General features: G+C 35.5%; 3 protein-coding genes across 4 annotated transcripts; 2 read left to right on the top strand and 1 right to left on the bottom strand.

The window, feature by feature from the left end:
• Nucleotides 1-31,103: 31,103 nt before the first annotated feature.
• LOC114320131 (2-methyl-6-phytyl-1,4-hydroquinone methyltransferase, chloroplastic-like) lies at nucleotides 31,104-33,978 on the top strand. Its single transcript, XM_082906231.1, has 3 exons — nucleotides 31,104-31,828; nucleotides 32,394-32,700; nucleotides 33,421-33,978. Exons 1-3 carry the CDS (start codon nucleotides 31,269-31,271, stop codon nucleotides 33,574-33,576), a joined length of 1,023 nt encoding a protein of 340 aa, XP_082762357.1. The 5' UTR covers nucleotides 31,104-31,268; the 3' UTR covers nucleotides 33,577-33,978.
• Nucleotides 33,979-37,226: 3,248 nt separating this feature from the next.
• On the bottom strand, nucleotides 37,227-45,764 carry LOC114320132 (Cyclophilin-like peptidyl-prolyl cis-trans isomerase family protein). 2 transcript variants are annotated; one of them, XM_028267245.2, is made up of 16 exons: nucleotides 44,974-45,144; nucleotides 44,831-44,871; nucleotides 43,761-43,887; nucleotides 42,540-42,625; nucleotides 42,356-42,410; nucleotides 41,813-41,901; nucleotides 40,825-40,849; nucleotides 40,678-40,716; nucleotides 40,478-40,595; nucleotides 40,191-40,351; nucleotides 39,735-40,086; nucleotides 39,491-39,633; nucleotides 39,110-39,311; nucleotides 38,634-38,975; nucleotides 38,473-38,553; nucleotides 37,227-37,831 (listed from the first exon to the last, which is right to left on the bottom strand). In XM_028267245.2, the coding sequence occupies exons 3-16, from the start codon at nucleotides 43,783-43,785 to the stop codon at nucleotides 37,480-37,482; spliced, it is 2,070 nt and encodes a 689-aa protein (XP_028123046.2). In that variant the 5' UTR covers nucleotides 43,786-43,887; nucleotides 44,831-44,871; nucleotides 44,974-45,144; the 3' UTR covers nucleotides 37,227-37,479. The 2 variants fall into 2 exon arrangements, with proteins under 2 accessions (XP_028123046.2, XP_028123047.2); XM_028267246.2 differs by lacking the exons at nucleotides 43,761-43,887; nucleotides 44,831-44,871; nucleotides 44,974-45,144 and adding an exon at nucleotides 45,510-45,764.
• Nucleotides 45,765-51,770: 6,006 nt separating this feature from the next.
• On the top strand, nucleotides 51,771-55,973 carry LOC145806908 (uncharacterized). The gene is made up of 5 exons (XM_082904758.1): nucleotides 51,771-52,289; nucleotides 52,470-52,974; nucleotides 53,439-53,734; nucleotides 54,692-55,400; nucleotides 55,867-55,973. Exons 1-5 carry the CDS (start codon nucleotides 51,771-51,773, stop codon nucleotides 55,971-55,973), a joined length of 2,136 nt encoding a protein of 711 aa, XP_082760884.1.
• Nucleotides 55,974-72,089: the final 16,116 nt, after the last annotated feature.

Here is a 72,089-nt window from a genome sequence, read left to right as displayed (position 1 = left end):
TTTTTTTATAGTTGAATGTGATATTTGTGATAGAAAAAATGAAATGATTATGAAAAATTGCCTATTTTAGTATGTTAATTTAGTTTTTGACTATTTTAATAAGTTAAAATTTTTATGTTTAAAAAGAAGGTTGGATTTTTTTATAATTTGATGCAATATTTATTAGAGAAAAAGTAAAATGATTACAGGTTTGATGTAACATTTTGTCTTATTAACTATTTTAACTTATTTTATTTTTTTGTAAATTTTAATAAATAAAAAAAAAAAAGGTAAAAACTCACTTGCCAAACATGGCCTAAATTAACCATTGTTTTCCGGTTCGTCCATGTGGCTAGGTGAGTAGATGATTCTTCTAAGTTTCGCTATACCTGTATTTCATACATATTTGTATATATATATTTTTTGCCAGCATATTTCAGTGTATTACTCATCTTATAATCTTACAAAGAATATCTCTTTCATATGTCTTGTCTCTGGTAATAGTTTGTGACTCAGAAAGAAGAAAAAAAAGAAGCATTTTTTTCTACCTTTCTTCAGTTTTCTCTCCCTTCCCTTTTCAATTAACCCACATGCAGTTCAGTTGTGCAGGCCTCTCCGTCTCCCGTATTTAATTAATTCATTTTTTGGTTTTATTTTTCTTTCTAGTAAAAATTTACATATAAATTATGTCAATACTTTTTTAAAATCATTCTCATCTAAAAATTTTTGAATTTTTAAAAAATTTACTAAAGGCAAAAATAAAACTAAAAAAATTAATGTGCTTTTGGTTTTAATGGAATTTTTAATTTTTAAAATTGTTTTGCCAAGATGGAGTTAAAAAAAGAATATTGACATAATTTTGACAAATGTGAACTAAAAACAAAAATAAGTTTAAAAAAAAATAGTTTCAAAAGAAAAGGGTTGGACTTTGAGGGGTGAGTTGTAAAACTGAACATTTTGGTGAAAGTATTTTATATGATTGGTATTTAATGTGGTCGAGTTAACATGATATATTCTTTCATTTATTATTTACCTTGTTATAAAAAATAAGATCAAAATTTTAATGTAATTGAATACTTACATGTAAAATGACTTTTAACTCAATTACGTGACATATTATTTACATAAAATACTTTCTCGATCCAAATTCTCCTACCTTTAGAAGATTCCACTCATAAATAAAATAATAAATAAAAATAAACAAATAACTAAAACTTAAAGAATAATATTATAGGTACTAATTAATATATTAATTAATAATGTGGTATAATTTAAGATATTTTTAATATTTATAATTTGTATAATAAGTGAGATAAATAATAATATTATAATTAATATTAATACACTAATTCATACTAATTAATGTATATAGCTCACCGAAACCTAAATGAATTGAAAGTGGGGCTACTTCTGACTTAGCTCCTCCAAGTCCCCATGTCCTGGTTATTTGAATGAATGAGGTTAAAGATAGCACAATTTCCAACCTGAAACTCCCATGTTCTCTCACCCCGCAGATGGTCAGTAGGTATTTCCATCCATTCAAAGTGATTGAATCGAATCGATATGCACATATTGAATTGATACGTGATGATGAGCAGAGAATTACAGATTAAATTTTTTTAATCTGTTTAGTTTTGAACGGATGATATATTTGAAATTTTTTTAACCGCAATTAAATGGTCAAATTGTGAGCATCCTTAATAATTTGTTAAAATATTATATTTGTATTTTCAATTAATAAAAGTTTAGATATTCGGTTGTATTTTCAATTTGAAAATTCTTTTATCAAATGGCAAGTGTTGATACTTGATATTTTTATATAAAAAATATATAACTTAATTTTGTCATTGTTTTTAAAAATCAAATTAAATAGTTTTTGAATAAAAAAAAGTAATGAAATAATTTTGATAATGCATGATTTTCTTATATATATTTATTATTAGTATTTGACAATTTACTTGATAATTGTTTAATTAGGTTGAGCTGGATTGTTATCTAAAAAAAATGACGACAAATTGTTATATTATGTTCAAAATTTGTTAAAATCTAAACCGTCAAACTGATTCGCATTCATTTACTAATCTATTCGATCTACTTCCACCAATCTATACGAATTGATTTTTTTCTAATCTATCAATCTAACACACAAATAACAAGTTAAATTTTTTTTGATTGCAATCCAACCGTAAGCAATGCTACTCTCACCCACCACCCCACCCTCACCCTTCTTTTCTGCACACATTCCTCAATATCCTAATGTCTCAAACTGGGTTTCACATTCCTGTGTATTAAAATAAGAAAAATGATTGGGAGCTCTAAATTAGGAGCACTAAAGGAGCTCTAGAGAGTGGGTCCCACTGACTGATGTGATGTTTTAGCCTTAAGTTCTTTTTTTTTCTTTTTTTTTTTGAATTTCCACCTCATTAGTGGTCCATTAGTGCTCCCAAATTAGTGGGATGTATCATTGTTGTTAAAATAAACAAAAACAAAAACAAAAAAACAAAAAAATGGGCCTGTGATTCAGACACAGCACTACAATACATAGGGCACCCTAAGAAATAATTTTTGGGGATGGGGGTGTGTCCAAAGCACTACCTAGGTCAGTGGGTTGGATAAAATAGATAAATAAATATTTATTCAGACCCTGTGAAGGGAAATGTGCCCTCAGTTTCATACAATGCAAAGCCATAAGCTGAAACAACAGCTTCTCATATAATATTTCAGAAAATTGGTGATTGGCCTAAAATTGATTTGGGGAATGCTGAATCAATCATGAAGAGATGTGATTCTGATTCCTTTCTGGGTTTCAGTAGTTGGACCACTTTGAAGACTGCTACCTCCTATTAAAGCCAATCTCCCATTTTTATTTTTATTTTTTACTTATATACTTTTATATGTATATATATATATATATATATATATTGTATATATGGTGTGTTTTTCTTAGTTTATTGTTGTTCTCTCAATGCAGAAATCATTTTCAGAGGATTTTTTGTTCTCTATAAAAACAACTCACTTTCTTTGTTTCTGTTTTTGTTCTCTTCATTTTTCTTGTTTGTGTTTTCAGAAACAAATTTTTTTTCATGTCGTTTTTTCTGTATTTTTTAAAAATGTGGGTTGTTTTCAGAATTTTTTTTGAAATCGATTTTCAAAGTGTTTTATGAGAAATTAAAATAGCATTTTTAATGAACTCAACATGAAGAGATGTGATTCTGATTCCTTTCTGGGTTTTAGTAGCTGGACCACTTTGAAGACTGCTACCTCCAATTAAAACCAATATATATATATATATATATATATTTTTTTAACTCATGGGTTCGTTTGAGATGTGTGTTAACTTTTTGACTTTTTATTTTTTTGATTATTTTAGTTTGGGACTAAAAAATCTTTGGGATAAGCTTTTTGATTTTTTTTTTACTTTTGTGAGAGTAAAAATAAAATAATTAAAGATTGGATGTGACATTTTGTCTTATTTAAGTAAAATAGTCTATTTTGTCTAATATGATTATTTTAGCCGAAATGGGCATCCCAAATGGAGCTTCAATTAACCGATCAACTCTAAGATATTCAGTATTCGTTTTCATTTGAGATAGGTTTTTTGATTTTTTTTTAACTTTTGTGAGAGAAAAAATAAAATAATTATAGATTGCAAACGTGATTGAGACCCCCACACTGTCCCGCCCCCACCACCCCCCACACACACGTGGGGGTTGGTTATTGAAAAAGAAGAAGAAAATAAAAAAGCTTGGCCAATCACACTCCACTGGGTGTCACCCTAATAGGGGCCTAAAACATTTTTATTATAGATTAAATGTGATATTTTATCTTATTTAACTAAAATAATTTATTTTGTTCTATATGACTATTTTTATCCAAATACTCATTCTGAACGAGACTTCAAAAACTGATATATGTTATGCCGCAAGGAATGTGTCAACAAATTTGATTAACTTCAATATAAAAGTAATTAAAGTAATTTCATGAGACATCATTAAAAGTTATTTTTTACTTTATTCCTGCAACCAATGGAGCTTAAAAGTGACGGCATTTTCACATTTACATGCATGTGAAGAGAGAGTTGTCAAATTTGCCTAGTAGTAGAGACGGTTGTTAAATCCACTCTCTTTCCATTGTATAAATACAATGTAATATTTCATTTCACGTCAGTGAAGACTGATCATGTTTTAAGCCCAAACATGACTCAGAATCTCACATACATCTAAAAGGTCAAAAACACATATCAGTACCTAACATGCACATGACATGACATCTTTACCCTTAAATAAAAAGGTAAATTATAAACACCCTGTCGAAGTTTGATAAAAATATAAATTTCTTTTGAGGTTTGAGAAATTATAAATTATTTTTGAGGGTCAAATTTTCATAATAAATTAGGAGAAATTAAAGAGAAATCTGTATGAAAATAAAAACCTCAGGGTGCAATTTGTTATGGAAATATAAACCTCATGGGACGTGATGTAATTTTTCAAATCTCAGGGGAGAATCTGTATTTTCACCAAACCTCGAGGGAGTGTTTGTAATTTGCCCTAAATAAAATTAAAATTAAAAATATAAGACCTTTGGGAAAAAAAAATTTAATAATTTTTTAATTTTTTAACTAAAATATAATATAAAAAAATTAGTATATTTGGGATAATTTTTTAATTTTTTTACCAAAATATGTGTAAAAAATAAAGATAAAATAAAATCTTTAACTTTTTGATATAGGTCATTGAATTTTTAATTTTTTTAAGAATTTTTTTATTTTTTTACTAAAATTACTACTTGCCAAACGTATATAGTGTAAAAAATAATAAATAAATAAAACATGCAAACGAGTCATGACATGGCATGTTTTTATGCTAGAACTTGCCCCTTGAATCTCCCTCGTTAATTTAAAGTTCAGAGGTTTTTTCTTAGATTTCGTTTGAAATGTGGGTTAGTTTTTTGGTTTTTTAATTTTTTAGTTATTTTAGTTTGAGACTAAAAAGTCTCGTTTAAAAAGTCTTGCTTGGGATAGACTTTTTGATTTTTTGATTTTGGTGAAATAAAAAATGAAATGATTATAGTTTGAATGTGACATTTTATCTTATTGACTTTTTAACTTAATTTGTCTTTTTGTAACTATTTTAATTTTAAAAAAACCCCAAAAAAGCTATATGCCAAATGAAAGTTTAATTTTATTTTCTTTTCCCCCTAATTTTTGGGAAAGAGTTGGTGATCATACTAATGTTGGCATATGACTGAAACAAAATAAAATTATTATACTGTTGGCATATGACTATGAAATTTTTATAATTGCTTCAAACAATCAAAATGATTTGGTAGCTAGTGTCTATTTAAGTGAATCTATTACACATTAGTAGGTCCATGAAGGAGTTTTGCTTATTTCGGCTCCAAAACATAAAGTTATGTGGTTTAATCTTGTTTTCATTTTTGTGTTAAAACAATATTTGAAAATTTAAAAATAACTTCTCATTGTTTCCTAAAAAAGATTGTATATTTAGAATTTTGTTTTCTAAATTTCTAAAAATAAATTTCAGAAACAATTCACCAAATGCATTTTCTATGTTTTCATGGGGGAAAAAAAAATCAAGAAAATAAAAACGCAACCAAGCATACCCTTTTAACTTTCTTAAAGTAATTTGGTTCTGTAGACAAATAGTAGCATCATGTGATCAACCGACCTAATGCTGGAAAACCTTCCTGGAATAACAGAAGATAATCATTATTTTCATTAATAACACTGTTTCAAAAAAAATTCATGCAAGAAATCTGTATGGATAGTAATAGCTTTTTAATTGCATATCATGTAAATCTATATGTATAGTTCTACTCTATGTTGACAATTAAATGAGAAGGAACACTGTAGATGTGCAACTTCTCTGCAAGAAAGTTACAGAAGTTCTAAATGTAATGTAGGGTTTGCTTTGAATGATAGCTTAAGAAAGGACTTCAAAAAGCCATTAGGGAATTGTATGGGAGGTCTGGAACTAATACTGGTGGGGACGGAATCAAAATTTTATTATCGGAGAGACCAAAATAATAATAATTTTTTTCACTATATACACAAGTATATATGTATATATAATATGGTATATAAATTCTATAGATACATAGAAAAAAAATTATATATCAAAGAAACAATTTCTAATAAGATGAAGAAATTTTTGTTGTGCAAAATAGAAAGAAAAAAAAACAAGATAAGAGAAGAACGAGATATATATTTTTTATACTAAGAGGACTATTTTATGTATAAAATAATATATATATATATATATATTTAAAGTATTATAAAAAACAGAGTATCTTTTACAAAAATAGAGAAGATCATGGCCTCCATAATCATCTCCTACCGTCCCTGAGAGTAGTGGTAGAGATAAAAGAGAGAGACTTGGGCATGTGAATTCCATTCTCCTCGGACAAAAGTGATTAGAGCCAATTTTATTGTCCAAAAAGGACAAAGTGAAAATGATGGTAAAAGATATGCTTATCCCTCAAGTTCTATGTATCTTGAATTTGCGTTTTTTAAGTGGGTTCAATCAAGAATCCGCTCTCCATTATTTTAAAAAGATAAATTATAAATACATCTTTTTAGATTTGTTTAAAATATAAATTGTCTTTTATAATTTGAAAATTTACAAACATCTCTCTGTCAGAATTTTTTATTTAACATAATTAATTGAAAAAGTAAAATTTCTAACTGTTTACCTATACAATAATGAAATTATCTGAATTATTAATTGAAATAAAATTTTAATATTATTCAAAACAGTTAATTAACTTAATAATTTATTGATAAAAGGATCTTAGGGGACATATGTAACTTCTAGAATCATATGAGATAATTTGTAATTTAAGTAAATTTCAGAGAACGTGTTTGTAATTTACCCTTTTAAAAAAGAAAAAGAAAATGAGAGATGTTCAACAGCATTAACTTTAGGGGATTTTTTTTAATGTTTTTTTATCAGAAATGCTATATACTTACAAAAATGATTAGAATTTTATTATACATTTATTATAACAAATTAATTTAGGAGCCAAATGACTTTTTAGGAACAAAATATTTTAAATTCTAAAAATGTTATTGTTGTGTTTTTAGTGATGAAATTTGCCATTTATTATCTTTCTTGGACCAAAAATTTCATCTCAAAACTCAAAACTTTGAGCATCAAATTATTTTGTTCAAAAAAGTACATTTTTTAGTAATATTTTAGAAAAATTATTTATTTATTTATATTTTTTGAGATGTCCTTTTTGTGACAAGTCACTTAACGACAAGATTTCCTTTCCAATGTATCCAAAAAAAAAAAAAACATAATGACAAAAAATTGATCACAAATTATAATTTTGCAATAAATTTTTTATACTTTTAACAACGAAAGAATTTAATCTTTAAAATTCTTATATATCATAAATTTAAATTTTTATGATATAAATCGAATGAATTTGATCTATATATTTTAAATTTAAAATATTGTTTTAGATTTTTATTTTTTATTTAAATAAGTAACATCGTTGTGTTGTTATCGAAATGACCCTATTGAAAGTTTGCTTCAGAGGCGGAATCAGAAATTATACTTCAGGGGGCCAAAGTATGCATGTAATTTTTTTTTTATGTATTGGTACATTACTATAAGAAGATAATATTTTATATAAGAATGAACAGAGTAATTTAGGGGGGGGAAAAAAGGAAGTAATTTCTAAAGTTTTGAACTAATAATGAAATAATATTAGGGGTTATTATTACATGTCAGTGAAGTTAAGAATAAAAGGTACATATTAATGAAAAATATATAAAATTAATTATTAATATGTATAAAATTTTTCATTGATTTGATTTTTTTTTTTTTTTTTTTAAAAAGTTTCCCTGTTGGGTTATTTTTCCATAATATTAAGTAAATAAAAAGTATACATACTTTTTTGATTTAATGTGCATCTTTTATAAATAACAACAATGCTATATATATAGAAAATTATCCAAAAATGTACTCAGAGTAGTAGTACATCTATGGACTAAGGCTTCATTTGGCATGTAACACTTTTAGTCTAAAAGTCAAAAATTTATCAAAAAAATCAAAAAGTCTATGAGATATACAAAAAGTCAAATATTTTATTTTCTCTCTTCTTTTTTACACATCCTTTCGTAAAAAATTAAAAAGTCATTCTAAACATACTAATTTTTGTTACCTCATACTTTAGCCAAAAAATTAAAAAATTACTAAAATAGTCTGTTCCGAAACGAGACCTAAAATCATAGTATAACTCACATCTCACCAACTTAATTCTATACCATCCATTTTATTTTCGAAATAAACTTTCATGATTCGTAACAATTTTCATAAAGAAATAAATTGGATTATATTGATACTATTAAGGTCTCGTTTAGTAAGTGATTTTTTTAGTTAAAAAGTCAAAAAGTTATTAAAAAATATCAAAAATTCAACAATTTATACCAAAAAGTTAAAGATTCTATTTTCTCTCTACTTTTTGCACATCTTTTCGTAAAAAGTAAAAAAGTCATCCCAAACATACTAGTCAGTGTGTTTGGTTTGAGTTTTCTTAATTAAGTTTTTTTAAAACTGAGTTTTTGGTTTTTGTGTTTTTTTGTTTTTAGTGAATATTTTTAAATTTTTAAACATTTTTTTTAATTTTTTAGATGCACCTTACTTAAATGTATCTAAAAAGTAAAAAAAATGTGAAAAAATATTTTAAAAAATTAATAAATACATAAAAATACAAAACAAATGTACTGAATTCTTGTATTTTTTTTTTGTATTTTTGGTATTTAATGAATTTGTAAAAGATTTTTTTTATAATTTTTTTACTTGTTAGGTGTATTTATGTTAAGTATGTCTAAAAAGTAAAAAAATTGCTTAAAATATTAAAAAAATTCAGTAAAAACAAAAAAAACACCGAAAATAAGAAAGTAAAATTTTCTGAAAAGTGTTTTTGAAAAAATAGAGGCTTTTACATCATATTTTAGTTAAAAAGTCAAAATATTACTAAAAAGACCTATTCTCAAACGAGGCCTAATATCATGTGAAATAGCTAAAGAATACCTCATCATATGTTGCGAAAAAATAATAGAATAAAGATACAGAAAAATTATTTTCAAAATTTGAACAGACAATCCTATTATATATTTTACAAATATCATAAAAGATAGAGGTGCAAATGTAAATTTCCAAAATTCTGGGGGCCATGGTCACCCCATTCTGGTTTGCTTTCCACTATGCTTGGGAAGCGTAGCCTAACTGCCAAAAGCAATGGGCTTTCTCATCGATGCATGCTCTCTTCACATGGCCTATGCCCCTCTCTTTCTCTCTCTCATAAGAGCAGTTGGTAATATAATTCTTCTCACTCTAATGATATATTTATAACTTTGTTGCAGTGTTTAAGTTATCTATGAAATATCTATTACGTAAGTTCGAATGTCAATGCACTTGTTATAGTAATCCCATGTTCATAGTACACGTTTATGATCATGATGACGCTAGGTTTGGCTCTAAATATAACTTAATTATAGTCCAATTGTTTTTAATTAGTGATTGTTTAATATTGTGCTCTGATTTTGATAAGATCAACCCCAATTGAACTATCTTACTAGTATCTAGACTCTGTATTAGTGGGGGACCTTAATCTAGAGTAATTAATCTAATAGTTATGTTAAACGAGGTGTAATTAATTAATCAATTCCTTAAAAACAAAATAGAGCCTACATCTAGGGGTGTACACAGTCCGGATTGGTTCGGTTATGAGAAAATTCAAGAACCGAACCGATCATAACGGTTCTGTGATTTTGAGAACCAGATCAGACCGTTACACTTGTAAAACCGGACCAGAACCAAACCGAAAAAACGGTTCGGTTTCGGTTTGGTTTACGGTTCCAAAAATTTCTATTTACAAGAATAAATTGTTAATATTAATAAAATAATTACTCAAACTAATTGCATTTAACTCATAATAAAAACTAATAATATTAAGGCATTACTTAATACTACATATCTATACTATCATAATATCATTAAAATTATAAAAAACAAATTAATAAAAATAAAACTTGATATTATATATATATCCTTTAAAATTCGATTCGATTCGGTTCGGTTCGAACCACGGTTTTTTCATAAAATCCATTAACCGAACCGTTTTTACGGTTCTCATATTTCTTAATCCGAAACCGAACCAATTCTTAATAGAACCGAACCAAACCATATGATTCGGTCTGGTTCGATCCTGATTACCAGTTTGAACGGATTTTTGAACAGCCCTACCTACATCTACATTCCTTTGGCCTTTTCTGCACAAGTGAACTGCATAGGCCATGCCTGCAATGCTCTCTATTTCTTTTGAAAAATTGGTGTATAAATCGATTTTTTTTTTTAAATAAATATTTCATAATAAAATAGTGTTGTGATAATGATATGTTTAAAATTGGGATACGGGGTCACTATTGTGACTCCCTTCTTTGTTTTCTGTTGTGCCTAAACTAAATTAAATGATCATTCATTAATTTAATAAAATTATTTTAATTCAAGAATGTTATGAGTCATAATAATAACTCGTATCCTTGAAGTTATGAGTCACAAATAAAAGAGTTACTAAATACACTTACTAAATTTCTTTTTACACGTAGATGTTGAAATATTTTTTCTTAAAGTGAAAAGTTATGATGCATATGATGAGTGTGAAAATAAATTAAATTGGTGCATAAATTATTCTGCTATCCATTGCTCTTCCTTTTTTTTTTAATTAGGCTTTTCTATAACTCTCTCTCTCTCTCTGTCTCTCTCTCAAACCATCTTTAAGGTTGTGTTCGGATTAAAAAATATATATTAAAAAGTAAATAAAATATAACTACATTTACCTTTTTAAATATCTACTCAAATCCAAATACAACTTAAGAAAAATAATTTCTTGCGTATTGGCCCAATCCAGTCTTTGTTTTAAGATCAATGAGCAATGGTAGAGGGCCCAAATTCTGTGGCTCAAATGTGGCTCAAATGGCCAAAACGACGTCGTTTTGAGTACAAAACAACATCAAAATGGCCAAAACGATGTCGTTTTGGCCATTTGAGCCACATTTGTGCCACAGAATTAGGGCCCCCAAACATTTTTCAAGATCAATTTTGGAAAGCAGTTAGAATTGGATCAGCCCAAACAAAGTCCCGGACCCGCGCTTCACAATTAGCCCGTAAAGTGCCCGACATGGGCTTGCATTCTCACGAACACCGTAGAATAGAAATCACTCTGTCTGGTTTTCAGTGAGTTTTCAATTTGCATTTTCATATTTTGTAAAATATTTAAAAATTCAGTGATATCAAAATATGAAATATATCAAATTTTCATTACTTTTTTTATATTTGGTTAATTTTTTAAAATTTTATTTTCACAAATATTATGCATTTTAAATTTAGATAGATTAGATGTATTTAGAAAATAAAAAATTTGGGTAAAATATTTTAAAAAATCACTGAAAACAAAAAGAAAACAATTTTCTTCACTATAATTTTTTTTGGTGCAAAGCTACTTTCGGCGTTAAAGGGCCACGAAGGGTGAGCTCACGGCCCATTTCTCCGCAAAGTCGATGAGAAGGCCCAAATGACTTAGGAGGCCCACGACAGTAGCAGCAGTTTAGTGTAAAATATTTTTACGGCAACCAAGTGTCATAATCAGAACGAGACACGAGGACGACACTGATATTTATACCCGAAAATCACCCCAATCAACCTGAAAAAAAGAAAAAGAAAAAGAAAATGCTCTGCTTCGTTTCTTCGCCCCCTCACTCACTCTCTCATTGGAGAAGTTATTGGTTGGTGTGGGTGCAATGTTCCACATGCGTTGTAATGGATGAAGGGAAAAAGATTGAGATTCTTTTTTATTTTGACCTCCACAATCCCTAATGTATTGGGATCGATGAACTTTTTGTTTTTTATTTTTATTTTTTTTTTCTCTTCACTCTCACTGACATATGTATATAAGAGTTGCGGGATCAAAAAAGAAGAGGTTTCTATCATATCTGATTGATGAAGAGACTAAACTTATAATTTATACTATATATATATATATATATATAAGATTTCAAATTCTCAATCCTAACATCTTATTAAACTCTTTTCTACGTGACACATCTATTCTTCTCTCATTCTATTTTCCTTTTTTTTTTTCTCTCTTTTTTAATATATTTTATTTCACTTTTTGGATATATGTAATATTATATGGATAGGATTTCTTCAAAATATTTATAAATAAAAGATGAGTTTGACTCTAATTCAAATTCCTTTATCAAATTTATATCCTACTCAAAGATATTTCAAAATAAATAAATAGATTAAACTATAAGGCCCTGTTTGTTTTGGGGTATGAAAGGGGGATTGGGATTGGAATAGCTGTGGGCCCTATTTAATGTGTTGTTTATTTATAGAGTTGAGAAAGGGACTGTTAAGCCGAAGGGCTTAGGATAGGCCTTGCAAATGGGATTCGGATGGGCCTCTAAGACTTGGTATTAGAAAAATAATCCGGTGGACTATAAATTTTTTATTTTTATTTATTTTTTATTTTATTTTTTACATGTCGGGCATTTTTTTTTTAACATTAATGTTTAATTTTTTGTATTTTTTGTTAAGTAAAAATCATTATTTTATCTATTTTATTTTTTTCTGAAATTTTTTTATTTTATTTATATTTTTTAAAAAAAATTTACATGTTGGGCATTTTTGTTAAAGCATTAATATTTAATGTTTTTGTATTTTTTTTATTTGTTTTATTATTTTATATTTATTTTATATAAAAATAATTTAATATTCCCTACACTAACAACTATCATCAAAACAAACACAATTTTACTTAATTCCTTCACTATCAGTCCCCTCACTAACAATCCCCTCACTATTAATCCCCTACATTCTACCTTCGAAAACAAACAAGGTCTCAAAACATTACTTCCATGGCAATATGAAATTGGGCAAAAATATCAGAGAACATAAGAACCCTACAGAGAAATTAAACAGGTAATTTAACCAATTATGCAAAAATTTTCTTATGTGAAAAGAAATATATATTTGAAATCTCATATTATGTTTTTTGCCCTATTTTTTCTTTTGCAGATTTTTTTATTTGTTTTAGTTTTAGTTTATTTGATGTATTTAATTTTTTTTCTTTATAATCTAAGTCAGTTGTTGAAATTATAATAATGTAGTATATGCGCTTATGCCTCCAAAATTTATTATTCAATTTTAAAAAATTTTACAACTACAACGTACAGGAAAAAAGTTGCAATGGCAACAAAAGGCTAAAAGACCAACACAAAGAGTGATGTTTTGTGATGCATTTGGAGTTCACCCATTTTTTTTAAGAAACATTGTACCAATGGAGAAGAGTATTTGGAAAATATTCACAAGTTTGAAAGAAATTTTTATTCAATCTCATTTATTTTTTATAATATTTTGTTCTTCAATTATATTAATTATGTGTTCGATTTTGTTGTAATATATAAGGAGGGCACTCAATTTAAATTCTGAAAAAAAATAAATTTAATTATGTAGTAGCTCTAAAATATTTTTACTTATATTTTTATTTTTTTATTTGATATCTTCATGAGTTTAAATTTGTTTGTTTGCATATATGTAGTGAGTAAGATTAAGTTTTCAAATGATAGGTTTCTGTTTTGCAATAAAAAGTCAACTGCACAAAGGAATAATTGAAGCACAATGTTGGATTTCAAAATCCTTAATGGATATACAAATAAATTATTTTGTTTTCAACTCATAATACTCTTATGTATATATATATATATATATATATCGAAAACCAATTGTAGACAAGGTCATTTGGATCCATTCGAAGAACAAAAACTCAATATACATGTTTTTTACTTAATTAATATTTAATAGTTAATTTCAATTACATTATTGAATGTCATGTAATTTTTAAACAGATTGGATTCAATATGTGAATACCTCAATAAAAGTTTGGTTAATTTCTTATAAACAAAATTATTATTCAACTATGTTTGTGTTGAAATTATAAACACATTACATATTAATGATCAAAATTTTAAAATTTAATTTGAATAAATATGTTTTACGTATTCAGACAAAAATCATAGGTAAGAAATTTTTCTATGATTGTTGAATTGTATATTCACGTGTCACTGCCATAGAAATATTCATGTCATACACGTTCTATGATTAAGACTTTATTATTTAAAATGAATGATTATATTATCACATAACATAAAGTAAAAATAAAAATAACTAAGTTGTTAAAAAAAAAGTGATGCTATTTTTTTATTTTATTTAGTAGCTTCAAAATATCAAAGTTGTTGAAATTTATAGGTTATAGACACAAAACAAATTTTAAAAAATAAAAAAGTGATCCTTGAATTTTTTTTGTAATTAAATAGCTTTAGAATACAAAAACTGTTAAAAATAGAGTTAAATTTGTATAATAAGATAACATAAATGTTTATTTTTTAACTGTACAAAAATTTAAATTTTAAAAAATTATAGATTGCATTTAACTTTTATATAATTTTTAACTTACTACGGTTCTAATTTTTGAGTTCTTTTTTTACAAATTTTAAAAAATTATAGGTGACATTTTACTCTTATCTAATTTTTAAACTACTATTCTCTTCAGTTCTTCTATTATTAGAGTTATATTAAATGTTTTTTTTCTTATCAAGTTTATCTTATTTTATTTTTGAATTTTTAAATTTCAACTTTGATTTTTTTTTTCAATCTTCATTTGATATTTACTAAATTTCTCTCTATCTCATTTTTCTAGGATCTATCTAAATTTCTCTTTCTATATTCTTATAATTTATCTTCACATCTGCACTTGATTTTTTTTTTTAATCTTTATTTTATATTTACAAGATCTACTCTTACTCTTGATTTTCTATTAAGTTTATTCTTTTTCTAGAATTTATCTGATTTTTCACTTTCTATATTCTTATAATTTATTTTCAAATTCAAATTCAAACTTAATTTATTTTTATTTTTATCTTATATTTATAAAATCTCACTCTGACCGTTCTTTTTTAGTTGAGATTAATTAAATCTATTATTTAAGTACCTATCTAAATTAATATCATAGAATTTTGTTATTAATTTTTAATATATTTAGTATTGCTTACCTCCTTTTGTTACTTGCCCGTGCATAGCATGTATTACCATTAGTTTTATATTAAGTGATTGTAATTAGTTTGGGATATGATTACCCAAAAGACAATGAATTAAGTTTTTACAATTAAAAATTAATAATACCCTAATAAAAATTATGACTAGCACAATAGATAAATATAATTAATGAAATAAAAATAATTAAAACAAGTGTCTTAACAACTATGTCAGTTAATGATTTTAGCACAGTAAAAATGTGAAATATAGCTATGGCAATTTAAAATAAAATAAAGAGATAATGGAAAGAGAGACAAACAAATTTATAGTGGTTCGGTTTCAATTCGGCCTACGTCCACTCCTCAAGCTTCACTTGAGATTTTCCACTATCTTCTAGCTTCACAAGGGTGCTAGCAACCTCTTTACAGATAGAGCAATCCTCCATGAATTTTACACAGGCTCCACAAACCCAAACCCTTGCAAATCTTAGGTGATTTACAATCACTCTCAAGATTTCAAGAACGCAGTGTTGCAACACTTTTACAAGATGAAATGGTATTTTTGCTTTCAAAGAAAGCTTACAATAAATATCTCTCAAAGATAGATATATAAAATGAAACTTTGATTTTTCTGTAAATCTCACACAAGAAAGATGAGCTTAAAGTTATAAGGCCCAGTGTATAATTTTTGAAAAAAGATGTGAGTGATTATAGATCAAAGAATATTTTCAGGTTTTTTGTAACTTGTTTACATTAGAAGCTTTAGTATATATAATGAAAATTATAGTCGTTGTATTCATTTGAATTTATAGCCGTTTATAACCGTTGTAGTCATTTGAATTTATAGCCATTTATAACCGTTGTAGTCATTTGAATTTATAGCCATTTATAACCGCTGTATTTTCATCATTACCAATTTGAATATCTTTTACTCCAATTTGAATATCTTTTACTCCATCATTACAAATTTAAATATCTTCTACTTGAACCTTTTGAACCTTTTGGCCTTTTAAACCTTTATAGCCGTTTATAACTGTTGTACTTCTATCATTGTTAATTTGAATATCTTCCACTTAAACTTTTTGAACCTTTTGGCCTACTATTGTGCTAGGCTGTTTGAACATTTGTTTTGGGCTGTTCGAACTCCTAAATATTAAATACATTCTAACAACATTTAGAATAAAGGATTAGGTGAGAAATAATGGGACAAAATAAATTTTGATTCTATTTTTCTCTTTCAAATAAATCATCAAAATAAATTTTGATTATATTTTTCTCTTTTTAAATAAATCATCAAAATAAATTTTGATTAAAATATAATTAAATAAATCATTAAAATAAATTTTGAATTTTATTTTTCTCTTTCAAATAAATTAAAATATAATTAAATAAATCATCAAAATAAATAATTTTAACAACGTGGTATCCGGGATTATTCAATAATTTTTCTTTTATCTCTCCATCGTTGGTCTCAGGCTCCTTTTGAAAATAGCCTTATGCATAACCTTAAAATAGTAGCTCTAATGGGTGTTCTAATGAGATGGAAAATAGAGAGTAAAGAGAGATAGAAAAAGGAGTGTGGACCCCCATATCACATGAATATTCTCCACATCATTAGAGCTCTCAAATTAGAGCTCCCAAACATTATTGTATTTTAATACTCCCACTGTCATAAAATATTAATCTCTTATTTTATTTTTTATTGTCTTAAAATATTAATCACTTTTTAAAAATTAAGAAATAAAATAATATAAATTTATTATTTGCTCTTCTTTTAAATTTATTAATAATACAAAAAATATAATTATGATAATTGATATTTCTAAAAAAATACTATTAAAAGATAATTTTGAAAAATTAATAATTTTAAAATATAATAATTGTACTATAAAAAAATTAAATTCTCCAAAATAAATCATTATTTAATAAAAGAATGGTCATTTTTTGATAAATCGCCTTTCTAAGTGTTTTATTTCATCAAACTTATTATTTTTTAGTATTCCATTAAATATTGTTTAATGTAATATGGTCAAATCATTCTTTCTAATTTTTTGTACATATTTATATTTTGAAACTAATACATAACAATAGTTCCTCATTTTATGGAGAAAATCTCTCCCTCATTTCAAAGATAAAATATTTCTCTTATTCCATAAAGAAAATCTCTCTCGCATTTTACGAAGAAAATCTCAAATTATGAATTTTGAACCTTTTTATAATTTGAAAATTTTTAAAATAACACCAAAAAATCTGAATGAAAATCAAAATATAATGTGAATGTTCACAATAAATAACAAATATACAACTAACTTTTGAAAAAATAAAACACATACTAAAGTACAATGTGAATATTCATAAGAAATAACAAATATACAACTAATCTTCGAAAAAATAAAATTCATACAAAAATACAATGCGAATGTTTGCAATTTATAATTAACATACAACTAGCCTTAAAAAAATAATTCATACCAATATAAACATTTACATTGCAACGTGAAAGTATAAAACAAAAGTGAAAAAAGTGAAAATCGAATATATCAATTGTTCAATAGTGTGTGGGTGAAAATATGACCACACTACCTGCTTAGTAACCAGCTGGAGAGCACAGACAGAATAGATGGCTTCAGTAACCTGTAACAGAAAGAAAAGGCTCCGGCGGTGGTTCTTCCACCCGGGGGCACTCCGACGATCAAGTCAGTATATCTCTCAAAGATAATCAAGTGCAAAACTATACTTAAAATATAAATTGCATACCTTAGACCCACGGGGGTGCCTCTCTTTTATAATATACTCAATCCAAGTCCTACTAGAAGTATGACTTCTATGTACTCCAATTATGTGCTTACTTTGGACTCCTCAAGAGATAAAGATAAACTCCCTAAGAGCTTTATCCTTATCTTGGTTAAGTCTCCTCATCGTCTTAGGACTCTTGTCCCTTATCTGCTTATCTCGGATTCCGATATCTTCGGAGGCATCCTCGGCCTAGCCGAGATGACCTCGGCATAATGACCAAGATACGTGGCACCTCGGCTGACACGTCGGCGTCACCATGCCACGTGTTTGTATTCAGAAAATATATCCCCACAACTGCCCCCTAGGTTCTATTACCTCGGCATTCTGAGGTGATGGAACCTATACCGATATTTCGATATTTCTTTTCTGAGTAATGGCTAAAAAAAACCGTTTAGCCGAGATAATCCTCTTCGAGCCGACGTATTCTCTTCAGAGTACAAGGTTTCGAACGTACTCTTCCACGCGCATGAGCTGTCATGCATATCTAACCGTTCTTTTCACGTGTATTGTCTTTATTAGAGCGTGTCTGTGACGCACCTGAAAGCCGTCTGTCATTTGTCTGCGCCGTCTGACGCGTGCGATGCTCTAGGCGTAATAAATGCCCTATTTTTGCCGCCGTTTCACGTTTTTGACAAAACTTTTTCTTGCCTCTTTCTCCCTTCACTTTTTGCATTCTGATTTCTTGCATTCTCTCTCTCTAAACTTTCTGAAATCCACCATTGTTCTAACTCGAAGTTCTGCGATTTTTTTCCCTTCACCTTAGCGAAGTTTCCTCTGTTTCGTCGTGCCTGCAATCGTTACCATTTCTCGGCGTCGTTCTTTCCGACTTCATTTGTTCTGGTAAGGCCCCGCTCCCTTTACTTCCAAACTTTTTCTGTGTTTTTACCATTACTGCTTTGTTGCTCGCTTTCTTTCTCTTATATTTTGAACATTTGCACTGTTTCAACACTTTTCTTGCCACTGTTCTTGATCTTTTTCCACTTCTGTATTTCTTTTGTTTCTGAGAACTATACCTCTGGTCTTGAATCTGAAACTCCGTCTTTGTTTTCTGTTTTTCGTATCTGTCCCAGATCTGTGCCTTCGATCTTGATCTTTACAGTTCTTAGGCTTGGGATTTGTGTGTAGAACCTTCAAGTTCTTAGGCAAAACTGAAACAAGTCTTATCAGTCCTTTCCTAGGTCTTTGCCGAGGTTCTTGCAACCCTTCTTTAAACGCCCATCTTCTGAAACATATTCTTATTTTGTTTAAGTCGACGTAATGGGTATGTGGAGGCATAGAGTAAATACCCCAACAAAACTCGAATACTTTAGGCAGGAATTCTCCATCCCAGCCGATGTTCATCTTAAGCTAGCTGGGGATAATGATACCATTATGTCCACAGACCATACGATGCCCTTTCCTATAGTAGCTTTCACCGAATGTGGACATCGGCTTCCACTTGATCCCTTGTTTCGCGAAGTTCTTCATTTCTACAGGCTAAACCCCATGCAACTTACTATCAACTCCTATAGGGTGATTAACGGTATTATAGCTTTAGCTAGGCAGGAGAATCTTAGGATCACCCTGGCCGACCTTCAGTACTGTTATACAATGTGCCCCCTTAACCTGAAAGATAGGGGATTTGTATATTACCTTAAGCCGAGGTCTACTGAGTTTAAAATTGTAGCCGACCTCTCAGACTCCAACAAGGGGGCTGGGGATGACTTTCTTATTGCTTTGGGAAATTGGGAATTTGGCCCAGATGAAGATGTCCATCTCTACCCTCTTCCTCGAACAATTACAGAGGGCAAGGGTAAGAGCCCAGTGCCAATGCTTAGTTGTTTTTATTTCAGTCTTTAAAATTTGTCTGTTTCTAATGTCTGTTTGCTTGTCCTATAGATCTTCATCAACCACCAAAGAACTTCCGTCAATCCTTCTTCCCTGGTCAAGATTTAAAGAAGCTTCTTGGTCTTCCAATCCATAAGCGTAAGGCTCCCCTGTTGCTGAACTTCATTCCGACATATAAATCCACTTTACCCGACGTCCCGAAAAGGAAGAAAAAGAGTCTTTCTCCTCCTACTGCCACAACTGTAACTGCGTCTTCATCCCGAACAGATCAAGGATCCACCTCTGACCCAGCCGATCTTCTATCCACTTCGGCCCCCTACTTAATACCAATTCCAGAACATAAACGTCGACGAAGACTTGTAAAGACTGCCGAGATGGTTCGTCCAAGGCCTGTCGTTCAAGATCTTCTTGCCGACCTTCCAACCGACGCTGATGCTGAACCATCGCATACGATGCCCCCACCAAAGCCAAAGAGAGTAAAAAAGGCTCAGCCCAAGCCCAAGGCTACTGACGCCGAGGTTGAGGATGCTTTGCCTATCTCCCAGCTGGCAGAAAGCAAAAAATCAACCTCTGCTTCCACCAAGAGGTCTGCTGAAACCCAACCCTCGAGGTCCACACAATCAAAGAGGGCAAGGTCATCGTCTGCGACGACCTCAGCGTCCAAGAAGCCCGACGTTCCATGGGCCCCTCAACTAACTCTGGAGGATAGGCCTATCATGACCAGTGAAAGTGCCGACGATATTAACGTTGGTGTCGCCCTCAGCACTGCTCTTCTCCTTCCGAAGGATTTGAACCGAAATGCTGAGCTTAGTGAGTATGAGAATTACGCTCTTATGCTCCAACACTCCGTTCAATTAAGTGCTCCTGCTTGCACTTGTGATTCTTCCTTCTTGTTTCTTACTGAGAATATTTTCTAATACTTTTGTTTTTCTTTAGGCCATTCAGCACGCCCACTCATTTTCAATGCAATCTTTTGAAAATCGGCAAAGGTTGGTTGATATGAAGTGGGAAGCATCTTCCATGAAGAAAGAGATCAAATCTCTTGAATCAAGGATGAAAAAATTGGAAGATCAGGCCGAGGCGGCTACTAAGGCCCAAACTCTAGCTCTTGAGAAGGCCGAATCCGCTGAGGCCGTTAAAAAAGTTGCTGAGGCTGAGAAAAGAGAGGCCGAGGCTAAGAAGGCCCAAGCGGAGAAAGAGCTCCAGCAAGCTCTGGCCACCAAAGAGGCCGAAGTCAAAGAGGCCGATGAAAAGGCCTATGCCCAGGGTATGGCCGACGTCGCAGAGGATTATAAACTTCAAGTCACGCAGGCGTGCAACAGGGGATTTTCCCTTGGTTGGATGTCCCTGATAAAAAAAACTTGATCTTCCTGTTGACTCGCCCTTTCGTAAGGCCGATGCTATTCCTTTACCATTTCCTCCTCCAAGTCAGGTTGAATCAGAGACTGAGGCTGATGCCGAAGAAGAGGATGAAGGAAAAAACGATGATGAGGCCTTGGTGAGAAAACCCAAGGATGCTGCTGAAGCTAAGTCCCCTCCTTCTGCTGAGCAAGTGATGGATTTAACCTTGGAGGAGGAGGGTGATGAGGTTGGGGGGGCACCCAAGGAAATTGCCATCGGGCAACTATCATCCGACCTTCTTTTGGCTGAAAGAAATCTAGACAATACGTTGGCTGAGATTGATGCTAAGATTGAAGCAGAAAAGGTTGCCGAGGAGGTTCCTCCAGAATCGTCCTAGGTCCCAATCCCTGCAGCGGCTAACACTGAAGAGTCTTGAAAAAATGTTTTTTGTACTTTTTTCTTCTTTTTCTGTACTTTGTAATTTGTACTCTCTTTTAATTTCTGGACAATGAAAAACTCCTTCTTATGGCCGACGTAGCTCTTTCCCTATGTAACTGCAACTGTTCCTTCTATGAATGTTTTTAATCTTCTGATGTTCTGTTGATTGCTTCTGCAAAGCTCTATACTTAGAAATTTTTGCATGCTTTTTCATTTTGCTTCCTTTGTGTAATCTTCTCGGGGTTATATACCTCGGGTATAACAATACAACTTTTACTTCGGCAAGATACTGACCTGCAAACTTTTCATAAATTTTAACAAGTATAAACATATACTACTTAATGTAAACTTTGCAAGTTTCTTCTCGAGTTTCAATAAGTATTAAACAGTGATCTCGGTCTATCATACTTGCAAATTGCTACAAATTTCAACAAGTAGTAAACAATATACTTAGCCTTTACATCAACCTGTAAATTTTTGTATACCTCAGCGGGTGATCATATGTCGGTTTAACATAAACTTGTAAATTGCTACAAATTTCAACAAGTGTTAAGTATCTTCCTTAGGGTTAAGCAACCCACATATTGCTATGAGAACTTAAGCAATAACCTCGGCTTTCAACTTGTAAATTGCTACAAATTTCAACAAGTGAAGATAAGGAATCGGCTTAATTCCAACTTGTAAATTGCTACAAATTTCAACAAGTGAATTAAGAAATAATCTCGGCTTAACTTCAACTTGTAAATTGCTACAAATTTCAACAAGTGTTAATAAGGAATCAGCTTAATTCCAACTTGTAAATTGCTACAAATTTCAACAAGTGAAGATAAGGAATCAGCTTAATTCCAACTTGTAAATTGCTACAAATTTCAACAAGTGAATTAAGGAATAATCTCGGCTTAACTTGTAAATTGCTACAAATTTCAACAAGTGAAGATAAGGAATCAGCTTAATTTCAACTTGTAAATTGCTACAAATTTCAATAAGTGAATTAAGGAATAATCTCGGCTTAACTTCAACTTGTAAATTGCTACAAATTTCAACAAGTGAAGATAAGGAATCAGCTTAATTCCAACTTGTAAATTGCTACAAATTTCAACAAGTGAATTAAGGAATAATCTCTGCCTTTTCTTTGCCCCCAATGTGAACCTGAGTTTGACTTGGGTTCACATTAATTATGTTTTCAATAAACATCAATGCATAACTTTCTCAATCATGTGTGTTGAAAGAATTCTGAAAAAACTTTATTGATGATATCGGCCAAAATATGATGTACATCTAATGATAGAAAAATTTCAAATTACAAGTATTCCAAGGTTTGGGCAATGCTTTGCCCTCATTGTCCTCAAGCCGATAAGCTCCATTGCCTAATACTGAAGTAATTCTGTAGGGTCCTTCCCAGTTTGGGCCAAGCTTGCCTTCCCTCGGATCCTTCTTGTTCCCGACAACTTTTCTCAGGACTAGGTCGCCGACTTGAAAATCTCTTGGATTGACCTTCTTGTTGTAAGCTCTGGCAAGCTGTTGCTGGTATACTGCAAGCTGAATTGCAGCTTTCTCTCTTCGTTCTTCCAATAAATCCAGATCTCGGGCTAAGAGTACGTCATTGGTGCCATTCTCTACTCCCTGGGTTCTGATCCCTGGGATGCCGATCTCCAATGGGATGACTGCTTCTGTGCCATAAGCTATGGCAAAGGAGGATTCTCCTGTTGATCTTTTCGGCGTAGTCCGATATGCCCAAAGTACGTTGGGCAATTCGTCTACCCATTTTCCTTTTGCTGCCTGCAGCCTTTTCTTTATTCCATCCAGAATTACTTTGTTGGATACCTCTGCTTGCCCATTGCTTTGAGGAAAACTTGGTGTTGAGAAATAATTCTTGATCTTGAATTTTGCACAAAAGTTCTTGATGAGTTTGCTGTCAAACTGTGTTCCGTTGTCGGCAACTATTGCTCTTGGAATCCCAAATCTGGTGATAATGTTTCTCCATATAAAATTCTTGACGTCCACATCTCGGATTTTGGCAAGAGGTTCTGCCTCTATCCATTTTGTAAAGTAGTCTGTCGCTACCAGCAAGTATTTTCTTTGCCCAGTTGCTTGGGGAAGTTGTCCAACCAGATCCATCCCCCATTGGGCAAATGGTCAAGGGCTGGATACTGGGTTTAGGTCGGCAGCTGGCTGATGTATCAAAGGTGCAAACCTTTGGCATTGTTCACACTTCTTCACATAGGCTTCGGCATCCTTTTGCATGTAGGGCCACCAATACCCCTGGGTAATGGTCCTGTGGGCTAATGATCTGCCCCCAGCATGGCTTCCACAAATTCCTTCATGAATTTCGTAAAGAAAATCTTCAACCTGCAAAGGGTGTACGCACCTTAAAAGCGGCCCAGTGAAGGACCTTCTGTAGAGATGGCCTTCTGCTGTTAGACTGAATCTGGCCGACTTCAGTCTGATTTTATGTGCTTCCTTATGGTTTTCTGGCAGCTTCCCCTATTTTAGGAATGCAATGATTGCATCCATCCAGCTTGGTCCCAAGTCCACGCACATTGCTTCTTGTTCGGTGCCCTGTTTATCTATGCTCGGGGCCGACATGTAGTCGATCATAATTGTCCTTGTTCTTCCAGTTTGAATTGAACTGGCCAATTAGCCAATGCGTCGGCGTGGGTGTTGTCATCTCGGCTAACTTGGAGTAATCTGCAGTTCTGAAATAGGGCTGCCAATCTGATGACTTCCTTTGCATATGCCGACATTCTTTCGTCTCTGGCTGCAAATTCTCCTGTTGACTGGTTAACAATGAGTTGTGAATCACAAAAAACAATTACCTCATCTGCCTCTGCTGCTACTGCCAGCTTTAGCCCTGCAATTAATGCTTCATATTCTGCTTCATTGTTGGAGGCTTTGAATCCCAAACGGATGGACTGTTCTACTATTTCTCCATCTGGAGATATCAGCAGTACTCCTGCCCCTGCTCCCTGGCGGTTTGAACTTCCATCGATGAATAGTCTGAATGAATCGCCGATGTAGATGCTGCAGGGTCTGAGCTTCTCTTTCTCTTGCTTTTTTGTCTTTGGCTGGGATTCTTTTTGCTTGTTGGGACAATGCTTATCTTGGCTCAACGGAGCCCGATGTGTGATGGCTTCAGGTGTGAGTTCTGCGACGAAGTCGGCCAAAACTTGGCCCTTTATTGCTGTTCTCGGCCTAAACTCCAGGTCAAACTGGCCCAGGGTTACTGCCCATTTTGCTATCCTTCCTGTTAAGTCTCCTTGTTGCAACAAGGACTTCAGTGGGTGCTCTGTTAGGACCACAATCTTGTGTGCCTGAAAGTAATGGCTCAACTTTTTTGAAGCCATTACTAAGGCCAGCATTAATTTTTCCAGTGGTAGGTATCTTGTTTCTGCGTCGGCCAAAGTTTTACTTACATAATAAACAGCCTTTTGTTCTCCTTTTTCCTCTCGGATTAGCACTGCACTGACTGCGTGTTCTGAGACTGCTAAGTACAAAAACAGTTCCTCCCCTGGTACTGGGTTGGAAAGAACCGGAGTTGTGGTCAAGTATTTTTTTAGGTCGGTTAAGGCGGCTTCACATTCTTCTGTCCATAGGAAGTCTGTGGCTTTTTTTACCAGGTTGAAGAAGGGTCTGCACTTATCTGAGCTTCTGCTGATGAATCTGTTTAGGGCTACGGCCCTTCCAGTAAGCACTTGAACTTGTTTTGCCGATGTCGGGCTCTGTAAGTCCAGGATGGCTTTGATTTGGTCTGGGCTGGCCTCAATGCCCTTTCTTGTTACCAGATATCCTAAGAATTTACCTGATCCAACTCCAAAGGCGCACTTCGAGGCGTTGAGTCGGAGCCGATATCTTTTGAGTATGTCAAAGACCTCTTTTAGATCGGCAAGATGACCCTTTGATTCCTTGGTCTTCACGACCATGTCGTCGATGTAGACCTCTACTGTCTTGCCGATCAGGTGCTTAAACATCTTTGTCACTAACCTCTGATAGGTTGCTCCTGCGTTTTTCAACCCAAAAGGCATTACCTTGTAACAGTACAGGCCTTTAGGGGTGATGAACGCGGTCTTCTCCTCGTCTGGAGGGTACATGGCAATCTGGTGGTACCCTCTGTATGCATCCAAAAAACTCATCCTTTCATGTCCTGAAGTGGCGTCTACCAGTTGGTCGATTTTGGGCAGAGGAAAGCTGTCTTTGGGGCAAGCTTTGTTGAGGCTGGTAAAGTCTACACAAACCCTCCATTTGCCATTCTTCTTTTTTACTACTACTGTGTTGGACAGCCATGTTGGGTACTGAACTTCTCGGATGGCCCTGGCCTCCAGGAGTCTGTCTACCTCTTCTTCTACTACTTCGACGTGCATCAACATCGGTCTTCTGGCTCGTTGAATCACAGGTTTTGCCGATCTGTCGACATTCAGTCTGTGGCAAGTGACTTCGGGGTCAATGCCTGACATTTCATAAGGTGTCCAGGCGAACACCTCTATGTTTGTTCTTAAAAAATCTTCCAGTTCTCTTTCTTCTTCTTCGGCTAAGCCTGAGCCGAGAAGAAAGAAGCGTTCATCGTCGCCCTCCTAGACGAGGATTTTCTTCAGTGTCTCTTCACTCTTTTCGGCTGGCTCCTTGCCGACATCATCTAGGACCTCCATGTTCTCGTCTTCAATCTCTGCTTTCCTTGGCTCCCGTATACTATAGGTGGACGTCATTGCTGTCATGGAGCAATTTTTTGCTTACAGTTGATCTCCTCTGACTTCTTCAATCCCATGCTCTGTTGGGAACCGTAGTAGTTGATGCAACGTTGAGGGAACTGCCCCCATTGCATGCAACCACGGCCTTCCCAAGATGATGTTGTATGGTGAGGGCGTGTCAATTACCAGAAATTCCATCTGGATCTTCTTAGTGCCGGCTTGTACTTCCAAGTTTGTTGCGCCCAGTGGCCATGTCGGCGTTCCATTAAAGCCGACCATCGGGCCGCTGGATTGTTCTAAGTCATCAGGGTGAAGGCCCAGCTCCTTGTAACATCTGACATACATGATGTCACAGGAGCTGCCTTGATCTATTAGGATGCGTTTCACTTGGCATTCCCCAACCTGGAGGGATACTACTAAGGCATCATTATGCGAATGTTGGACCAATTCCAGGTCGGCTTCAGTAAAGGCTATCATCGGCACTTGGCATTCTTCTGGCCGATGTCTCTTCTCCCCGACTTGGTAGACATGCTGTAAATGTCTTATCTTCTGGGTCTCCCCTCTGACTTCGTTTGCGTTGACCCTTGAGTGGATCACATTAACCACCCTCGGTCCTTCTGCTTGTGGTGGCTGTACTGGGGGAGGTGGCACTGCTGGTGCTTGAGGCAACCTTGCCTGTTCTTCCCTTGTCTTGGCTTCATCGACTAGGTCCCTCAGAAGGCCTTGTCTCACCAGGTCCTCCAAGTGTGCTTTCAAGGCTCTGCAACCTTGAGTTGGGTGTCCTTCTTCATTGTGGTAGGCACAACGTCTACCAACGTTCCTTCCCATGAATTCCCCTGGTGCTCTTGCCGGAGCCCTGAAATAAGGTTGGTTTCGAATTTGATCTAGGACTTTATGGATTGGGATTCGGAATACCGTCGTTACCGCCTGTTTACTTCTCAACTCTGTTTCTTGTTTGGTCGGCCCATTGTTGCCTCGGCCTCGCTTCGGCGAGCTATTGCCCTTTTCTTGCTTTACCTCTTTGTTTCCCGATGTATCTTCTTCGGCTCTGGCGTACTTCTCAATTCTTGCCATGAGTTCTTCCATGCTTTTTGGCAATGTTTTTGCCAAAGACTTCCGTAGTGGGCAGTCATCTTTCAGGCCGTTCTTGAAAGACATGACCGCTACCTCTTGGTTGCATTCGGGTATTCGGTTGAACACCTCGTAGTACCTCTTCGCATAGGCCCTAAGGCCTTCTTCCTCGGTGATTCTCAGAGCCATCAAAGCATCAACCCTCAGGGGTTGTAGCTTGTTGGTCACAAACCTGGCCACAAATATCTCGGCCAGGCCTTCCCATGTCTTTATGCTTCCCTTTGGTAATTTATGGAACCAATCAGATGCAATTTCCCCAAAGGATGAGGGGAATACTTTGCAGAGCAACGGCTCGTTCCCGCTATATAATGCCATTGAATTCAAGTATAGTCCAACATGAAAGTTTGGATCTGACTTGCCATCATAAATTTGAAATCTCGGCATACTGAATCTCTTTGGTGGTTCGAATTTGTCCAGTTCCACCGAGAAGGCTGTCTTCGGCTTTACTGGGAAGTTTACCTCGGCTTCAACATTCTGCTGCCTCCTTTTGAGGTAGTCCCTCAGGTCTTCTTTGCTCCTTCTTGGAGCTCGGCTGTCTATGGATTTTAGTCTTTTTGGTACACTGCTTTCGTCCTCATGGTGGGCCCGTTTGGATCTTTCTCCATGGGTTGTGTCAAAGCAGAGTGCTTGCCTTTGAACATGCCGATGTTCTTTGGGCTCTGGATTCTTCGTGTGGTGCGTCCTTCGGGACTCTTCTTGTCTCGGTTCTTCTCGCCCGACTTCTCTGGAAGGCCGGTGAGAATGCCTTCCGCTCCTGGTATGCTGAGGGACGTCGGGAATTGTTTTTCTTCCGCCCTTCTGGGCGTTGATTGCTGGCATCGGCGTATCTTGCAGCGGGTATGGTGGCTGCATAACATTATTCTGCATCATGAAGTTGACGACTGACTGAAGGTCTGCCAACTTGTTTGCCAATTTTTTTACTTCCTTATCCCTCCGTAGACATCTGTCCCTCCATACCTGGAGGTTATCTTCATTGTAGTACTTTCCTTGGTCTGTCCTTTTTGACGTGTCGCCTTCCTGGATGACGTCTTTCTCTCTGTGACCCTGGTCACGGGTTTCTGTATTGTGGTTGTCTCCTTCAATGTCAAGGTCAATTGGTCTGCCACTCCCAGCGGGAGCGTCATCCCCCATATTTTCCTGCTGTCCGTTACTGGCCATCTATTCTTCCTTCGTTCCCACAGACGGCGCCAAATTGTGTGGGTGAAAATCTGACCACACTACCTGCTTAGTAACCAGCTGGAGAGCACAGGCAGAATAGATGGCTTCAGTAACCTGTAACAGAAAGAAAAGGCTCCGGCGGTGGTTCTTCCACCCGGGGGCACTCCGACGATCAAGTCAGTATATCTCTCAAAGATAATCAAGTGCAAAACTTAATACTTAAAATATAAATTGCATACCTTAGTCCCACGGGGGTGCCTCTCTTTTATAATATACTCAATCCAAGTCCTACTAGAAGTATGACTTCTATGTACTCCAATTCTGTGCTTACTTTGGACTCCTCAAGAGATAAAGATAAACTCCCTAAGAGCTTTATCCTTATCTTGGTTAAGTCTCCTCATCGTCTTAGGACTCTTGTCCCTTATCTGCTTATCTCGGATTCCGATATCTTCGGAGGCATCCTCGGCCTAGCCGAGATGACGTCGGCATAATGACCAAAACACGTGGCACCTCGGCTGACACGTCGGCGTCACCATGCCACGTGTTTGTATTCAGAAAATATATCCCCACAAATAGTAACAAAAATGATTGTTCAATTAACAAGCATATTAACAAAAATAACAAACATACAATTAACTTTCGAAAAAATAAAACTTATACCAAAATACAATCTGAATGTTCACAATTTACCATTAATATACAACTAGTTTTTTTTTTTTTTTTTTAAAAAAACACTAATACCAATGTGAACATTCATACTACAACGTCAAAATATAAAAATAAAATTGAAAAAAATAAAAATCGATTATTTCAATTGTTCAATGGTAACAAAAAAATATTGTTCAACCAACAGTATAGTAAAAATATGTATATATATATAACTAACTATTGAAAAAACTTCAAAAAAAAAAATTCATACTAAAATACGATGTGAATGTTCACAATTTATAATTAATATACAACTAAACTTAGAAAAACTAATTTATCCCAACGTGAACATTCACACTGTAACATAAAACAAAATTGAAAAGAAAAAAAAAAAAACTATTTCAATTGTTTAATAGTAACAAAAAATAATTATTCAAATAACCAATGATATGTAAACATTCATATCTTGCAAAATATATAATTACGTCTATATCTATATTCCAACACTTATTTATCAGATTTTCAAATAATGTGAAATGTAAATATTCACACTGATTGACAAAAAATAGAAACAATGGCAGCAATAGAATTAAGAATTCAAAAAAACTCAAGCCTTGTTTGGGAACTAATTTTTTAGCTTTTTGGCTATATATAAGGTAGAAAAAATTAGTATGTTTCAGATAACTTTTTTAATTTTTTACGAAAAATTGAATTTTTGACTTTTTGGTATAAGTTGTTGGCTTTTTATTTTTTTAGTAAATTTTTGACTTTTAAGCTAGAGTAATATCGCCAAACAAGGCCCCAATCACTCTAAAAACAAAAACAAAAAAAAATTATCACCCATATCCTCATTTTCATCATCATCTTTATCATTATCACTATCCTTAACAATCTATGCAATTTCACTATTCTACCAATCCACATCAAACTAAACCCATATTTGAAAAATATGCTTTTAACAAATTGTCTGGATATAAATAAAGTTTCGACTTACAACAATTGAGAAACATAGAGTTTTGAACACAGAGCAACACAAAATTTTAAACACAAAATAACAATGGAGAAACACAAAATTTCACCGCAACAATAGATAAACATAATATTATTTCACCACTACGTGTAAACTAGATATTATAAACTCTACTAAATAGAGAGTTTTAAAACCATAGCACACTAAAATAATACCACAAATGTGAATGAAATTGATTAAAAAAAAAGAATGTGAATAATAGTAACTACCAAAATAGAAATAGTAATAAAAAGGATATATATATATATATCATTTTTTTTTATATAATACATATCAACAATAGACAATGGTATAATAGTCTAATAAATAAAGCAAATCAAGAAAAAAAGATCTCATAAAATAAAATAAAAGTATAAATATATGAAACTAATTAAATTATAATTTTTCTTAACGGACTTATTGAGTTAAATCCCTCCAAATAAGATTTATCAATTAGAATCTCTTTTTTTTTTTAAAAATGTAATAATTTATAGTAATTTATAGTCGTGTTTGGTGTAACTGTTAAAACAGATTATAAATTATTGCTTAACAAATTATAGATTATGATTTTAATCAGAAACTGTTTATCTGTTTGGTATAACTGTTGAATTATAGATTTAAATTGCTGAGTAGTGTTTGTTAAATAAACTGTGAAGTAACATTTTCAATTAATTTTTATTTTTTATTATTCACTATTTGTCTACATTTCTCATAAAAAATAATAATAATATTTTATAATCCATTTGTATCTTTTTTTATTTTTAAAAAAATAAAAAATAAAAAAATCTAAAAGTATAACTGAGCAGAAGCTGATAATCAGAAGTAAAGGGTGAGCAGTTTCTTAGAATCAATTTTTTTGACTTAAAATAAGTGATTAAAATTAAAAATTATTTGAAATAAATTTAACTAAACAGTTCAAAATAACTTTTTAAAAATCAAAAATCATAAATTAGCTAAAAAAAAAAAAAAAAAAACCACCATACACTCAGACTTGTGAGTGAACTATACTAGTCAGTGTTGCTTTCCCTTGTAATCTTCAATCCTGGTGTTTAACCTTCAAATCGGTGAATTAAACCCAGAACAGAACCACTGGTAGTGGTTTTCCATTTGTGGGTTTTTGTTACCCGATCATTCCATGGCTGCTTCTTCAATGCTCAATGGAGCTGAAAATCTGACACTCGTTACTCGAATAAACCCAAAAAATGTAACATTTGGCGGCTCAGATTTTCATGGGAAGCGTTTTCCCAAGAGCAGTTTGATATCATTTAGGGCTAGAAGCAACAAAACCCTAGCACCCAAATGCAGCGTTTCGGCATCGAGGCCGGTTTCGCAACCTAGGTTTATACAGCACAAGAAAGAGGCATTTTGGTTCTATAGGTTTCTATCAATCGTGTATGATCATGTGATAAACCCTGGGCATTGGACAGAGGATATGAGGGACGATGCGCTCGAGCCCGCCGACCTAAGTGATCGGAATTTGATAGTGGTTGATGTGGGTGCAGGAACAGGGTTCACTACTTTGGGCATAATTAGGCGTGTGGATGCGAAGAATGTCACTATTCTTGATCAGTCGCCGCATCAGCTTGCGAAAGCAAAGCAGAAAGAGGCATTGAAGGAATGCAAAATTGTCGAAGGAGACGCGGAGGATCTCCCATTCGGTACTGATTATGCCGATAGATATGTATCTGCTGGGAGGTATGTAGTGCCCTGCTCAATCCTTTTTATTTGATTTTTTTGTGTCTTTTATTTTATTCATTTCATGTGCAGTATGATTTTGTGGTTTCAGTTACTGTTCTTGAGCTAGGTTTGATTCATGTTGGTTTATTTGAGTTAGTTTATAGGAGATTTCATTGAATCCATTTGGAATTGAATTAGTGTAAACATTCTACTGTTTCTGTGGTGTATATATTGTGAAATGGAAATATTAGACATCATGCAATGTGTGTTGTGCAAATGTATTGGGTTTTTATACATGGCCAAAATATGAGGGCATTTAAGAGTCTATAAAGGAGCAAATCTTTTGTTCCAATGTATAATTGGATGAACTTAGAAGTGTTAACAGAAATAACATTGTATGCCAACTTTAGTCCCCATTAGATGGGAATGTGAGAGGGGTAGATTGGATACTAATAACAAGGTAGATTTGCAAAATGAAATTGATTAGTCGTTTATGTCCAATTTGAAAATGAATTAGAGAGAGGAAGAGGGATTTTACTTCGTTAGTGGTCTCTCTTACAAGAATTTGTTTGCATTTTCTTAGTATAGAATATTGGCCAGACCCACAACGTGGCATCAAGGAAGCATACAGGGTGTTGAAACTTGGAGGGAAGGCATGCCTAATTGGTCCTGTGTACCCGACATTTTCGCTGTCTCGGTTTTTTGCAGATGTGTGGATGCTCTTCCCAAAAGAGGAAGAGTACATTGAGTGGTTTGAGAAGGCTGGATTTAAGGATGTTCAACTGAAGAGGATTGGCCCAAAATGGTACCGTGGTGTTCGCCGCCATGGACTGATCATGGGATGTTCTGTTACAGGTGTCAAATCTGCTTCTGGGGATTCTCCTTTGCAGGTGAGATTAAGGGAACATGGGTTAAACTCTATGCATACCCAATGGGAATTATCAATTTTCTTTAACATCTTTTTGTTCAATGTTATAGTTTCATGTGCTCGAAATCCATTTTATCACTATGATTCTTCTGCTTGACTATCTTGATTTGTTTTGGGTTTGGATGAGCAGTTTATATATTTTTTCACTGTTGATTCTTGATGTCATTTTATTAGCCTGCGAACTTCTAACCTCTTGCTTCAAGCTTGAATGTAAGGTTACATCTCAGTTTCATAATAAAGAGGATTGGTGTTGTAAAATTATTCTAGTTGCAGGAAAGAGACAGAATTGGACTCCAGAATCCAATAGCCAAACAAATTGGGTTTATCTGTGGTGGTGAAATTAGTTACGTTTTTTTATTTATTTTTATTTTTTTAAATATCCCATGACACGACCCCTGAAATCGGAAATTTGGACCTATTGAATTTGTACCAGAATAATTAACGAGGATATATGTAAAAGTTGGGGTACCAGCAGTTGTCCAAACAAAAAAAAATAAAAATAAAATGTAGTAGCATTTGGCTTGTTGAGTTTTGCTGAAATGATTTGCAGCCTTAACTAGACAATACCTCTTTAGTATTACAAACACTTAACTATATTGATTAAGTTACTGTTGAAGCTCATCTAAGTTTTTTTTTTTTAATCTTTCTAGATTTATGAAATTGTGTGTTTTTCTTCTCGCAGCTTGGTCCAAAGGCAGAGGATGTCACGGAGCCTGTCAATCCATTTGTGTTCCTGGTCCGCTTCATCCTGGGTGCCATGGCAGGAACTTATTACGTACTGGTTCCAATTTACATGTGGCTCAAAGACCAAATTGTCCCCAAAGGTAGACCTATTTGAGAGATGTTAGGGCTTGTTCCAATTTGCACAGAGCCTGTCAATCCATTTGTGTTCCTGGTGCGCTTCATTCTGGGTGCCATGGCAGGAACTTAATATGTACTGGTTCCAATTTACATGTGGCTCAAAGACCAAATTGTTCCCAAAGGTAGACCTATTTGAGAGATGTTAGGGCTTGTTCCAATTTGCATAAAGACAATTTCAACCGTAGTTAATTTTCAAGCTCGTCATCTTCACTCTATACATTCTCAACTTTATTGTTAAGATCATAATTGTATGTTTGAGGAGGAACTAGAAATCAGATCATTCTATTCACAGCAATTTATAGGTAAGGTCTTCCATCTCAGCTGGAGCACTTGTAACCTGTATATTACACCATTACTCATGACTGTTTGATTCTTGAAATGAGGTGTACATTTATTCAGCTTTCACCTCTTTGGAAAGTCAATTTACAACGTGTTGGTAGAAGGAATGAATGAATCTATGCCAACCTTGGCAGAGTGTGATTCACAATAGGTACAAACCAAGTTAGGCTGCCAAAAATTGAGAGACTGTTTGATTATTGAAATGAGGCGTACATTTTCAGCTTTCACCTCTTAGGAAAGTCAATTTACAACGTGTTGGTAGAAGGAATGAATGAATCTATGCCAACCTTGGCAGAGTGTGATTCACAATAGGTACAAACCAAGTTAGGCTGCCAAAAATTGACATGGTGATAGTTTTATGCTGTCAAATTTTGGTGTCATTGGCATTGTTGATTTCACCGTTACCTTACAGTGAAATTTTGTGGATATTGTTGATAGTATACACACCTTTCTCCTTCCCTTTTTTTTCTTCTTCTTGGGTTTTCATTTTGGGGTTTGTTTTAGGGTTCCTGGTATTAAGACTTTATAGTATAAAGGACATCTAATATTTTTATAATGCCTAAGGTCCTTCAATTTGATACAGAGAAATTCTATCCAAAGAAATTTCAACTCAGAGAAATTTTCATCTAGAGAAATTTTAAACCAGAGAAATTTCCATCCAGAGAAATTTCAAACCACAGAAATTTAAAATTTCTCTGGTTTGTTCAATTTTTTTGATTTTCTATGTTTTGAAATTTCTCTAGGATTGAATTTTCTCTAATTTTCTCACAAATAACTCTGTGATTTGCTGTTTTGCTTGCCTTAACTCTTGGTGTCAAGCAAATTATGGGAATTTATCGAACAACATCAATCATCTTACTTGTTTCCACTTTTTAAAAAACACTTTTCAAAAAATTCTACTTTCTTATTTTTCGTGTTTTTTTGTTTTTACTAAATTTTTTTAATATTTTAAGCAATTTTTTTACTTTTTAGACACACTTAACATAAATACACCTAAAAAGTAAAAAAAATTATAATTTTTTTAAAAAAAAATTCACCAAATGCCAAAAATACAAAAAAAAAAAAAAAATACAAGAATTTAGTATATTTTTTTGTATTTTTATGTATTTATTAATTTTTTAAAATATTTTTTCATAAATTTTTTAATTTTTAGATACATTTATGTAAGGTGCATCTAAAAAAGTAAAAAAAAATGTTTAAAATTTAAAAAATATTTACTGAAAACAAAAAAATACGAAAATCAAAAAATTCAGTTTTCAAAAAACTTAATTCAGAAAACTCAAACCAAACACACTGAATATTGCTCTCCTTCTCAACAAGAGGGTTTCAAAATTTGATTTCACAAAAATTGGATTTTATACAAATTAAGCATTCTAGGTTCCAGCTCAAAACTAAAAAATTTCTCTGGACCAACCTAGAGAAAATTCAGTTCAGGTGATCGTAATTTACCATTTCTTTCTGGTAATGGATCATTTGAATCAGCTTTGCGTTAGGAAATTATAAGATCCTGATCACTTGTGATATATATGTTGTTTGTGTTGCAATCAGGATGCCACAAGAGGTGATCCTCAGTACCAGCATCACAGAGGAGAATATTCAGCAACACCAGCAAAAACATCTGTACCATCGGAAGCTATAGACAAACAACTCTCTCTCTCTCTGCACCGAGCCAGCACCACTGCGAAGCATCGACCAACACCAACCTCAACACCACATGCAACCATGGCAGCAAGCTTATGATCAACTCTCTCTCTCTCTCTGTAGTGTCGGATTTGAAAAATATATACATATGCATGAACCAGTTGCTTTTATCTTCTCCATGAACCAGCAGCAGGTGGCAGCTGCTGCGGCTGCTTCCGTTCAACCTGGAATTTGAGCCAAAATTTTATTAGAACCCTAATTCGATCTCTGAGGATGAAGAGTTCATTGTGAAGCTCAAGAGTCTAGACGTGTTTGAGCAAGAACAAGGTCTGATAGCTCTGAGAAAGCTCACGAGGATGATGGAAGAAGCTAGGGTTTAGGGTGGATGTAGGAGAGAGAGAGAGAGAGAGAGAGCAAAGAGGGAGAAGAGAGACCAAACTCAGTTTTTGAAACCCTTTCGTTTCTTCTTAAATTTCTCTGTGATATATGAGTTTGGGGTTAAAGGACTTTAGACATAATAAAATAATATTGTGGATCTCTCCCATTATTAAAAGTGGGAGAGGGACCTTAGACTAATTTTCCCTTTCATTTTCTTGGCGGGGGACTTCGGCAAAGGTATATTGATAAAATAAGCAAACAATAATATCTTTGCAAAAAGGAAGTGGGGTGTTTTGAGAAGTTGATAAAAAGCTGGCTTTTGATTTTTTACCAAGCTTTTCAACTTTTTGAAAAGTGATTTGAAAAATTAGTAAAAAACTGACTTTTAGCTTTTTGATTTAATATTTATTTATGTTATCAAATCAAATTAAAATGATCAAAATATCCTTACCCAACATAAGAAATTTATTTTTTTATTTTTTTATCATAGGTTATAATTTTAAGACTTGCGTTTTTGCTCTTCCCAAATGAAAATTCACAACTTTTTGACTGCTAGCTTTTTTGGCCTCGGATAAAAAACGTGACTTTATTAATAACTTTCCAAAAAGGCACTTTGACTGCATTTAGCAAATTTTTTCAGGAAACTAAGGTCAATTGATTTGTTATTATTGAAAATATTTTTAAATAAACTGAATTTAAAAGAAAGAAACAATAGTCATTTTTATGTTTATAGATTAATAAAATCACCAAAAAACAAAGTGTCATGAGAAAATTTCACTGTTTTCAAAACAAAAAAAAAAAATTAAAACGCGTGACGCACAAGTTTTTCCTTGTAACTCTTACAAATGACAAAAACAAAAACAAATACAAAAACTACCAAAAATAATTTTTTTGACAAATTTGTTTACAAAAAACATTTTTAAGAACAAAAAAAATTAAACATTTATTCAAGAGAAGAAAAAAAATCTCAAATGATACCCCACAAAAATGCAAATGACTGTTTTCGTATTATTTTTATTTCCAAAAAACACGACAGAAAAATGATCACCAAAGAAGCCCGCAGCATTACCTTTTTTCCCCATTCACCATTCCCAACTATCCTTCCTCCAAATTTGATATCCAGCTTCCTAAAGGCATTTCATTGCCCTGAGATCACATGAAAAGCACCTAACACCACTCCACATACACACACAAATGAATGGGCCACTGTCAAAACCTTTTAGTTGAGTAGCAACTTGATATTGGCACCCAGAACATAGGAATTTCATGTTGCAGCACAAACAAACAAGTGCATTATCACAAAGACCTACACCTCCAGAGTTATATCACAGTTCCCATTTATCTGCCAAGTTCACATATCAGCCAACTTAAAAAAACAAAAACTTTCTAGAAGGTGCAGTACCAAGCAATCAAATTACATTACAATGTAATACAATTTCAATTTGGGTGGGCAAGCATTTTTTTCCCCTTCATTTGCCTTCTACCTACCTTCAAAAAGCGAACCAGAAGAACATCCCTGAAACTAGTTTGTTCCATTTTCGGGACTGATATCTCCATAGGAAACTAAACCCCTTTGTCCGGCTGGTGAGCTTGATCTAGACCTGCTGGGAGATGCAGCTGCCACCTTTTCAGCATGCACCTTAGGACCGGTACTGGGTGATCTAGAGCGGCTCCTGGAGCTTGAACTTGATCTTCCTCTCCTTGAAGTGCGGCGCTGATCGTCCATACGAGGCCCCAAACGAGATCTCAACCTATCACTCATTGCAGGTCGCCTATCTACAGGGCTAGGACTGCGTATAGGGCTTCTGTCACGGTTTCGGTGAGAACTTGGGCTGCGAGAGATGCTCCTACTTCGACTTCTCCTGGTGCGGTATCTAGGAAAGACGAAAATATAAAATTAATTCCTTGTCAACAAGGCTGCCACTATGATTCAGAAACATATATATATACAAGTCGAAAGAAAAGCAGAGCTCATAAAATTGGAGATAGTTTTCAACTTCATATACTGTACTTCCTAGTGTGCCAATTAAAGAACATCTTCATTCTGAACCTTGGTAAGCATGCATGACTCCAAACAAAAATAAAAATCCTCCAATAAAAACAATAAAAATTCAGGATAAAAACAAAGAAATGGGGAAAAAATCAAAGACTTCTCTTTCTGATTAGATCCACTAGAACTTTGAAATTTGTTAACCATAGTCAACCTCAAATGGTTGGAAGTAGGGACTAAGCCTAAGTCGATATGGGTCGAGCTGTATGGATTGTCAGTGAGAAAGAAGCAGACCAGCTTCAGATTAGATATAATTGTTTTCAATCAGGTATTATTAGTGTTTGGTTACCACTTCTCACGATCATAATGTGTTCATGGAACAGAAAATTACAGTGATGTAAGTACAGGAAATAATATACCAAAGGAAACCATTGCTGATCAGAAGAGCCAATGGACATTGCCATTGTGTGTGTGTGTGTGTGCGCGCGCACGCACATGTGTGTGTGTGAGAGACAGAGAGAGAACCTGGCAGGGCTACTGGCTCTTGGTGGGCTTCTGTAGCGTCTTTGCGGTGAGCGATCAGAATAATTTCTATAGCTTGAATACCTAAAACAAACCAGAGTTAATTTTGAAGATAATGGCAGCCTCACCCTTAATTCAAATAAATAGATTAGTATCAAGTTTACCTATTATGATTCCTTTCTTGAACATTTCTTCCACCATAATTGTAAGACCTATGAGGTGAGCGCTCTGGGGATGGAGTACGGTATCGTCGTGCAAAGGAATACTGTTCAGTAAAGCCACGCCCTTTTCTAACACGTTTTGGGGTCCCATTTGGAGAACAACTTCTTGACAAAGCCCTACCATGATTAGATACAGAAGGTTCAGGGACCTTGTGTGCAGGACTGCCTGCAGGATTTCCACTATCATTTAGGAGTCTGGGGCTGCTTGTTCTTCTTTTGGGGCTCATGCTTGGACTGCTGCTACGGCTGGATTTGGGCCTTCCTCTCGGGCCTGGAGTTGGGCTCCTGTTCATCATAAAGTTAAAGATTCAGAACAATTATAGTTGATCCGAACTCTGTAATGCAAGTGAAAGGCTAGCTCACACAAAAAGCTACCAAAGCAAACACACACACGCAAGCAATGAAACCAATATAAAAACCTTGATATGTTGATGTTGTCCGAAGAACGACGTTGATTGGCAGTTTTATTGGATTTACTTTCCATGCCGTTGCTATTGTTCAAAAGTTCATCATCCTTCTTCGAAAATTCTCCCTCTTCGTGAGATGAGTTGTCCTCCATCCTCTTCTGCTCCATCAGAGTTTCTTTTCCTAGGAGAGAGGTGGGGGATTTATTCACTACATCTGTAACACAGTCAGGCACAAGCAGAGCAGAACACCACCATCAGAAATGGTTAAAATTCAATCTGGAAGCCTTGCCATCTCACTTGCAAATATATTTGTATCATTTGAAACATTGGTCAAGTCACAAGGAATGTCAATGGATGTCATAAGGGATGTCATACAGTAAAAGTGGAACATACCAATATTCTGTGTTGGCTTATTTTGAGCATTTGATGAGTTACTGGTTTTACGGGCAGAAACAGGGTGTCTGGCTTTTTCCTCATCGGAGCTGCCAGTGCTGCTTCTTGAACTTGCATCTGTATCACTTGAACTGTCTGAGCTCCTGAACATAATGCAAGATTTTCAAAGTGAACAAAGGGTAAAATAAATGCAACAGTATACAAGAAACTAAATCTGAACTCAATGTAACTGACAAAAAAATACCATTTAGATTTGCCCCTTGATTTTTTATCACGCCGACCTCTTGACCTCTTCTTTTGTCCATCCCTTCTTTTTTTCACATGTTGGGGTCTACGTCTCCTTGTTGACCTCCTTTTTCGAGGCCTTCCATCACTGGAAGAACTTGACAAATACGAATCAGATTCAGAATCTGAATCAGAATCAGTCTCTGAAGAATTGGAATCAGAATCTGTATCGGAGCTGTAGGAATCGGATGAAGAGTATCTCTTTTTTCTCTTCTTTCTTTTGTCTTTAAGTGGTGTTTTGCGTTTTTCCTTCCTTTGCCCATCAGAGCTATCCCCAGAGGAAACAGCTTTACTTGGTTTTTTCTTTTTCCCTGAAAAAGAGGCATAAAAAAGAATAAATATAAAAATGTGACACAATTATGTTCCATCATCAAGTATTCCTGGGATAAGGTTAGTAGTGACCTGAACCTCATACCTTTCTCTGCTCCATCTGCATCTTGAATTTTGCTTTCGGATATCTCACCGCAATCAACAATTTTTACAACCTGAGAAGGTTTCCCATCTGCTGTTCCAATCTGTTCTATCTTCTTAACAACATCAATTCCATTTGTAACCTTCCCAAAAACAACATGCTTCCTGCAACATAAATAAAACCAAAATCCTAATTGGGTCCTCTAAGAGAGTCAATAATAAGAATAATGAGTCAAAAGGAGCAGCAGCATGAAGATAGTTAAAGCCCATAGCAAATAGAAGATTATGTACCCATCAAGATGGGGTTGGCGCTTGAAAATTATGAAGAACTGGGACCCATTTGTGTTCCGACCACTATTTGCCATAGAGAGGAGACCAGAGGCACTATGATCCAATTTAAAATTTTCATCTGCGTTCAGAAAGGAAAATGCTCTTACTCATCATTTAACTGACCCATCATAAGTGAGCTCAAACTTGCAAACAAAATCTACCTGCAAACTTTCCTCCATATATGCTTTCTCCACCAGTGCCTGCAAACCACCAAAAGGTTGTGCCTTAGTAGTCTGTGGATGAAGATGGAAATTAAATAGAGCGTCTGCATTCATTAAGGAAAAAGATCCAAGGAAGAAGAAGCTTACCATTTCCATTTTGAAAATCACCACCCTGCAAGGACAAGGAAATAATATTCAATTACGGGTGATTTTTTCAGACATATATACATAGAAGAAGTAAAAGAAAAAAAGAATTGTTTCCTAGCAAAGAGATGCAAAGGAGGAGAAGCATTCTATCCTTTGCCAATTACGTGTAGCCAACCCATGCCTCTGCTATTCAAACTCTCCGAAATCAGAGCATAACATATGCTTAATCTCCCAGATAACAGACTCATCCACATAATTTAGTTCATCCACGTGTTCAGAAGATTCTTTGCTACACTATCCTATATCAACACAGATAGGAGTTGGAAATAACTACCAAAACCCTACCTATAAGGACACTATGTTTCATGCATCTTTCCAATTCTAATCCATAAAACTTATATATATATAAACTTTTCTGTCTTTCGAGTTTCTTTCAAGTTTATGCAGAACACCATCACGAACTCATGGATATTCAGTTCAAAATAGACTAACCATAAGAAATCTAATCATTAATGTGAATCAATCAATTCATGTATACTACATAACAAGGGAAAAACAGGCTTCATCACAGCCGCATGGCTAAGCCATTAACTATTAACTGTTCTTTAATTTCATCATGACCCTTATTATGGTGTTTCTTGTTGATTTTTTAGCAATAATTTCTCAACTACCCAACTATTACTTACCATTTCTAATTTTCAAATGAATAGACACAAACCAAGGGTTGCCTAGGAGGTCTGCATTAAAAAGGCCAAGCATCAAAGATATGTGTTGCACATGCAGATAGCACAATATCCTTCCATAAGGAGATAAGAAATCTTCAGATAATATGTGGAGTATTTAGGACTGATGCAATCATGCAAGTAACCCCATCATTAGTAGAACAGTCATATATCGCATGAATGTCGCACTGAAAAGGTAAGGGAAAAGATCATTGCAGATAATTGTTCAAATCTAAAATGATTTGTAAATAATATGAGCTACATACTTGGGCCATAAATCCTTTAATTATACGATGGAATATAGATCCTTTGTAGTGCAAAGGCTTCCCTGTAGAAACTCCAATGCCCTTTTCACCTACAGAGGACCACAATACAAGACCATCAAAATCCATCAAATAAGCTGATGCTTTCTCATTGACCAACAGAATAATGGAGTTCATGAAATGATATTGATATAAGCCAATAATTTTTTTTCAGGCAAATGGAAGCAGGAAATGCAAAACCCAATTAGAGGGAAAAACCAAACTGGCTTTTGATGGTCAAAAGACTGAAAAGGTTTCTTCTTCTCAATTGGGTAAAATGAACAAAAGGCAATAAATAACCCTTCTGTCAATATTGGCCTTGATTATTCTTAATCTTCCTTCAGTCTACAGGGATTTTCATTGCTTTTATTTCTTTGTTAAATCATCTTAAGGAAGTTGAATAATTCAGAAACCTATTGAGAGAGCAGCATCGAACCTCTGGCGGGCAGGGTTCATTACAAGTAATAATATTCTAAACAAAATTGAGTACAACACGCAGCAAGGTACCTGTACAAAGTGCACGAAAATTCTCAGCTGTCCTTGGAACTTTATCAGCAAAAAGCTGCATTTTCAGAAAAGTGGTTTCATCAGTATCTAAATAGACAAACGCATGCATGATTTGCATGATAACAAGTGAGGATTACGGTATTTGAGCAAAAGAAATAACAAGGTTTTCCAGTTACAGAAATACCTCAATAGCAATTCTTTCTGCAGAATCCCCATCAATTGATAAATCCAAGAATACAAGTGGGTTCTTTTTATTCATCTCTCCTTGCACTGCAGAAAACATGGCCTTTCCATTAGCATAGAGTTACACAGAATGAAACGAGGAAAACAAAAAACCAAAAAAATACAAAATCACTCTTCTTTTTTTCCAAATCTGTACATGATAGTCAACGTTTTATTCTCACACATCAGTACTCAATTATAAAGGAATTTCATGTTGGCAGATACATGTGCATATAGAGGATAAGGCCTTGCAGAGGAGAAATATCTTCAACCTAATTTTCCAAGTTAAAAATCAACGAATTCAATACCATTGGCCTATAATGTCTGACTCCTCGTGATTGTTTTTGGTAATAAAAATCACAGATATAAAAAAAAAGGATCAAAGTCAACTTGTTTCTCAATATACATATAAACAAATTGGTCTATTTTAACTACAAAACATTTGGGCCCTCCTGCATGATTTGATCATTCAATTTAGCACAGAAACTTTTCAATAATTTTACATTTCTAAAATCTCTGCTTAAATCAAAGTTTTTAAAGGCGAATGCGTACCTTGAGGCATTTTACCCCTCATGAGGCGAGGCGTAAGCCTCAGGGCGTTAAGGCGCAAGCATTTCAAATTTTAAATTTTAATATTAACTGAATAAATTAAATATTTTTAAATAGTTAAAAAAATAAAAACAAAATTAAATATAAATGTGTAAATACTTTTTGCTTTAACGCGTTGAACATTTTACTGCATAGAAGGAAGTTTTCCTTCATTGAAAGAGAAATCGATATTCTTGACTTCAGTGATTGAGTTTCTCACTTGACCATTAACTGTGTTTTTCTTGATTGATCATTTATTTAATTTTTCCTGTAGAATATAGCCGTAAAAATGGATTTTTTTTAATTTTTTATATTTAAACAATCTAATAGACTAAGTTTAACAAATGCCAAGGGCAACTTCTGCCTGTGCATACTCCTCACATGCTTATGCGCAAAAAGCGTAAAAAGTGCACTTAAGGCATATGTCTCAAACTATGATGCGCAAGGCTTTGGGGAGTAATGCCTAAAAATCAAAGTCTTGATGCGTTTTACCTTAGCCTCAAGGCGAGGCGAGCATCGAGGCGAGCCTCAAGAAAGCCTTTTAAAACTCTGGCTTAAATAAAAGAAGAGAGCAAATTCATGCTTCCATGATTACATCTCTCAATTTTAATCTTTCTCATTCTTGAGACTTTGACATTCACAACGACATGCACCGAAATATCTGGCTTGAAGATGGAAGTACTAGGTCTACCCAAGTATTCTCAATTCTGTGAGGCTGTAAGCTATATGAAACAATGCAATAAGATTACAAAAAATAAAACAGTTCAAATGCAATGCCCAAATGGGATGGTTTCAAACCTGCACAAAACATGTATGATAAAGATAATAATAATAATTAAAGACAGTAATATTATATGTTCCACCATTATGCCATTGAATTGGATAAAAATATTTCACTTCCAGCCAGAAGAACCTCCACAACCACATTCAAGTTATCAATCATGTATCAATATTATTTTCCAACAATGTGCAGTCAATTTGGTACACCAATGTATCACTACTACTACGTAAATCATTAAGGTGATTTCAGCCAAAAGGGCACGGCACAAGCATTCAAATAAAATGAAGAGTAAGTTCTCCAAAATTCAAAATTTCCCAGTCAATTATTTTTTTTATTTATTTTTTGTTTTGGTGGGGGGGGGGGGGGGGGGGGGGTGTAACTCCCCTCTTAAATTTCAACAAAACTCCACCAGAATAATAATGTTAACATGACTACCCACCCTACTGGAACAGGATGGTCACTTCAATACCATCAACAAGGGCCTTTTATATCTTTAAACTGGATGTATCCTGATTTAGAGAGAGAGTTCTTATGCAACTTTTTATTTACTTTTTACATGGGCAAGACAATAAGAAATCTTAGGGTTTAAGAGGATAAAACATCCATAGATATATTAAGCAATGCAAAAAGAATGAAAAAATATATATTTTTTAATTTATCAAAAAAAAATAATGAAAATATTTTCCCCGTTGAACTTTTCAAGACTACTTTCACTTGAAAGAAAAGTGGCTTTGGTTTTCTAGTCTCACGTATTGACTCTTCACCATTACAACTATTGCACTTGCTTCACACGTGCCCACACCACAGTACAATATACATGCAATTGAATATAACACTTTCTTTTTTTTTTTTTTTTTAATAACTGGGTGTCTGGGCCAGTTTACCTGCACCTCGACTAATCCCGGGAGACTAATCCCACCACCTACTGGTCTCGCACGTGTAGAGATTGAAAACACAAACATATCAGTGTACATAAATATAAGCATAACCCTAGAGCAAACATAGATTACAAAACTTGAACCAAAACCTTATGGAACCAAATTTCTGATATCATCAATTGTCCCAAAAGGTTAAGTTAGGAGATAGGATCAACACTGCATATAAAGATATTCAACACACGTCCCATGTCCTTTCAGGAGAAAACCATATTAAAAACCCAAATCTTCATAACACGAATCAATTCAACCTCCATTTATGCCTTCAAAAACAAACAACACATTAGCTGCTCTTGTTTTTGACATCTTTACTCTATCCTACTCTAATGCACTTGGATTTGATATCATGTTCACACCATATCAATCAAAGAAAGTCGCATAACAGTATCCAATCAGACACAACCCTAATAAAATGCATAAAGTATAGCCAAGATTGGATATTTATGCCCAAAACCATAAACCCTATTTCCACCCAAGAAGCTTAAATTCAACGCTATTACACAAATTCAAACCCTAAAATCAAAACATATCGAGGGAAAAGAAAATAAAAGTTACTGGAAAGTTTGAAGCACGAGAAGTTCCAAAAGACTTGAAGAAAGGGAAAGCAAAGATGAGTTGAAATCAATACCTTTTAGTGAGCGTAACTCAGTGTGAGTGACTGAGTGAGTGAGTTGAGAGACTCAGCGAAGATCAATCGGCGGTGAAGGCTATCAGTTTCGGCTGAGAGAGAGAGAGAGTCCGCCGGCGTGCTACAAACGAGAGAGATCGAGAAAGAGGTGTGCGGGCTTTCTTTCTTTTTCTGTTTCTTTTTCTTTTTGCATATATAGATAGATTTTTTTTTTTTTTTTTTTTTTTTTTGAGAAAATAACAACATAGTTTTAGCAAATAAATAAATAAATACCAAAATATTTATAGGATAGTTTAGGATGATCTAAATAAGTGTATTTTTTGATTTTTTATGAAATATGAATTGGGTTTAAAGTGATATCATAGAGAAGTAATGTGACTTAAATAAGATGATATGAGTTAAATAGAATAGTGACTTTTTAATTTTTTTTAAGTTATGATAAACAAGACCACGATATGGGACTTACATGACTTATATTATGTGAATCTTATGTGACCCTCATATTATGTGAGGTATTTGATAAAAATTTTAATAATTTTTTAAAGATTTTTAGCATTGCTCTAACTAAAAACATAGGTTGTGTTTGGTTGTATTCTCTAAATATATTTCTACCTTTCTATTTGTGTTTGACGTTTGTTTACAGTTTTTAAAAAATTTCACACTCACTTTTAAAAACTCTGTCCAAGGCGAAAAAATTTGGGCTAACCGGTTGTCCTTTCCGGACATCCGGCCAGTTGACCAGCCAAATAACCAGAATAGTGCAATTTTTTTTTTTTAACAATTGCCACCTGTTATTTTTTATATTTTAAATAAAAAAAATCAGAATTTTTAAAAAAAAATTATGAATTTTAAATAGAATTTTGAATTGTGTGTTTGATTATGAATTATAAGTTTTTGAACAAAATATCATATGTCACATCAAAAATTCCTCACTCAATTCAAAACTCATTCATCAAACAAATTTTTCACACTCAAATCATAATTCTTAAACTCACATACTCAAAATACAACTCATATTCTCAAATCATATTTAGAAAACTCTACCAAACGCTACTATAATTTTTTTTATAAACTCTAATCCATAATTTATTTATTTTTTGGGTAGTAAGGTGTGCGACCGTGTTACACCATCTTTAACTCAAACTCAAATTTTTTTTATTAAATTTAAATTTGATAAAAATTTAATAAAAACGATATTCCAATTGTTTTACTAAATTTGTATCAAATGAAGGGAGTCTTACTTTTTTCATCAAATTAAGTGAGCGTTTAATTTTCCATCAAATCTTGCAGATGACCATTGGTGGATGACCGCTTGATCAACCAAATGGACGATCTATCGAACAACCGAATAGGCGACTGAATTGGAGAAACTTTGAAGAAAATCTACACTAAGCAAGTTGACCACCCGAACATCTTCCTAGTTGTCCTCCTAGTCGACTAGTTGTTTGATAAAAATAAAAAATTTAGCGTTAGAATACTTAGTATCAAATGAAATTTTTAACCTAGATCTTTACTCAAATTTAATGGAAAAGAAAAAAGAAGAAAAAAAGAGTAAGCATTGGAGATACTCTTAATGAATTTTACAAATTTTTTTAGAATAATTTTGCTTTCATCCATAAACTATGATTTTTTTGGGGGGGCGAATTACATTAATGGCCCCTTACACTTTGGGACATGTATCACTTTGGTTCATCACTTTTCAATTGTGACATATTTGTGCTTAAATTTTGAATCTTATTCCAAATAAGGACAATTGAAGATATCATTACTCAATTTCAATGGCAAAGTCGTCAATTTGATAAAAATATAAACTAATTTGACAAAAATAAATGTCAAAAAAATATTTTAAAAATTATTTTTACCCACTAATGATAAAATTATTTAAAATTGATAAATATTTTCCACATTTATTTATTTATTTATTATCAAATTAATTTTTATTATGTGTTTGAATGATGATCATGCAATGGTTAGTTGTTTTTATTTTCATTAAATTAGTTTTTATTTTTTCAAAAGTCAAATATGGTGACAACTTTGATTTTATTATTAAACCAATCCATTAAATAAAAAAAATCTAAAACTAAAAATATTTCATATATTAAATATATCGATTACACATTAAAATCTAACAACACCTATTACATGATCATCATTCAAACACATAATAAAAATTAAATTGATAAAATAAATAAATAAATAAATGTGTAAAAAATTTATCAATTTTACATAATTTTATCTTTGGTGAGTAAAAATAATTTTTAAAAATTCAAAAATATTTTTTTGACACTTATTTTTGTCAAATTAGTTTATATTTTATCAAATTGACTACTTTGCCCTTAAAATTGAGCAATGGTATCTTTAATTATCCTTATTTTGAATAAAATTCAAAATTCATAATCAAATATACACTACAACAATTTGCACTTTTGGCGACCAAAATTAATTTAGTTGCCAAAACTCATACCTTTGGCGACTAAAATTGGTATTGATTGCCATTGGTTCAAAAATTAGCTACTAAATTTTTTTAGTCATTGTAAATTACTTATTAGCGACTAAAAAACAAATTAGTCGCTAAAAACTGCCGTAATAGGCGACTAATGAACATTTTAGTCGGCGTTAGTTTTGTTTTTTGACTACTAAATTTTTTTTAATCGATGTAAACTCATTTTTGCCTACTAAAAATATGTAGTCAGTAAAAATCTTGCAAAATGCTTGGTATTAATGTTTGGCGACCAATCTTTTGTCGATAAATATTTATTTTCAACAACGAAAAAATTTTTTTAGTAGTCGTATAAAAATATTTGGCTACTAAAATGGTTTAGTCGCCAAATAATTAAACATTATTTTACTTTTATCTTTGGCTACAAAAATTTTGGTAGGCAAAGGTTACTTTTAGTGACTAAATTGATTTTGTCGCCAATAAAACCAAAAAAAATTTGGTGAGAATATTAAATAGTACTGCATATTTTCAGGCTATGTTTCATTTTATTTATTTATTTCTCTGTATGTATTGAATACACCAAAGGAAACACTCTAGTCTCTTGCTCTCACTCTCGTTGACAGCCCTTTAGTCATCTCCTCTCATCGACTAACCATTGGCCACCGTCGCTCAGAGCCCCCGAACCACCACAGGTACACCGTCTAACACCCATTGAATTTGATTCGGGTCTCTTTCTCTCTCTCTCTCTCTCTCTCTCTCTCTCTTTGCCTCTCTTCCTTTTTCTATTTCCCTGTTTGAGTTTGATTTATGGGAAACAAGTAAATGGGTTATGATTTTTGTTCTACATTTAGGGTTTTTTTTTTATGCAGAGGCTTTCAATATATCTGAAACAAATTTTATTTTGTAAACGAATCAAACTGTTGGGTTGAATCAAACGAATTTGTCAAAGTTTAGGTTGTAAATAGGTTTGGCAATGGTTGTCTTCCCTATTCGACCCATCCCATAGATCAGAAATACGCCAACATCAGTTGAGCCATCTTGTAACCATAAGTTAATGTTCTTCACTTCATAATGTATACCAACTGGATAGGGGGCAGTACTCTGTTTTTGTTTGATTCAAATTATTCCCAATGTTTTGAACAATTTTCTGGTTAAACTGTGAATCAAAGCTACAGATTCAAAACAAAATAGAAAACAAAGTACAGTGAGCATGTGTTGAGTTGAAATATAGATGATCTGTAGATTTCACATGAAAATGCATTACAGAATCATGGTCTTCAATTTTGCACCATCATGACTACAATTAAGTTCATGCCATCAATATCACATTGCCACTAAAATTAACAAGATATTCCATTTAGTCTTCTCATATTTGATCCTTCTCTTTATTTTGTTTCCTCCTCTAAACAGGAAACTTCCCATAAGAGTTGCCTCATAAAAAAACACCCTCACATTTTTGTGTACTCAAAGTTTATGTCATGATGTAAACAGTGGATCATTGCATATGATTGCAAATATCTGCTGCACATCTGCTGAAACTAGACTTATATTATGCACATATATTCCCAATTCAGTTATGTTATATAAGTCCTATTGATTGTAATATCAACAGTAGGACCAAACCAAACCAAGTTTTCGCATTGTTTTTCAACTGTATATGTTGTTTCCAATAAATAGATTGGACATCATAATCTTCATAATATACTTTACAAATTCTCATGAAGAGGTGTTAGCTATAGGTTATGTTAGGAATATTTGCAGAGTAAAGTGTGCCATAACCTACACCAAAACAGGTCAAGGTATAAACCACTAAGCTATTTGCATATTTCCTTCAATAGTTTCAATCTCTATCATAGGTTTTGCGAGACTTAGTTAAAGACACTGTTCATCCATTCATTTAGCTATAATTTTTAGTATCATCTTAAGCCCTACCAAAAACATGTAACAAACATCCAAGTTTAAGAGATTTTTGGAACACAAGCGTGCCCAAGAAAGGGTTTTAGAGGAAATTACCCATCATCATTTTGTAAGACCATCCCACCCAAATCCACTGCCTCTTAACAAGGAAAAGAAAACTCAATAGCCCAAGTGTAACTCCCCCCTCTTCTTCTTTGTTTGTGTGTATACACTGTACACAACATGCATGCTTGATAAAAGTGCCCTTTTTAATCACTCTGCATGCAAATGACAATGTTTTCAATCTTCTTTTTAACCATGTTTAATTTATATTTTATTATCACAATTAATAATTGCACTTCTTTAAACAATTTATGTATAAATACTGGTAGTGAAGTTATACTTCCAATAGATTTATCTAAACTGACTGGAGTTTCAATGGACAATTTTGCTAGTTAATTGAGAGTTAGTACCACGAGTACTACGGAAAATTTGTCAACTCTTTGTGTTTTTTTTGTTTTTTCCTTTTGGATTTACAGTCAAAATTTTTTTCCGGATGCTTTATCTTAGTTCAAGTTTTTTTTGCTGTTCTATGATTTTGATATTTTTTTTATGTTGGTTTGTTTTCCTTGGATGATTTTGGGTTATTTTGTGTTAACATGAATCAGAGTTGTTTATGTTGAAATAGATTCTCTACATATTAAGCCATGAATATCTGTGTACTTGTTTGCCTCTTGCCCCTTAAAAGAGATACTTCCTGTCTGCTTCATTTGAGTCATTGTTATCTACAAACATCTTTGTGTTGATGCTTCTTTTCTAAGACATAAAGTTGCAAGTGTAATTTAGTTTGTTAGATGTTTACATATATATATGTCCACATGTTTATGTGCTTAATTGGTATTCTCACTCTCGCATTGAGTTAATAGACGTAGATATTTTGAACAGATTGAACTGCCAAATCCAACTTTCTGCTACATGTGATGATGTTTGAGCTATAAGTAAAATTCCTGTTTTTAGGGAATGTTATATATTGAGGTGGTTATGAGAAAAGATAGAAATGAAAATACATTCAGTGCAAGTTACAAATGGTACCAATGAAAGAGAAGATAAGAGAAAATAGATTAAGGTATGAGGAAAATGTCGAACAATTCAAGGCTATGAGGAACCCTTGAAATAGATTAATATGCATGGCAAATAATACTTAAAGAACTATTTACTTGTGATTACCTTGTAGAATAAAATTAAAAAGAGTTTTGATTATGTTAATTTGTAGTGGGCAATACCATCAAGATAAGCAAACAAATAGTTATCTATTCGATGTAATAAAATTTATATTTGGAGTTATCTATTCGATGTAATAAAATTTGTACTTGGACGATCAAAAAAATTCATCAAACTTTAGACCTTATTGTCTTTTTAGTATGAAATTTTTGAGAGTAACAATTTTAATAAAGGGAAAAATATCATCTGCAGCTTCATGCCTTACAAAATAGGGAAATAGGGAAAAAATCATATGCAGCTTTAGTAATGAGTATATGTTCATGTTGAAGACATCATAAATAAGTGCAGCTATTTGGTCAATTATTTGTTCATGTCTTGTATTATTCTTCTCATAAATTTTGCCAAATGTAGTGCAAAAGTCTCGCCTAACACTTGAAAGACAATACAAGGAGATTAATGCTCTATTATTAAAACAAAAATGATATTAAAGGCAAAATTGGTGAAATAATGTTATTTTTATAATATTCACTAAAGTGATAGACATTTTAATTTTTATTAAATAATATAAATAAGATATATCATTATGTGTGATTTTTTTTATATATAAATTTTGTTTGTATTTTCTTTATGATGATAAGAGTCATCTTTTATGGCCATCCTCAAAAGTCCTAGTTTATCTTTGCTTGACTTGTAGGGTTCAAAAGATGGACAAGAGTTGGATGATGATAAGTGATAGGTTGAAAAGTAAAGAGTACCAACAAGGTGTTAAGTCATTTATTGACTTTGCTACAAAGGATTTAGGCCCACACGATGACATTCGTTGTCCGTGTGTCGATTGTTTGAATGGCACAAAACATAGTCGACAAGTTGTATGGCTGCACTTGATTCGAAGAGGAATCGCGTGTTCTTATAGAACTTGGATACACCACGGGGAACGTGTTTCATTGCGTCATGATCAGCCTAGTGTGTTAAATGATGCTGGTAAAAGAGGTGGAGCTGCAATTTTTGGCATTGACGATAATTTGGGTGAGTTACCTACTATGTTGGAAGATGTTTACATGAGTGGCCTCATGGATGATCATATCGACGAAGAACCTAATAGCTCGGAGAGAGAAAATTTAGTAAAGTTCATTAGGTTGTTTAATAATGCTCGACACAAAGTGTACCCGGAGTGTGAAAAGTTTTTCGTGTTGTCCTTCGTTATTAAGATGCTTTATATTAAGGTGTACAATAAATAGAGCAACAAATCTTTTGATATGGTTATGCAAGTTTTCAAAGACATTCTCCCAAAGTGTGATGAAACTATTCCATGGACCCTTTATGAATTGAAAAAGTTCTTACGTAAATTGGGTTTGGGATATGAGGCCATTCATGTATGCAAGAATGATTGTATTTTGTTTTAGAAGGACAACGCAAAACTGGATAATTGCCCTACATGTAAGGAGTCGAGATACAAGTTCAATAATGCGAGTGGTAAAAAGATTCCTTACAAAATATTGAGGTACTTTCCTTTGACACCGAGGTTGAAGAGATTGTATATGTCAAAAAAAACCGCCACAGATATGAGCTTACACAAAGAGAAGCGTGTGGATGATGGAATGTTAAGGCATCCAACCAATGGTCAGGCATGGAAGGACTTTGATATGCAGCATCCTATGCTTTCTGTGGAACCCTGGCATGTAAGGTTAGGGCTTGCCACGGATGGTTTCAATCCGTTTGGAAATATGAGCACATCGTATAGCATGTGGCCCATTCTCTTAATGCCTTACAATCTCCTCCCGTGGAAGTGTATGAAAGAGCCATTTCTGATGATGTCAATGCTTATTCACAGTTCATCCGCCCCTGAAAGAGACATCGATGTTTACTTGCAACCATTAGTGGAGGAGTTAATGAATTTGTGGGAGCATGGTGTGCAAACATATGATGCCTCAAATGGTCAAAATTTTAAAATGCATGCAACAGTCATGTAGACCATCAATGACTTCCCCATATATGGTACCATGTTTGGTTGAACTACAAAAGGTAACTTGGCTTGCCCTAATTGTAACATGGATGTATCATCTCAGTGTTTGCGAAGTAAGATAGCATACATGGGTGCCTGCCACCACTTGCCTGAGGACCATATTTGGTGAAGAAATAATCTCTTCAATGGTCAAAATGAGCATCGGTCTAAACCTGTGGAATTATTGAGAGAACAAATACTGCAGCAAATTGATTTGGGGACATACAGGCCGTATGGAAAGCATCCAAACAACCGAAAAGACGACGGTCAGAAAATCCACCTTCCAATTAGACAAAAAGAAGCATCATGTTTGACCTACCCTGTTGGAAAATGCTAAACCTTCGACACAACCTTGATGTCGTGCACATAGAGAAGAATATATGTGACAATCTGCTCGGGACACTACTGAGCATTGATGGCAAGAACAAGGACACAAATAAAGCACGCTTGGATCTAGAAGACATGCGGATACGAAAGAAATTACACTTGAAGAGGCATTCCAATGACTTATTTAAGAAGCCTCCAGCATCGTACACACTGTCCCTGGTAAAGAGACAAGGTTTTTGTGATTTCTTGAAATCGATTAAGTACCCTGATGGCTATACAGCAAATATATCCAACTGTGTCACCGCTCATGGTGGAAAATTAGCTGGCCTCAAAACTCATGTCTGTCATGTCCTTCTACAATGACTACTTCCAATTGGGATGCGTGGATACCTTTCCAAGGAGATTGGGACCACACTTTTTGAGTTGGGAAATTTTTTCAAACAGTTATGCTCAAAGACATTGAGGATGACTGATTTGGAGAAAATTGGGGAACAAATCATACTTATACTTTGCAAGCTTTAGAAGATTTTTCCTCCTGCATTTTTTGATGTCATGGTCCACTTGGCAATTCATTTGCCTCACAAGGCTATGCTTGGAGGGCTTGTGCAATATCGATAGATGTATCCCATTGAGAGGTAATACCATGAGTTCCCGAACATCCTTATTTACATATAATAGATAATGTAAACATTAACATTCAAATCATATTGCTATGTAGGATGCTCGGACTTCTGAAGGGATTTGTTCGCAATAAAGCTCATCCAAAAGGTTCCATTACGGAGGCTTACATTTCAAAAGAGTGTTTGACGTTTTGTTCAATGTATTTAGACGGCGTTGAAACGATGTTTAATTAGGAATAACGGAACTATGATGGGGGTGACAATGGCCCGGGGTTGGCAATTTTCACTTAAAATGTTCGTCCGTTTGGTCTACTAACAAGGAAAACTGATGTGTCTGTAGCCGACTGTGAAAGGCCTCATTGGTTTGTCTAACACAACAGCTTAGAAGTGGAAGAATATCTAGAGTACGCATCGAACTTGTGACATACTATATGTGACCTATATACTTTTTTTTAGTAATCATTCTTCAAATTACTTATGAATTACATTGTCCTACGTAGGGAACACAAGATGTTGTTGTAATAACAACATGGAAGGGCATGCGACATTGCCAAGATACAATGCAAAGAAGTTCTTAAATGGTTCAAAGATCGCGTATGCTAAAATTCCTTATAGTGTAGTTTACACATCAGCTTAAGTTATGTCAAAAATAACGTGATAGTTTTTTCTTGTGTAGATGAACCAATTGCGGCACAACAAGTCACCCGAAGCAACCGATGAGATGTGGTCACTGGCAAATGGTCCTAACAGCTTAGTGAACACATATTCAGGATGCATTTGTAATGACGTTCGATTCCATGCCCGCGACCATGACAACTGTCATAAAACTCAAAATAGTGGATTGGTAGTGGAAGGGGACCATGAAGGCCAATTCATAAAGTTCTACGGCTACATTTGCAAAGTTTGGGAAATGACATATTTGTTTAGGCACCGTGTTGTTTTATTCCAATGTAAATGGTATAACACCGGTAGTAACAAAACTTTGTGTGTCGAACCACATTTCACTACTATTGATATACGAAGTCGATGGTATAAAGATGACCCGTTTGTGTTACCAAGTGAAGTGCAACAAGTTTTCTATGTGCATGATATGAAGTCAGGTGCCAATTGGAAAGTAGTAGAAAAGTTTCAACAACGAAGAATTTGGGAAAGCACTGATGTTGTACCAACTGAGCCTATGGATGATGATGTGGTGTTGCGTCGAGATGATATTGCCGCTGAAATTATTCTAATGAAATTTTTGCAGTCTAATAACCGCGTACAGCCCAAGGTTGGTATGGATGATGACTTCATATGTGATGATGAAGATGAACCGACAATGGAGGGTGACAATGAAGAAGAAGAAGAGCTTGACAGTGATTTTGATACAGATATAGACATAGAATGTTGATGCATGGGTTCTAAATTTGGATGTGTGATAGAGTCTTGATGTATGGGTTCTAAATTTCGATGTATGTTCTTGGTAGTTGTTGTTTTGTCTTTTTGTCCTTTTGTTGATGTAATGCGGAAAGAGATGAAGGAGATTGCCATTCTTTGTGTGTTATGTTATTAGATGAGAGTTTAGTCTTTTTGTTTATGTTGTTCTTCATGTCATCATGTTGAGCTATATTGTAAACTTTTTCGCAATGTTGAACCTTTTAAATTGATGAATCTCCTTATTTGACATTTATGCTTAACATCGGTTTATGTACAACACTTTTATTTGACAATCATTATCAATTATTTTCCTATTGTTGTCATGTTGTAATTTTGTAAATACTTTAGCTTATGTAAATAATCCATATTGGTCATAATATCGATGATGCATGTGATATTTTTACTTAATATATCATATTTGCAGCTATTTTGCAGGGACCAGGATGGTTCCTGGGATGAAAACAGGGTGGCGTAAGAAAACAGCAACTGACCCCAGAGCATTACCCTCAGGAACATCTGCACATGTCATTGTCACACCATAGACTTTATCCGATGAGACACAACCGCCGGATGACACACAAATATTTGTGGAAGAGACATAGGAGCACGGCGTAGGTGAGAGGGTGATTTATGATCTGGAGTTGGGCCGAGGTAACGGCCGAGCAGGTTGAGGGCCCAACGGTGCATGGGGCCGAGATGACCGACTATCCGCCCAGACTTGGGCCAGGCAGAAGAGGCCGAGGTGCAAGAGCAGCCCGGCAATGAGGAGCCCGGTGCCCAAGATACCAGTCCAACCATTAACCTTGATGCCGGCGAGGACGAATTCACCAATCTATCTCCCTTGGTTTAGTTTTCTTTTCTTTTTTGTATTTTTGCTTTCAAGACTTCTGATGTAACCGGGCTCTGTCCCCACCTTTTGTATTGAATTTCTTGTCAATGAAAAATTCAAATTTTGCCAAGTGTTTGCACGGTAGTCATCAATTCCATCTTCAGCAAAATATCTCGGTATAACTCATTGTCTGAACAGAACACCTCGTCAACCGGAATTCATAACTCGGTTGAAGTGCTTAAGCAGAACAAAACAAATTTATAAAACGAAATAACCAGCCCGATTTGAACAAATCATCAACACTTCCAACCGGATTAGATCATCTCGGTTGGGAATCCAAGGTTGGACAAAACACCAACACTTCCAACCGAATTAGATCATCTCGGTTGGGAATCCAAAGTTGGACAAAACACCAACTCTCCCAACTGAGATGATGTACTCCGGTTGGAAGAGTTGGTGTTTTGTCCAACTTCGGATTCCCAACCGAGATGATGTACTCCGGTTGGAAGAGTTGGTGTTTTGTCTAACTTCGGATTCCAAACCGAGATGATGTACTCCGGTTGGAAGAGTTGGTGTTTTGTCCAACTTCAGATTCCCAACCGAGATGATGTACTCCGGTTGGAAGAGTTGGTGTTTTGTCCAACTTTGGATTCCCAACCGAGATGATCTAATCCGGTTGGAAGTATTGGTGTTTTGTCCAACCTTGGATTCCCAACCGAGATGATCTAATCCGGTTGGAAGTGTTGATGATTTGTTCAAACCGGGCTGGTTATTTCGTTTTATAAATTTGTTTTGTTCTGCTTAAGCACTTCAACCGAGTTATGAATTCCGGTTGACGAGGTGTTCTGTTCAGACAATGAGTTATACCGAGATATTTTGCTGAAGATGGAATTGATGACTACCGTGCAAACACTTGGCAAAATTTGAATTTTTCATTGACAAGAAATTCAATACAAAAGGTGGGGACAGAGCCTGGTTACATCAGAAGTGTTGAAAGCAAAAATACAAAAAAGAAAAGAAAACTAAACCAAGGGGGATAGATTGGTGAATTCGTCCTCGCCGGCATCAAGGTTAATGGTTGGACTGGTATCTTGGGCACCGGGCTCCTAATTGCCGGGCTGCTCTTGCACCTCGGCCTCTTCTGCCTCAGAATCTGTCTCCCCGTCTCCTTCTTCAAGTCCTTCCTCGGCCTCAGCCTGCAAAGCGCTGAAGACGTCGTTTGCATAAGGCACGAGGTAGACCGGTAGCGAAGCTGGAGGAGGGTTGGCAAATACGTCGGTGTCAGAGCCCTGGCCGAGGTGTTCGCAGGCAGATTTCCAGCCAGCCTTAAAGTATATGTCTTGTGTTGCAAAGACTTGCTTCTTGTAGCTCTGCTCGGCCTCGTTAAAACCCGCGTTGTTGGCAGGCCGGCAAGCTTTCTTCTTCGACTTCTTCAAGGTGTCCACCTCGGTCGGGAGCTCATTTTATTTTTTCTCGGCCGCATTCAGCTGACCGAGTAGTCTGTTATTATCAGCGTTGGCCATCTCAAGGGAAGCCTTAGCTCGGCCGAGCTCGGCTTGAAGGCTCTCGACCTGGCTGGCTGGCTGTGTCGTTGGCCTTTTGCCGAAGCCTGTGGATGCGCTCCAAAACCAAGTGTTGTTTTTGAATAGCCTGCAAAAAGCAAAGTTGATTAGAAACGGAACCGGGCAAACACTTGTGAAATTTTCAGAGAAACATCGACTTACCCTGGCCATAGACTTCACTGAAGATTTGACCAACCGGGTGTCGGGGACGTGGTCGCTGCCGACCACATCGCTCGGTAGTAGTAGGGCTTTGGACAGATCGAAGGCGAGCAGATGCTCTTTGTCAGCCTTGATCGAAGCCGTTGCCGGGATATCCTGACCCCGGTGCTTCAAATGTGGGCGTCAGGCCGGCACTGGGGCGGGGGCGTCAGATGGATGCTCGGTGGTAAGCTCGGCGACTAGCTCGGCCGATGGATCTGCCCGAGCTCTTTTACCGGCACAACGTGCAGAGGGTTCTCGGCTGGATTGCCCGGCGGATTGAGAGGCAAGGGCGACCACAGCGCCACTGGATTGACCGGCGGCCGGCGAGCGAGTTACGACGCTCGGCATCTCGGCGGATGTGGCGGTGAGCAGGTTCTTGATTCTGCTGCGCTTGGCCATTTCTTGTTCCTCGATCAAGCGAATGAGGGGAACGTCAGGAAGGGAAGGATCTGGAGGCAGTGAAGGAGCGCGGAGGAAGTCAGTTACTCTACTCCGGCGCGGAGCAGAATACCTGTAGGTCGGTGTGTAGCCGAGTAAATCGTTGCAATCTCGGTGAGGGTACCGAAGCACGGTCCGAATTGCTTCGACGTTGGAAAATTGATAGTTGGCTTGCAAGGCTTGGATTGCTGCAAAAGAAACAGGAAAACCGGTTAGTTACAAAGTAAAGAGTTAAGCTAACCGAGCAAAATTGAGTAGCTTACATGAAGAACCGAAGCCCGTGTTTATAAACCAGCCCAGCACCTCGGCTGTTTCGTAATTGCCCGACACCCAGAAAAAATCGTCGTCGTGCAAATCTTTATCCGGGGTACCGGTTACAATTTTTTCCTTGCCCGGTCTTATCTTCAAGTAATATGCAAGGCCGTCGCCGGTGTGGCCCATTGTGTATTGCCTCAATATCTCGGCTAGACCTAAGTTGGTGCCTAGCCGATTGTTCAATTCATGAACACCGTTGATAATTCTATAGGTATTGGTGGACACTTGTGTGGGTGCCAGCCTTGTGCGGCGAAGGAACTCGGTGATAAGAGGGTTAAGCGGGAAACGGAGGCCCCCTTCGACAATTGAGAGCACGGTGGAGGGGCATTGGTCAAGTCTGCCCTAGGGTGTGGTCTTCTCTTCAGCCAGTTCGAGATGAACATCGGCCGGGATGCCGTAATCCTCTCTAAAAGCAGCTAGCGCGGCCGGAGTATCCACTAGGAAGCGGAATTTCCCCATTTGTAGCCGGCTTAATGTATCCCGGCTGAGGGGTTTGGCACTGGTTATTGGATGCTGCTCGGTCCTGAGAGCCTCAGGAATGACAGTGGTCCCCTTGGACTCTGCAGGGAAAGGATGGCAAGTGTTAAGTGTGAGCGCGGTCGCGCAAAAGGAGCTGGACTTTAGCTCGGTCATGAAGAGTGCCAAACTACCTCGGTTGTCTTGCTATGGAGCCCGGTCGTCCAAGCGAACCAGATGTTAGCCCGGTTGAGCGACCAAGTCCTTTTGTTATCTCGGTTTTTGCTGGGGTTGAGACAAACTTGTTATTTGCTCGGTTGGGCTGGTTTTTTGGATCAAAAGAAGACCAGGAGCCCGGTTCACCCCAGTTCTTCAGTGTTCTTCATGAAGATGAAGAACACCAAGAACAGTGGGAGGTTTGGTATGGATTCTATGGCCTATGCCCTAAGAGCTACGTTTTTGTGCCCTAATGTGTGTATTATGAAAGAAAACAGCAACTTAATAGGGATTGAAGATCTTACCTGTTTAGGGCTGGAGCTGTTCTTCCAAGCACGAAGAATGGCAGTCGAGTATGAGAGGAGATGGCTTGAGCGCTGGATCGTCAGGTAGAAAAGAGGCAGTAGGAAGAAATGGCTTGAGGGGGGTCATGTATATGTAAGCACGAAAGGCCGCCCAAATTCAAAATTCTGGCAAAAACGGCGGGTTGGCTGCTCGATGACCAATGGCAGCCCGCCACGTGTCCCCATTTATGACGACGTCAGGTCTGAAGCGACGGGTTGAAGAGTCGAAGAGCCAACCGAGCTACTTTCGAAGGAACAGATGTCAGCCGAGAAGTATAACCGGGCAGGTTTGTAGACAGTTATGTTAACTAGCCCGGTTCCCCTTTAGCAATTTGGAGGCCGGAGAAATGCTATCTCGGTCGAAGTGAGTAATCCCAGTCACGCTTTCACGGACGGAATTAAGGGGCAATTGAGAGGGTGATTTATGATCTGGAGTTGGGCCGAGGTAACGGCCGAGCAGGTTGAGGGCCCAACGGTGCATGGGGCCGAGATGACCGACTATCCGCCCAGACTTGGGCCGGGCAGAACGTGGGCCGAGTGTGTGCCGCCCCAGACCGTAAAGAAACTGCCCGGCAAGGCAGTGCTCGGTTTGACCGAGCTGCTCGATCAATGGATGGCCGAAGCCGGACAAGCTGAGTGACCGGCGCCAGGAAAGGCATGGCCAGCCGAGGTAACTGTTTGACCAGCAGAAAGGCCGACCTCAGAGGAGCCTCGGGCTAGGCTTCGCCGAGATGCCGCCTAGCCTGGTCCTCCTTGGGCTTAGCCAGTGAAGTGCTTGGCAACGGATATAGCAACTCGGCGGCCGAGCTCTAGCTGTGAAGGCAGGCAGTTGAGATTAGGTGATGTTCAGCAAGGTCTATGCTGACAGATGGGATAGTGGAGCCACGTGTCAGGAGATGACTGGGAGTAGATATGGGGCACAGAGGGTATATAAGCATGTCTGCGCCCCCCATACGCGACAGATGAACATTTGGTGAGACATACACTAAACACTCAACACTCTCCCTTCTCTCTATCTATCCCCTGGTATGTGTTCTAACTTGACCATCGGAGGGGTTTTCCGGCCACACACCGCCGGGTAGCTCACCCACATTGTGCTTTCAGGTGATCGGACATACAGGAACTTGGAAGAAAGGAGTACGGGCTTGCCTGAATATTTGCTCCCTGTACAGTAGGTAAGACCATTGAACTTAAGTAAATGATTTTTCTTCATCTAGAAATACAATTTCTTGCATGTATAAAAAAATTATAATCCCTTAGAAAATTTGCTAATAAAATTTAAAATTTAATATTAATTATTGTCGATTATATGTTTGGGGCATTATTTATAATTTGAAGGCCTTACACTTGTTGCCCCTTCTTGAGCAAGGAAAAGTATGTCAACTCGTGGATGTAGTCCTACACTCAGAAAAGGAGTGCAAAAAAGGAGAGAAACTACATGTTTATGTCAATCGCATGCTGAATGCACTCATAGAAGGGAATGCCACCCCTGCAACAAATTAGTTGGGTTTGCAGATAAGGTGCTTGTGCCCTCTCAAGAGAGTGAAGTCATGGAAGAAAATTGATAAGAGCATCAAAGATGCAGTAATACAAGCTGTGCTAGTAATTTCTGACCTTAAACAAAATGTCTTCGTTATGTAAAGTTACAATTGCCGCATTCAATTTCTATATTACGTCACACACTTATGCTTGCAGGACGTTTGAAATTAGGGAGGATTTTCATGCTGATCAACAAGCTCAAGAGATCGTTGATACGAATGCGTATCTCTTGTATAAGGATTGGAGGTACACTTTGAAGCAACATTTCGAAAAACTTGTAGAAAAGGGCGTTGATGACCCATATAGTCATCCGCCAATAGGAGTTTGCTTGGATGATTGGAAATACATGATTGATATGGCTTGGAAGGATGTATCTCATTTGGTAACAAACAAATATAAACGACTCTATTGCTTTGTTTGTGTATTATGCATTGATATGTACTAATTCTTTCATAATTCCTCTTTTTTAGAAACGCTCTAAAGCTGGTAGAGCAAATTGGAGTTTGCTACCATACAATCACACCAGTGGATCTTGCTCCTTTCCAATAGCAATGTCGCTCATGGTGAGCTAGATGCATTTGGAACATATTTCTCATCACTTATATATGTAAAATGAAAGTCATGGTTACTATTGTGACGAATTAATTTTGTTATTTGAAACTAACAGGTAGATGAAAATGGAGAGTTGGATTTTCTGAAATTTTATTCCAAATCACACAAATTGAAGAAAACAAACGAATGGATTGACCCCAAATGTAGTGAGCTACATGTAATGAGTAAACTTTTTGTGCCAATTGCATTTAATATTAATTCCTATCTTAGCACAAAATTAAATGTGATTCTTTGTGCTTTTGTTGAATAGTCTACTTTTTTTGGTAAGGATAGGATGCGATGGTGAATCTACAAGCGACAACCACGGATGTTGGGATCCCATTGACACGGGAGGACCTCTCACGGTAAGTGCTTGGACAGAGAAAGAATTACTTGCGTGGATTTGGGATTGGTCCACGACCTTATTCGCCATCTGATAGTGCGGCACGATCTCGTGACAAACAAATGAAGGCAATGCGATCTGGGATAGAGGTTCTTCATGAAAATTTGATGAAGGAGAAAGAAGAGTGCTAGAGAGATCGTAAAGAGATGATGGGGGAGAGGAAAGAGTTGATGAAAAAAGTAGAAGAAGGAAAAAAAACAAGGGAGGCGCAACAAGAACAACTTAATCATTTGAACTCTGTGGTTTTATGACTCTCAGCACTGTTGGAGGGTTCAGACAGTCATCGTCGTATTTGGTAAGAAGAATTTTATTCATATCATACCAACACTTAAACAAACTTAGATTTACATATTCACTAAACAATACTATCTCTTTATTGTTAAGCATGAGGACAAGCTAAGATCATGCATTTGGTATGAATTAAAATATGTGTACTCTTAATCTTCACATAGGACTTGTGACAACTGACGAAACATAATTCGGACCTGTAGGTAGAGAGTTAGAGCCGAATATGTCCTAAACTTAGTTGAAAAAGGGCGTTTCAGGGGCGAAAATTCTAAACAACCCCTGAACGATCATGTGACTCTCACAGATAGCTTCCCCATGACAAATAGGACTTGTGAAAACTGACGAAACGTAATTCGGACCCATAGGTAGAGAGTTAGAGCCGAGTATATCCTAAACTTAGTTGAAAAAGGGCGTTTCGGGGGCGAAAATTCAAAACAGCCCCCGAACGACCATGTGACTCTCACGGACAACTTCTCCATGACAAATAGGACTTGTGACAACTGACGGAACGTAATTCGAACCCATAGGTAGAGAGTCAGAGCCGAATATGTCCTAAACTTAGTCGAAAAATGGCGTTTCGGGGGCGAAAATTCAAAGCAGCCGCCAATCCACCGTGTGGCTCACATGGATAGATTCGCCATGACAAATAGGACTTGTGAGAACTAACGGAACATAATTTGAACCTGTAGGTTTGAAGTTAAAGCCAAATACGCCCTAAACTTAGTCGAAAAAGGGTGTTTCAGGGGCGAAAATTCAAAGCAGCCCCCGATCCACCATGTGGCTCACATGAAAAGTTTCGCCATGACAAATAGGACTTGTGAGAATTGACGGAACATAATTTGGACCTGTAGGTTAGGAGTTAGAGCCGAATACGCCCTAAACTTAGTCGAAAAAAGGCGTTTCGGGGGCGAAAATTCAAAGTAGCCCTTGATCCACTGTGTGGCTCACATGGATAGCTTTGCCATGACAAATAGGACTTGTGAGAACTGACGAAACGTAATTCGAACCCGTAGGTTGGGAGTTAGAGCCGAATACGCCCTAAACTTAGTCGAAAAATGGCGTTTCAGGGGCGAAAATTCAAAACAGCGCCCGAACCACCATGTGACTCACACGGACAATTCCCCCTTGACAAATAAAACTTGTGACAACTGATGGAATGTAATTCGGACCTGTAGGTAGAGAGTTAGAGCCGAATACGCCTTAAACTTACTCAAAAAAGAGCTTTTCAGGGGTGAAAATTCAAAATAGCCTCCGAACGACCATGTGACTCTCACGGATAGCTACTCCATGACAAATAGGACTTGTGAGAACTGACGAAACGTAATTCGGACCCGTAGGTTGGGAGTTAGACCCAAATACGCCCTAAACTAGTCGAAAAATGGCGTTTCGGGAGTGAAAATTCAAAACAGCACCCGAACCACCGTGTGACTCACATGAATAGTTCCTCCATGACAAATAGGACTTGTGAAACTGATGGAATGTAATCTGGACCAGTAGGTAGAGAGTTAGAGCCGAATACGCTTTAAATTTACTCGAAAAAGAGTTTTTCGGGGGCAAAAATTCAAAACAGCCTCCGAATGACTGTGTGACTCTCATGGATAGCTTTCCCATGACAAATAAGACTTGTGAGAACTGACAGAACGTAATTCGGACTTGAAGGTTGGGAGTTGGAGCCGAATACACCCTAAACTTAGTCGAAAAATGACGTTTCAAGAGCGAAAATTCAAAACAGCCCCCGAACCACCGTGTAGCTTACACGGACAGTTCCCCACATGACAAATAGGACTTGTGACAACTGATGGAATGTAATCCAGACCCGTAGGTTGGGAGTTAAAGCCGAATACGCCCTAAACTTAGTCGAAAAAGGGCATTTCGGGGGTGAAAATTCAAAACAGCCCCCGAACGACCGTGTGGCTCACACGGATAGCTTCGCTATAACAAATAGGACTTGTGAGAACTGACGGAACGTAATTCAAACCCGTAGGTTGGGAGTTAGAGCCGAACACGCCCTAAACTTACTTGAAAAATGGTGTTTCGGGGACGAAAATTCAAAACAGCCCCCGAATCACCGTATGACTCACACGGGCAGTTTCCCCATGACAAATAGGACTTATGACAATTGACAGAATGTAATCCAGACCCGTAGGTTGGGAGTTAGAGCTGAATACGCCCTAAACTTAGTTGAAAAAGGGTGTTTCAGGGGCGAAAATTCAAAACAGCCCCCAAACCACCGTGTGGCTCACACGGGTAGCTTCGCCATGACAAATAGGACTTGTGAAAACCGACGGAACGTAATTCAGACTCGTAGGTTGGGAGTTAGAGCCGAATACGTCCTACATTTACTCGAAAAAGAGCTTTCTGGGAGCAAAAATTCATAACAGCCCCCGAATACGCCTTACACTTAGTCGAAAAACTCGCAACACTTAGTTTAAAAGCAACAACATTATTAAAATAAGATCTACATATTCTAATAATTGCCTTTATATATTTATCGGATGAAGAAATTACATATTACATTGTTTGTTCAGTTGGTTGGAATAAATATTGCATGATACATATATATATATATATATATACTTTTTTTTTATTTACAAGAAGACATTTCTCGATTGTTCTACCTTAAATGCATGTTAGAACATGTTCCATATGGCTGACTGAATTGATATTTTGTAACCAATTCTAATGTTTCATTTTTTGTTTTTATTTGTAAATGGCTTTATTACGTTGACTTGTGGATAATCCATATTGGTGTATGGAGAAGAATTTTCACTTTTGTGTAGAACTAATATAATACTTTTGTCGTCCTCAGCTTTTGTGTAGTTCATTATTACTGATACAAAAAACTTTTGGCAATCAATAGATAATGACTGTTGTGGTACATGTATACCATTTGTCAATGTACATATAGGACGTTTTGTCATAGTCCATAGAAAACTTTTGTTGTGGTACATATATCACTTTTTGTTGTGGTACAGATTACGATGGTAATTTGTACCATGCCAAATGGTAATTTCGCTTGGTAGTAAATGTATTTTTTGTGTACGGAGGGTTTTGATTTTTGTATGATATATTTTGTATGGAATTATTATTTTAGTTTGGACAATAGTTGATTTGTATGGACTTTGATATTTAATGTTATTTATTTTTGGTATATGGATGCAGATTGTGGAATGATTGATAGTATGTATTATTTTGTTTATATACGTATTACAGGTTGTGTTGTATATAGACGGGTTGTGGAGAAATTATAATTTTGCGATAAACATAATATCATGTTTTTAGCGACTAAATAATTAGTAGTTAAAATGAAATTAGGAAAAGACATTTGGCGACTAAAAGTTTTGTAGCAAAAAAAAAAATATTTGGCGACTAAAAGTTTAGTAGCCAAAAGAAAATCAAACATTTGACGACTAAAATATTTCGTAGTTAAAAACAAAAAATTAAAGGATAAAAACACTTTTGCCGACTAAAATTTTAGTAGAAAAAAATGTAGAACTTTAGGCAACCAAATATTTAGTAGCCAAAAGAGGAACTCTTTGCCGACAAAAAATTTAGTAGCCAGAGATGTGGAACTTTCGGTGACTAAATTTTTAGTAGTAAAAAAAGAACTCTTTACCGACTAAAATTTTATTAGCTAAAAAAGTGAGACTTTAGGCAACTTAAAGTTTGGTCGCCGAAAAAGGTCTAATTTAATTTAACGTCCAACCTTTTGGCGACTAAAATAATTTTAGTCACTAATTACCTTTACCGACAATTTTTTGGCGACTACTTTTGCGACCAAATAATTTAGTCGCTAAAACCATTCGAACACTAAAAATTAAATTTTGGCGACTAAAAATTTAGTCGCCAAAAGTAAAAATTCTTGTAGTGATATTACAATTAAAAAGTTAGGAAACAAAATAACACAAATCCCAAACTATATAGACTGTTAGTATAATTTGTCCTTTTGTTTTTGCACTTTGGTCCCCCAAAAAAATCTCTCTTTTGGTTCTTAAATTATCAAAAATTTCTCAATTTAATTAAGATACTTTTGTGATGGCCATGTGGCTCGAGTAGACCCATACCCAAACAATTCACATAAATTGAATAATTTACACTTTTATATATCAGTAATATTTATGTGTGATAGAGCGTGTCATATTAAATGCAAATTTAATAAAAAATAATAAACACAACATTTTTAGTAAAACAATGACATAATCTCATGTCCATTTACTTGACATAATATTAGGATTTTAATTTGGACAAATTTAATTAAGTTTAGATCCATCCTCATTCTACATTATAAATGAATTTGTTTAAGTTCAACATTAATTTAAGTTTGAAATTATCTTAGAGCATCTCAAATGTTTACTTAAATTTTTCATCAAACTTGAATAAAAATTTGAATAAAAGTTTGATCTGATTTAATACGCTCTAACCGTTTCATCAAATCTAGTCGGACGTTCGGCGTAGTGTAAATTTTTATCAAATCTTCCCTAATTTGGTTGTCCACCAAAGGTCATTGGCGAAATTTGATGAAAGGTTAAATGTTTCCTTAATTTGATGAAAAAAGTATGGCTCTCTTCATTTGATACCAGTTTGTTGAAATGGTTGGGACACCGTTTTCACTAAATTTTTATCAAATTTAAATTTGATAAAAAAATATGAGTATGAATTGGAGATGATCTTAATGGGCTTCAAATTTAAGCTTGAATTGCTTGAATTCAACGTTAAAAAAATTTAATGCAAAAACCATCTCTCAAAAATTGCATACATCTAACCTCTCTTAGATCTTATAAAAATAACTAAATGGAAAATCTCATACATTGAGCTCTGCCTTTTGAAGCATAATGTTATGAATTAGGCACTTGTTATCTTAAAAAAAAAAAAAATCAACTCCACAAGTGGTATTGCGTACCCCGTGCATTAAGCCTAAAGATCAAACCCAAGTGATGCGATAGGGATCTACCTTGCCTGCTTTGATGCTCACACACTTATGTGCTTGCAATGTTCTTAGTGTAGAACTTGTATTACCAATGAGTCGATATGTGATGTGCTACCACTGGCAATCCCTGACGCCCTCGTTAGAGGGACATTATCTTGCCTGCCTCCATACTTGTCCATTCCTTTACCCATGGGAAATCCATCCCGCACGGACACCACCCTTGGTGTGGACCTCACAATGGTGCTTGGTGTAAGTCTCCCGTAACGTCCCCATCATAGTACTCCTAGACTGGCTCTGATACTGCTTGTCACGAACTAAGCAATTATCATCCTCCCAAGAAGCCAACTCTATGAGTAGTACTGTGTACCTCTGTGCATTAAGCCCAATGATCCAACTCAAGTGATGCGATAGGGATCTACCCTGCCTGCCTTGTTGCTCACACACTTGTGCGCTTATAAGGTGTTTGATATAAAACTCCCATTATCATTGAGTCGGTGATGGGTCGTTACACATACCAAAATTAAACACAAAACTATACCAAATTCTTTCAGAATAATGGCAAGTTCAGGTATCGATCTATAGGGACATTTGTGAAACTAAACTAATTTAATTGTTAAATTCCTGAATTAATTTTGATGAAAGATTGATTGTTTATAACCTAATTTAATAACAAATAAACTAAACTAAGTAATTAAATTATCAATTATAAATAAAATTGGATTTACTGATTTGGGAAAAAACCTAGGGCAATGAATCCACCACTAGTTACGTAAATATGGTTTCAAATTGAAAACAATTATGTTATGGTTCGAACGGAATAATACTTCGCAACTACAAGTTCAAAGCATTTAACAAGAAAATCATCACGTTTAATGTACGAGCACGAACCATCTCAAGTAATACGAATCGTTCACTCTAAACTAAGGTAGTGACACGACTCGTCTCTCGTAGTATGGTTCGTTTCATACCTTGAATGTGAAAGAATAGAAAACTCTTGTATGGAAAACATTCAACAATCACAGAAAGTTGAATATTTGAAGAAATAATGGAAAATATATATATGAAACTTCTAAAACACCATACAATTATTCAAACATTTACATAATTGAAAATCAAAAAGAAAAACCTAATTACATGGCTAGGGTTTCATCAAAACCCTAGAAAAGAAGACTAGCCACTCATGGAGGAGTGAGAAGAGGAAGAAGATGAGGAAGAAGACCCCATGGAAGTGTTCTTCAAGCTTTTTGGAGAAAATCACCTCTTGGAACCCTAGCCTCTCTTTCCTTGCAAAAACAATTTTCAGAATCCTAAGCCAGCCTTTTTCTTGCCTATTTATACTTATGTTGTCTTTCAAACAGGCTTAAAACATCCGGCCCGTTTTCCCAAAAAAGTCAACGCATATGCAGACAAAGTCAACACACATGCGTGAATCTGTTTTCTCTCAAAATTTTGTCTTTTTGCCCATTTTATGCTCTGACTATGTACAACCTGATTGACATTAAACACACATAAAATATATAATTTGACAAGCAAGTAAAGTTAAGAGATCTTAATTAACGGCCTCAATGTTGCACAATTCGGCTTTAATCACAATTCGGCCTCAATGTTGCACAAGTAATAAAAATTAAATTAAATTAAACAAAATCTAGCTATTTCCTCTTTCGTGGGAAAATGGTTGCATTTAACATATGCAACAAGCCTTCAAACCACAAAGTTACCCCAAGTGGATGAGTAAAGTCTCATGAGGGTTTTCAGAAATGATATCCACAAACATTAACATATTCATATATACTCAACAACAATTGACCACACTACTCCACCTAACAATCAACTTATGTTCCACTACAGTCTAATATTGAGACATAATGAGTCATTAAAGGCATAGTAGCCAAGCATGAAAGAACCTATTGAGTCAAAACCACAATTCAGTTAATACAAAAGTAAAGTCCGCTGTACTTGTGCGTGCTAGTAGACAAATCATTAGTACCCTCGGTGTAAAGTGCAATCTTCATATAGTTAGTTGTCCACTATAATAGCCTAGTGTAACTCATAATAACACCCAACATATACAGAAAAACTAAACTGTTGCAGCCAAGATTCTCAAAAGTTTTTTTTATGTTTTATTTATTTTTTTATTTTTTTAATGACTGTGCAATGTCCTGATCCATTAAGGTTTCTAATCAACCCATGTAACAAGCATTGGGCTAATGACTCCTAAACTAGACGGTTTTAGGGCACTAGGTGTAAAGACACCCCTACGGGCTTAATAACTCGAGTTGAAAAGGCTACGAATCCGAACAAGTCATTCTCCTTATTTTTCCGTAACTGTGCAATGTCTAAGTCCCTTAAGCTTTCTAATTAACCCAGACGGTTTTAGGGCAGTAGGTGTATAGACACCCCCACAGGCTTAATAACTCGAGTTAAAAAGGTTACGAACCCAAACAAGTCAAGTTGTTGTTGTTTTTTTTTTTTTTTTTAAGAATCTTGGCTCCTCATTTATTCTTTTCTGCAACCCTAGCTATTATCAATGATGTACACCAGGGATTATAATAAAAAGATCACCGCTATGATAGTGTGTTCATGTGAATGATAGCATACTCATGACAAGTATATTAATATCACAAACACAAACAACTCTCCTCGTGCAAACATCACATGTAAGTATCTACCCAATAAACCCTTTTCATACATGTCTACTATGCTCTCCAATTAACATATGCAAATATCATCACCCTACTAGCAACAAGTCACATCAAGTGAAGTAATGCAATCAAGTGAAACAGGTATAAGCATGAATTATGAGCCAAATAGAAATGCACAAAAGAAAATACAACCCTCATCTCCCAACTTGAATATGACATTGTCCTCAATGGAAAAGTAAAGAGAAATGAGAGAAGATTACCAGAGATTGTAGGTGCACATCCAGGTAGGCATATAGTAACACACACACACATACACACACTTCACAATTTTTTTTTTTTCTTTCGAAAAGAAGAAATAACTAAAAAGAAAAAGAAAAGAGACAAAGCAGAATATAGGCCGGTACTAGAGAGAATCCGGTGGTGGTGATGGTGGAAAATACTAGGCAAACAAGGCGTGCATCAAAGATCGCGTCTCAAAGGCTTCATCCTGAACCCGTAGGCCGAGCTGATTAAAACGCTGCTTGCTCGACGCTCGATATGTATAAAAGTCAGTTTGCAGTGATGCAACTGACTACTGAATGTCGAGCTGGCAGGCGTGTAGCTGGTCGAAGGCCGCTTGAGAATAGTCTCGATGCACCTGAAAATCCGTGCACAACCCCATGAGACTCTAGTGGTGATCACGAAGAGTATTGTGGACCTGATCCACGGAGTGCTGAAGCTGTAAGTACTCCTCGCGAGTCATGTAGAATGGGTCCCCTTGGGGAGGCAGGATGAGGTGGTTGGTCGTGGACAAGGTCCGGGGCCTCGCCACCCGGGGCACCAACCTGCTGCGGAATGCGAGATAGGCTATGCTGCTATTCCCGTTGCTTGAAAGTCGGATAAGCTCGATCAATCTCCTCAGTCGAATCAATGGGGAGGTCGTTCAGCTCGAAGATAAGTGTCAACAAGTTGGCAAATGGCAGCGGCCAAGTCAGGTTCTGCAGAGGTTGAGGCTGAACTGCCTCCTGTAGAAATTTCCACATATGCATCCAGATGATGTGCGCAAGCGGGACCTGATAGCCATGCTGATAATCGTGTAAGACCCGAACAAACTCCAAGCGGCCCTCATCTTTATGCCCAAGTGGAAGGGCATTCTTATGGACCACGGAATCAATGAATAGCAAGCGGGCTAGGCAGCTTGCTCCGCCACAAGCATGTGAAACTGGTGTCATCGTGGGCCCTCGGGAAGTACGGTTGGATGAGGCTATGTATGGGTTATTGATCCTCAACTTCCGGGAAGGGCTGGTATTCCGGCTTGGAGAAGAACCCTAACGCATCAGCAATCATGGATTCAGTGATGCTGACGAGATGGCCATCAATGGTGGACATCAGCCCGGGCTTGGTGAGCGACTCATACAGGTTTTGGTAGAAGAGCTGTACCAGAAGAGGATAGGTTAGCGCTGTCACAGTGCAAAGGCCTAACTATTGCCGGAGTTCGAGCTCATCAACGGCCCAAGAAATGGCCGGGTCACGCTGAAAATAGGAAATGTTGAACTGCGTGAGCTTGTGAAGCGAGCGTGAAGCCCACTCTGGCCGTGGCAAGTCACCCGATAGTGGTGGTGACGGTAGCGGTGGTGGTGATGAGGAGGATGACCCTTTAGCCTTTTTGGAGACCCGGGTGGATAGCCGTCTACTCATATCCTGCACACACCAACAATAGACACATATACCCGTGAAACCAGCATGAGAATCAAATAAAATATTAAAGCACAAGTCTACCCACTAATGTACCGCATGCAATTCTCATCATTATGTCTATATATATATATAAACGAAAAGAAATAAATAAATGAATAAAAAGGACATTAAATTAAATTAACTACTGAACAACAGTACAATGCTATTGAAGTAACTAATGACTAAATAAT

Source organism: Camellia sinensis, chromosome 14 (genome assembly GCF_055761805.1).
Source record: "Camellia sinensis isolate YWXY chromosome 14, ASM5576180v1, whole genome shotgun sequence".
NCBI classification, from domain to species: domain Eukaryota; kingdom Viridiplantae; phylum Streptophyta; class Magnoliopsida; order Ericales; family Theaceae; genus Camellia; species Camellia sinensis.
The sequence above is the reverse complement of the archived record's forward strand: the minus strand, read 5'-3'. Positions and strand labels throughout refer to the sequence as shown.

Bases quoted from the DNA above. Each gene is read 5' to 3' on its own strand.
- LOC114320131 (XM_082906231.1), top strand. From the start codon at position 31,269: ATGGCTGCTTCTTCAATGCTCAATGGAGCTGAAAATCTGACACTCGTT. The intron at 31,829-32,393 runs GTATGTAGTGCC...GCATTTTCTTAG, and splicing joins AGATATGTATCTGCTGGGAG to TATAGAATATTGGCCAGACC. The intron at 32,701-33,420 runs GTGAGATTAAGG...TTCTTCTCGCAG, and splicing joins CTGGGGATTCTCCTTTGCAG to CTTGGTCCAAAGGCAGAGGA.
- LOC114320132 (XM_028267245.2), bottom strand. From the start codon at position 43,785: ATGAGAAAGATTAAAATTGAGAGAT. The intron at 42,626-43,760 runs GTAATCATGGAA...TGTTTTCTGCAG, and splicing joins AAAGATTAAAATTGAGAGAT to TGCAAGGAGAGATGAATAAA. The intron at 40,850-41,812 runs GTATGTAGCTCA...TTGTCCTTGCAG, and splicing joins TTAAAGGATTTATGGCCCAA to GGTGGTGATTTTCAAAATGG.
- LOC145806908 (XM_082904758.1), top strand. From the start codon at position 51,771: ATGGACAAGAGTTGGATGATGATAAGTGATAGGTTGAAAAGTAAAGAG. The intron at 52,290-52,469 runs GTGTACAATAAA...ATTTTGTTTTAG, and splicing joins TTAAGATGCTTTATATTAAG to AAGGACAACGCAAAACTGGA. The intron at 55,401-55,866 runs GTTGATGCATGG...GCTATTTTGCAG, and splicing joins TACAGATATAGACATAGAAT to GGACCAGGATGGTTCCTGGG.